This window comes from Chlorocebus sabaeus, chromosome 2 (genome assembly GCF_047675955.1).
Source record: "Chlorocebus sabaeus isolate Y175 chromosome 2, mChlSab1.0.hap1, whole genome shotgun sequence".
NCBI classification, from domain to species: domain Eukaryota; kingdom Metazoa; phylum Chordata; class Mammalia; order Primates; family Cercopithecidae; genus Chlorocebus; species Chlorocebus sabaeus.
Window position 1 is genome coordinate 4,074,855 of NC_132905.1, and position 72,089 is coordinate 4,146,943.

The 72,089-nt window shown below is 45.8% G+C and overlaps 1 long non-coding RNA gene across 1 annotated transcript; it reads right to left on the minus strand.

Annotated features, from left to right (window-relative positions):
- Positions 1–31,804: 31,804 nt before the first annotated feature.
- LOC119618419 (uncharacterized) lies at positions 31,805–33,805 on the minus strand. The gene is made up of 2 exons (XR_005234726.2): positions 33,725–33,805; positions 31,805–32,415 (listed from the first exon to the last, which is right to left on the minus strand). It is a non-coding gene; the product is annotated as an uncharacterized lncRNA (long non-coding RNA).
- Positions 33,806–72,089: the final 38,284 nt, after the last annotated feature.

Here is a 72,089-nt window from a genome sequence, read left to right on the forward strand (position 1 = left end):
GTGGTGGGTGCCTGTAGTCCCAGCTACTTGGGAGGCTGAGGCAGGAGAATGGCGTGAACCCGGCAGGCAGAGGTTGCAGTGAGCCAAGATCGCACCACTGGGCCACAAAGTGAGACTCCATCTCAAAATAAAAACAAGATTCTTCTGCCAAGCGCCGTGGCTCAGGCCTGTAATCCCAGCACTTTGGGAGGCCGAGGTGGGTGGATCACGAGGTCAGGAGTTCGAGACCAGACTGGCCAACATGGTGAAACCCCGTCTCTACTAAAAATACAAAAATTAGCTGGGCATGGTGGCGTGTGCCTGTAATCCCAGCTACTTGGGAGGCTGAGGCAGGAGAATTTTTTTAACCAGGACCCAGAAGGCGGAGGTTGCAGTGAGCTGAAATTGTGCCAGTGTACTCCAGCCTGGGCTACAAAGTGAGACTCCATCTCAAAAAAAAAAAAAAAGACTGTTACAAGTGATAAAATCCTATGCAAACTGGCTACCGGCTTCTGTTTAAAAGAGGAAGCTATTGGCTTACATATTAGCGAAGTTAGGGAGGGGAGCTCTGCCTTCAGAACCAGTCTTGCTCTGGTGGCGTTACAGGGATGTTGCTCTGCCTCAGCTTCTTGTCACCATGTCACAACATGGAAGTGGACAGAGAGAGGCAGCCCCTACTCAGTTCAAGCAAAACACTCAGAGCTCAGTCCCATTGGTCATGATTGGCTTCATTCACCCACATGCCCTACTCTGAATCAGTGGCTGCAAAGAGGGCAGTGCAGGCCTTTGTTAACAGGCCTGGGTCACCTTCTGGCCATATGGAGGGTCCATGAGTCAAGGTCTATTCAGGGAAACAGAACCCATCCAGGTCTTCCTTGCCTTCCAGCTTTTGGGTTGGTCAAGCTGGGGTAGGGGAGGCCCTTTGTTTCCAACCTCCCCACCCCATTGGCCTCTCTGTTCTTCCACGGCTGGTGTCATAACCTCTAGAACTAAAGAAGAAATGAGAGGAGGTGACATTGCCAGAACACAGATGCCAAGGCCATCCTGCTGAAGGTGGAGTCAAGTCAGGGGTGTGCTGACTGGAGCGGGGAAGAAAGTGGGAGGGGCTGTGCCATAGGAGCCATGGGGGAAACATACCAGTGCGAGAGACCCCCATCCCAGGCCATGGGAGAGACAAGCAAATGCCCTGGCTTCTGGCCTCCTCCCTTCTTCCGTCAGTGCTCCACGTCTTCCCAGAGGCCTGTCCCGGCAGCACCCACCCACCCACCCACACAGAGGGCTTGCCCAGGGTAAGAACTGCACACAGAGATCTGGTAGCCGAGTTGTGACCCAAGCCTCTCCTTGCTCCTCCATGGCTCTGAGCTTCCCTCTCTAGGCACAGTCAGGTCAGAAAAGCAGTGAGAGCTAAAGCTGCTACCCTGTGGGAGCCCCCCATCCCAACTGGGCTGGCTGCAGCCCTGAGCTTTACTCCTCCCTTAATCCCTACAGCCAAGAGCAAGGCTGAGTCACCACAGGAAGCTGTCCCTGTCCCAGGAGAAGAGACAGACTCAGTGGTTCAGAGTGGGGTTCTGCAGCCTGATACCTGGGTTTGTCTTAGCTCTGTCCCTTTTCATCAAGTGAACATGAGTAAGATATTAAACAGCACTGGGCCTCAGCTTCCCCATGGGTAAAATGGGTAGCAGAATATCTGCGGCGCTGCTGCAAGGCCCAATGAGATAACTGTATCAGCTCCTACCTTGGCACCCTAGCAGAGAGGGTGCACACAGCAAGGAAGGGTCATTCTCATCAGAACACACTTGGTCTAGGAGGAAGCATGCAGCCATCTAGGGAAGTCCTAAAAACCAGGTGTGCCCTAATTTATTCAATCTCATCATAAAATCCCATTAAATTGGTCAACAAATATCAATTGAGGACCTACCTGCTAGGTGCCACAGCCTGCCTCAGGCTACACACTGAGTTACATAAATGACCACCAGGACAACAGAAATAACACTCCAGCGTCACAGCTCTTCATGACTGATCCCTTTTTATGAGTCAAAATAAGCCTGGGGGAGGGTTGAGGTACTGTAAAAATGCATTATTACTGCCCCAGGCATCCAATTACATATATAAGTTGCATGTTCTAATTAAATTTTCCTAACGTCACGTCGGCTTTGCCTGCTGCTACTAATTATTGAAGCCACGTTCAGCTTAGGTGGATTTTCTTCTCCCACCTCACCTCCCGTTCACTCTTCTTCACTCCTGGCTGCCCTTCGGCTGGCTGCCACCTCCCTAAGTATGGGTCCCTTTTGAGCAAAGGCACCCACTGTGAGGCTCCCCTGTTGGACAGAGGAGGAGTCACCCATAGAAGGAGAAGCAAGCATCACCAGGCGGCTTCGTAACAAACACGTTAAGCACAATGATGGTAACGGGGGATACTCCAAAACATCAGCGTGTTTCCCTGCACCCCTCCCCCAAGAGGCTTTTTTGCTCTCTTCTCACCATCACCCACCCCTTGACCTGAAAAGGTGGTAACTACTCCCTCAGAAGGTTAAAGACTGTGCTCAGAGCCCAAGACGCAAGCATGCAGGTGGATCTGGCAGAGGGAGGTTCCCAAGCCCCTGAAATCAGACTTTAAAATGTGCCATGGATGAAGGAAAGGTGGGGACCGGGAGAAAGAACACGGAGCCAGGCCTGGAGTTTTTTCTGCTGGCGGCCATCCTGGGAGCTGCCCCAAAGCAGCAAGCCTAGCCCTTCACAAAGGCTCATCCTGCAGCAATGCACCCGCCGTGCCCCAGACTCTGCCATGGCTCTCACACAACCAGCCCTCCTTTTGTGGTAAGCCCCCAAGACGCGCTCAGGCCCGAGATGTTCCTGAGCCCTGGACTGTGCTTGAGATGTGCCAACAAGCATAGCTGGAATGAATTCCTATTCCCAACACTAGGAAGAAAGACATACCACATTCTTTATTTTCTTTCAGCCAAAGTTCATCTGCAAATAACCACCACTATCCAAGAGACAGCAAATTCAACGGCAGTCATTATTACTCCCCTGACCCCATGGTATCTTTAAGGACTGGACTCATGCATAGTGGACACCCCACAGAGATGGGGCCATGAGGGCGGGACCTCAGCCCAAGTCTGCCACTCTACATGCTGGTCCCCTGAGCCCGAGCTGTCACTCAGCTCCAGGGAAAGGGCTCAGGGCGCCCCCGGCGCTGTCCATTCCAGTACAGAGTGACCCACAGGACCCTCTCAGCTGCTCTCCAGGCCATGGGAAATAGTGCCCAACTGCCCAACCACCCACAGCAGCTTCTCATCGGGCATGCTGCAGCCCAGCCCCATTCCTGTCCTCAGCAAGAGAGGACGCCCACGGCCATTTCTTGGCCATTTCATGTCTGCCAATTCTTGCTTTTGCAATAGACAAGTCACTAAAACCTCCGTTTTCTAGACACGGAGGCTTGGACCTGCAAAATGAAAGCTTGGCTGCCATCCATATTGGGAGTGGAAGTAGGGAAATACCAACCAAGAGGTAAAGTGTTCTTCAACATACGACTGTATCCAAACACCTCATACGGGGCATCTCACCTGCCACATGCAGACAATTTTGCTCTCTGCCCCCAAATGAATCTGATACACACTGGGGAACAAGAGTGGCTCCAACAGCTGCTTGCTTAGGGAGAATTTTAATCATTTATTCATTCAACCAGAAAACATCTTCATGAGCGCCTGTGACTTGCTAGGCATTGTATAGGCACTGGGGATCCACTTGTGGACAAGACAGACACAGTTCCTGTCCCTCCCGGCATAAACCCGGGAGGCGGAGCTTGCAGTGAGCTGAGATCTGGCCACTGCACTCCAGCCTGGGCGACTCCAGAGCAAGACTCCAGTCTCAGGAAAAAAAAAAACAAAACTATAGACGGGGGAATAACGCTGCGTAAGCATTAGGAGTGCAGTGGAAGTGAATTCCAGCCTACAGCGGGTACAACTCAGCATAGTCTGGAGTCAGGGTGTAGCGATTGAAACAGACTGGGGAACCAAGACACTTGTCTTTGAATCCCAGCTCTTCTACCTTGCATGTAACCTTGGACAAGTTCATTTACCTCTTAGTGCCTCAGTTTCTCCATCTGCTAACTGTAGACCATATGTTATCTATGTCATAGGGTTATCGTGGGGATTAAACAGGTTAATCTATGTAAAGGTAAGTATCTGACACATAGCAAGGACTTTATTAATGTTAGCTTATACTGTTTTTCAGGGAAGTCCTCACTGAAGAACAGAGACTGAGACCTGGAAAATAAGCAAGATGTGGTTATAGGCAAGATCGGGGAAGGATGTTCTTGTCAGAGGGAACAGCATGAGTGGAGGCTGGTTGTGGGGAGGCATGGCATTAGGGGAACTGGAAGAAGATAGGCAGGCAGGGAGCAAGATGGGAGACAGATGGAGAAATTGGTTGGGATCATACCCCAAAAAGCCTTAGGCCATGTAATGAGCTTGAACGTTGACCTCAAGAGCCATGGAGTTTTTAAGTAAAGGTTAACTAGATGTCATTCGAGCTACTACATGGAGAATGGATTAATGAAGGTGATGGCAGGAAGACCAATTAAGAGATTGCTGAAACTCAGATGCAAGAAATGGTGTTGGCATGGTCCAAGGAGGTATTGGTAGAGATGGAGGAAAATGGGAAATTCAAGAGATAGAAAATAGAAGAGGCAGTGCTTGGTGAATAATTTGGTATGTGGGGCAAAGGAGAATGGAAATTTAAAAATGATGCCAAGCTGTCACCCTTACTTGGAAGACTGAGTACGTAGTAACACTATTCACTAGGCTTCACATAAGAGAAAAAATTCTTGAAGGGGACATTATCTGTCCTGTTCTGGTCATTTGGCATCCAAAGGGAGAAATTGATCAGGTAGTTGGATATGGAGATTTTGAACTGGGAGAGGTGGTCATCACAGTGCCTGAGACGCTGAAATTCTACACAGACAAGGTACTTTACAGAGTGTATTTGGAATCAGCTCTCACTGGACCAGCTCCAGCTAAGTGCCAAGCCCTGTGAAGGGCACTAGGATTTCAGAGATGAATAAACATCGTCCCTGCCTCAGGGGGTGACAATCTCATTGACCCTGCAGTCATTCTCAATCTGCCTGTATGGTACGGCATCTCTGTTCACCAAAAAACCCATGGTTCGAGCCCCGTGATTTTGCCTGTAGAATGCTAAAAGATTTTCTCTACTTCCTTATTGTGACAGACAGATTCCATTAAAGCATCCACAACCCTGCAGCTCTGTTTCTCCCCCACTGTCTCCCCCCAAGAACTAAAAGAGGATGATTATTAAAAATTACAAGTGCCACCTTCCACACTCCATCTCCCAAACTTCATTTCACAATGGCTGCTGACATCAATAATGTCAGACAGGATAATCAAGTTTGCATAATGTAACAGTTCTCCAAGGGTCCCTCTGCACAAACACCCCTCCCAGCCTGGATATAGGGAAACACAGACCTTAGATTAGGCAGAAAAGGCCCTTAGACTGTCAAATACAAGAGTCCTTCCTCCACGTGCGATTTTACAGGCGTTAGCCTCCATCGGAAAAGCTGACTTCTGATTCCAGTTCGACCCTTTACTGGCAGGAGGACAGAGGCAAATCATTGAATCATCCTGTGCCTCAATTTTCTCTGCTTTAAAGTGGAAATAACTCTGTAGTATTCTAAAAGAATGTTGATGTTGAATGTCATCTGCATACCATGTAACTGATGAACTTTATTAAGCATAAAAATATGGTGATAGTTCAATAAGTTACTTTGTCAACTTATTAATATTTGTTAACATGCATTGCCAATCATTTATTTGGAAAATAACTGATATTTAGTAAAATAGAACAACAGAATTGCTGGCTTCTGGTATGTCTTAACATGAACTCTAGAAAAAATACTAAAAATTCAAAAATCAATGACACACAGGAAAATTGGGTTAAAATGAACAATAAATTAAAACAATTTCTTGTGGCCTCTTGGCAAATTTTACTTATAACATGTAATTATTTGCAATTTATTGCAGATAGATTTGGTGAACTCTATGCCATTTACATTAGTTTAATGTATGAAACACAAAAGGACACTTGATAACAAGACAACACATGTGAGAAGATCTCCACAAACTTGCTGTGTTTTTCTGAGCCAGGATTTGACATACTGGGTGCTTTTGCTTTGCATGCCTCTCTGCACCTGCCTCCTGTCCTTGTAACTACTTCCTGTTCATCCTTCCATAATCTTTTGACATATTACTTCACCTGGAAACTATGCCTGACCATGCATGCTGCACCCCCACTGCCCAACACAGTGCACGGCAAAGGGAAGCACTTATGTACATTCCTTAAATGGATAAATGAAATGATTGAGGCAATCATAAAGCTTAACAGTTAGTGAATGGCTGAGGCTTAACATGCATGGCCAAGGACTCAGAATCCTACGCTAAGAGCAAGCAGGAAAGGTGAACCCTTAGGACCAAGACATTATAAAATTTCCTTTGGGAGGCCAAGGTGGGTAGATTACTCGAGGTCAGAAGTTCAAGACCAACCAGGCCAACGTGATGAAATCCTGTCTCTAATAAAAATACAAAAATTAGCTGGGCGTGGTGGGGTGCGCACCTGTAGTCCAGCTACTCGGGAGACTGAGCGCAGGAGGCAGAAGTTGCAGTGAGCCAAAATCATGCTGCTGCACTCCAGCCTGGGTGACAGAGGGAGGCTCTGTCAAAATAATAATAATAATAATAATTCATGCCATATCTTTTTCAGAGGGCTTGGAAGAGACTCAAAGGGAAAAATACTTGCAAAAACACTGTGTGGAACACAAAACACTGTCTGCCCTATGATGAAATATCTCATTTCTCAGAGGATGTTTAAACCACCTTTGCAATGTGCACAGATGCATACCAGTGCCCCATATGGCCCAGTCTTTGCATGGAATAACATTCAAAGACACACATTCCAACAGCTAAAAATTATTAGAAATAAATTACCACCTTTTCTTGCTTCTCTCCACAGACATTAATGGGAAACCTATTCATAACCCAAAGCATCACTTCTCCAAATTTCCTTTCTTCCTCAATTACCTTATATCCTCCTGACATCCCACCTGCCAAACCCCAAAATCAATCTCCTGATATCCAAAGTGATCCTCTCTTCCCCTCCTCCTCCTCCACCCACCGCTTCAGTATGTCAACTGCCTGGACACTGCCACCGCCTCTCCCAGCTTCCTCTTCATGCTACCCATAACCCAGATGTTACATAAGAACAGAGAGCCTGGACGCTATTCCAGCCAGTGTGAATCCCTCCATCATCTTTCCAGTGGGCCCTGACTTTTCATCTCTGAATCTCAAGTCTTAGACAGAGGAAGAATTGGGGGCTGCAAAGTCAAGCTCTTCTTAATGGTTTGAGGGTCCTGCGAGGAGGCGCCTGACAATGCCCAGCCATTCATCAGTCCCGTCTCTCTGGAATCTCTGTGTCTATTTCCACAGCATTTTGCAGTTTACAAAATTGTTTCCTTTCCATTTTCTCTGCCTTTCTTTGCCAAACTGGGAAGTGATCCTCCCTCTGCCCCGACCTTTTTTGCTTTTATTTTTTCCAGATGAGGAAACTGAGGCTCAGGCAATCAAAGGGACCAAAGAAAAGTCACACATCAAGTAGGGAACAGAACGGAGCTGAAACAACACAACCTCTGACCGTGAGTGCACAGATCCCAGCTCTCCTTAATGCTCTGTGTACTAGCTATCAGGCCTCACACGCTAGTGAATGGATATGATTACAATCATCCTCACTTTACAGATGCATAAACTGAGGCCTGGAAAGGTAGAGTAACTTGACCAAAGTCTCACAACCAAAAACTGGCAAAATTTGACACTTGATCCCAGTCTGATTAACTCTGAGATCTGTGTTCTTAACCATATGACATCTGCCCCTTAGATATTTGTCCCATGAAATGTGATCAAAAATGCTAATAGTTCCTCACTTCTTTTTTCTCTGCTTGGGGCATAGAGTTCACCCTTAAAACATTAATGAAGTCAAATAAGCATGTCTTTTGCATCCTTTCTCAGCACCTCCTTCCACCGGTGCCCCAGGACAGCAGCCTCTCACCTCCCGGTGCACATCCTGCCCATTCCTACTTCGGAGGCTGCATCACCCAGATCCTGTCAGTGAAGGGCTCTCTGCAGCAGGCTGTCAGGGAAGGAGCTTGAGTCCACAAGTGAAAACTGTGGGCACCTCCACCAGCAATAACACCAGCTCAAGTTCAAGACCAGGACTGTTCCCAAAGGGCTGTCTTTTACTTTAGTTTTATAACCTCAGATGAATTCTCTAAGTCTTTGGGGGCTTTTATTTGGTCAGGGAAGAAAACCAAGCAAGATTGATTTTCCCCTTAACCTCAGTAAACTGTAATGAGCTTGGCCCTTGGGTCAGACAGACTTAGGTTCAAATTCCTGCTCTTTCCCTTGCACCCTGGGGAACCCAGGGAAGCTGTTTAACCCCTGAGGTTGAGGTTGGGTCTGTCTGCAGTGAAATGGAGATGAAGCAGGGAGGGAAGCATATTGAGGACCCAGGTGAGCCTCCCTGTGTGCTGTACTCCTATCCACAGAAGCCAGCACACACAATACTCACCTGGGGCACAGGGGAGGGCTGAGTTACATCAAATCCTTTCTGTGTGCCATGAGCCACGTGCTCTCCCTCCCACTCCCACAACTTCGCTCAAGCCTAGACCCAGGGGCATCGTACATCTCGGATCTCTGCCCTTCCGCCCCTTCCCTCTCTCTGGTTCCCATTTGCTATGATGGTTCTGAAGTGTCAAGAAAGTCTTTTTTTTCCAATCAAAAAAGGAGAATTCTTACATCTTAAGTCTGGGTGCTGCCTTGAGAGGTCACTTGGTACATACTCTTGACTTTAGATGGGGTCACTTTTAAATGATTCAGACAAAGAGGAGCTTTTTCCCCACATTTGCTTAAAAAGGACACTCCTTTCTCTTTTTGTGGTTTGGGAAGAAGCTAATTTTAACACATCAGAAGAGATATGTAAAGGGCCGAGCAATATGCAGTCAAATGTGCCAATTATACCTTTGAGCCATTTGGGGCGACTGCATAATGAATGGGCCGTTTGATAGGCAGCCGTCTGGGCCGAGGCCTCGTAGGGGCTGTAAGGTCAGCCGTTCTTGTTCTTGGTTTTGTAAATCGAAAAGGGAAGCCTAGACATGCAGATAAAGACCTAAAGTCACGATGAGCAAATTGGGACAGATAAGATCACTCGATCTATAAATGATAATTCTGGAAAAAAATCAGAGCATGATCGCTTCCGAATCAAAAGCCCTCACCCGCTCAGCCTCCTGAATAGAGGCCTGACAGTCCCTGCAGCTGACAGCCTAGGCTTTGACATATTTTTTATCTTATTATTTGAATACCTCAAGAAAGACAATTCAATAAAAAGATGAAAATAATACTGGAGTTTCCAGCCAAAAGAGAGAGGCATTCGCTGAGGCCCAACACCAGCTTTAAAGGAAGCCAAGGGCCTGGGTGTTCCCGGTGAGCAATGAGACCTCGAGGGGACAGTGCTGAGCATGACAGAGGGGGGGACTGTCCGTGTAGTCAGAGCCTCCACCTGTGCGAAAAGCAACCCTGCAGAGGAGGGGCCACCTCAGGGGGCAGGTGGGATGGGTTCTGCATGCAGACCACCCCGAGGCTGAGAGCAAGGCCAGGGCAGAGCTCGCACGTAGGGGTCAGGGGTCAGGGGTCAGGGGTCAGGTGAGCAGGGTCTTTGACAGGCTCCATCAAGGCCTCTCAGGGGCTGACCACCCTCTCTTCAGTCATGCCCTGACAGTCTGAGCCTCGTCCGCACCTTCCTGTCTCTCAATGTGTCTCAACTGGCAGTGATTTTGACTTCCAGGGAACATTTAGCCTTGTCAAGAGATGCCTCTGGTGTTCATATCTGGGGAGGGAGTGCACTGGCATTGAGTGGATAGAGGCCAGGGTACCATGCACAGCGCAGCCCCACGACACAGAAGACTCTTGCACAAAATGTCAGTAGTGCCGAGGCTAAGAAACCCTGTCCTAGAGCCTGGGTGGCTATTTCTGAAATGACCATGCTGGCTCTGCAAAGTGCTGAGACGCTGCCACTTTGGGAGACTGTGCTTGGGGAGTGAGCCCTTCCCTGGCTCCCTGTCAGGCACCTCACAAATCAGAGGACGGTGATGGGGAGGGTGGCTGGGAGCCTGCTGCCTGCTGTGTGTGAAAGAAGGGTGAGATGAGACAGGAAGGAGGCCAGGCCCTCCTGCTCCCCGATGCAGGGCCCAGGACCACACCGGCCGTAGCAAGGACACGGCCAAGTGGAGGCGAAATTGCTCCTGTGCTCGGACAAGATGTTCTCCTAGACACGGGGCCGTGGTGATTGCATTATCTATTTCTGTGTGTTGTTTATCTGCAATGTAATGAAATTGGATGAATGTGACTTGGGGAGTGTGTGCGAGGCGGGGCGGGGTGATGCGTGTATAATCAAGGCAGGCAGGGAGCTCTCCCAGACATGTAATTGTTTGATTAAAGCAAATCACCACTGGAAGGAGCAGACGGAACTGATTGGCCTTGTTCCAGCACAAAAGGCCAGGGAGGTGAAGGTTGGACTATTCTGACATGGAACAACCAAAAGCATCTCCTCCCAGGCTTAGCTGCCCGGTGTCAGCCCTTCCACTGGGGCCTACACCGGTTTAAAAAAGAGCCTCGGGGCACAGGAGTTGCAAAAGCATTTGTGTAAGGAAAAGAGAAGTGCCTTGAAGGGCAGCTTCATCAATCCATTCACTGCTACAAGGCCTGAGCCCCACTCAGCCTGCAGCCTTGTGCAGGGGCCATGGGAGAAGCAGCAAAGGAAGAGAATGTGGCAAGGAGGGGGCCCCAGCCCAGGACCTGGCTAAAATCTAGGTATCTTACCTTAAAAATTCACAAGCATTGTTATTGCTATCTGTAACGTAACTGTATTTGTCTTCATAGTCTTCAAAGGCTGACATTGCTGACTATGGAGGAAACTGGTGCTCCAGGGCAACACACCAGCCTTCTCCCTGGGCTTGACTCAGCCTCTGCCTCTCAGCCCTGCACCCCTGAGGCCTGCACCCCAAACCAGAGAAGTTCTGCCCTAAGGTTAACCCGAGGGGCACATACGACCAATTGGCCTTGTCCCAACAAGAGAAAACTAAGGTGCACTCCTCCAGCCTTAAATGATATTAACAGTAATTAACACGGATCAGCCACTTAATAAATGCAATGAACATCTGATATGGTTTTATCACATTTGATATTCTTGAGATTAGGGTAAGTGCTATTATTGTGCCCATTTTACAGATGGGGAAACTGAGGCTCAGGGAAGTTAAATGGCTTAACCAGAGTCACATTGCTGAGGCACTAATTGAACCCAGACAGTCTCCAGTCCAGAGCCTACCACAGCATAAGACCTGGCAGGCTCAGGCACTCTGCAGAGAAGGAAAAGAACGGGCATGAATCTCATTCACTTGTTCATCCAGCAGACGTTCAGCATCGCTGTCCCTGTGGATACACGGTGCTGGGTGCTGGGAAAATGGAGACAGAAAGACAACATCTCTGCCTGCAAGACATGTGCCCTGTGTGGAGCTAAAGGGAAGATTTCTGTGGTAAATGCCACAGAAGAGAAGGGAAGGGTGAAACCCATGGGTCGGAGACACCAGGAAGCTCTGGGCAAAAGGGAGCCTCAAGGCAGAAGACAAGAGTGACAAGAGCCAGGAGCAGGAAGAATGTTTCAGAGCAGTGGTTCTCTGAGTGTGGCCCCTGGACTGGCCACATCAGCCTTACCTGGGAGCTTGTTAGAAATGCACATTGTGAGCAGAAACTCCAGGGGAGAACATTTTAGCAAAGCTCCCAGCTGATGCTGACGTCTTCCCAAGCTTCAGAACTGCTGTTTTAAGCAAAAAGAAAAAAACATACAGAGAACATGGAGTCTGGCATATCTGAAAATCAGGGAGAGCCAGACCCTGCTGGCTGCCTGCCTTCTTCTGGATTCTTAGAAGTCTATGTTTGAGCAACAATGTGTTTAGGAAAGGTGGATGAATCTCGCTTGGCCTAATCCATGCATCTCCTTTTGGTGATTAAAGAGAAAAAACAACAGAAAAGAAATCAGCTATAGGGGCTTCCAGGGAAAATTGTGCTGAGCTCTAGTGGTTTGCAAGGTGCTCCTCAGAAGATATATCCACATCCATCCTAATCCCCAGAACCTGTGGTTGTAACCTTACTTGGAAAGAAGGGCCTGGTCTTGGCAGATGTAATTAAGATCTTGAGATGAGATCATTCTGGATTACAGTGGACCCCAAATCAATGACATGTGCCCTTACAAGAGACAGGAGAGAAGAAGATGCAGACGCAGAGAAGGCTACAGGGGGGCAGAGACAGAGATGGGAGCGATGCAGCTACACAGGGAGGAAGGCCAGGAGACACCACCAAAACCCAGAAGAGGCAAGGAAGGATCCTCTCCTAAAGCCCCCAGAAATAGCACGGCCCTACCAACACCTGGAGAGAATATGATTCTGGTGATTGGAGCCGCTGAATGTGCAGTGTTTGTTACAGCAGCCACAGGAGGCTAAGACACCACCTACAGGACTAGATTCCCTGATGCTCTTATTTCCTTTCTGCTACACGTTACCATCTCCAAGACATGCAGCTATCTGTTTGTTTGGTTGGGTTTTTTTTCCTGTGTTCCTGCTGGACTGGGAGTATTAAAAGGGCATCATCTGGCATTATATCCAGCACATACTAGATGCTCCATAAATAGTTGTTAAATGCATGCATGAATGGAAGAAGGTGGCATAACGAAGATCCATCTTCTGACTTCAAGTAATATTTCCTCCTCTACGCATTAACAAAATGACAATGCAAATGAAAGTCTAAGCAGTCATATTATGACACTAAGGTGCCTGGTGCTTGTTACATCATACCACGTCAATGTCAAGTGCATGCCATCTCTCCAAAGCCCAGCTGTTGAAGCCAAGTGAGGCACAACAGAGTAAAACTGGCTCATTGGGCCTAAGGCAGAGTTTCTCAGCCTGGGCACTATTTATACTTCAAGGATAAGTCTTTGTTTAAGGGACGGTGGCCTGTCCTGTGCATCTTAGAACGTTCAGCAGCATCTGTGGTCTCCACCACTAGATGCTGGTAGCACACCTTCCCCATCTCCCTGCCCAGCTGTGATGACCAGAATGTCTCTAGACATTGTCAAATACCCCCATCATGCAAAATCACCCCAAAGTAAGATCTACTGACCCAAGGGATCCACAAGTAGACTAGTAAAGTCAGCCTTCCCTGAAACTGGGGAAAGCACACCGCCATGCCACACTGATGGAAATCCACCAGAAGTCATCCAAATCAGGTCAGAGTGAAAGGTGCAGGTGAGGTGAGTCACTTTAGCTCATGGACAAGTAAGAGAAGATGTGAGAGTGGGGCCTGGACCACAGGTTACCAGGGAGAAAGATAAACTGTCTGCCTGGGCTGGTGCCCCATCCCAGCAGGTCAGGTGAATGGTAGGACCCAGGTAAGAAGAGACAGCCCTGTCATTTTCACTAACCGGCAGGCAGTCCTGGAGCGTAACCTAGGAATCATGTTGTAAGTCAAAGGAGTCAACAAGGGACACACATAGTGTTCCCACCAAGCACAAGGGCCTGTGCTCCAACTTCTCGATGGGGTGCCAAGCCCAGCTCAACCTGGGAAGAGCTGGGAGCCAAGGGGGTTCACTCCAAGGGCACTGGCTTCACACCAAGGCAAGGGAATAGAGGATTTGGAGGGATGCACGCAGAGCCAAAGTGTCCAAGAGGATGATGATGCCATCTAGCGTTTGTTGGACATCTGCCCCAGGCTGAGCACTGTGCTGTCTAACTCAAAGTATCTAAAGAGTAACAATTGTCAGTGTCCAGCCTCCACCTCCAATTTTTAAAAGGAAGATGAACAGACAGAATTGGTAGAGACGCAACAGGAGCCTTTGAAATACCTCTCTAGTCCTTAATGGAGAAACCAGATAGAAATTCATAAAGACCATAAACGAAGTGTGGTTAATATAACAAATATCTATGCCCCACCCCACAGCTTTCAAAGACATCATGTGTTTCTGTATTTACAACAGAGCTTTTTTGCTTAATGCATAAAATACTACGAGACCTTTGAAGCCCCATTTCTTTGTTACCATTTTGTCTCCGCTCCCTCCCTCCACAGGGGAAACCCTGATTCTTGAAGGTGATGAACACCCTCTCTTCTGTGCTTTTGATGATATATGTGTATATATTATCCACACTTAGGCTCACAAAATCATATCTAACATTGTTTCCTGTTATTTTTTAATTATATACAACATTGTTTCCTGTTATTTGTTATATAGCAAAATTATATATAACAGTGTTTCCTGTTATTTTTACCCAAATTGTATCATGATGAACATGTTCTTTTTCACTTTCTTCTCACCGTCTCCTCCCCCATACTAAGTTTCTGAGAATTTTCCAGGTTGATATCGGTAGACCTGATTTAATCCTTTTACCTGTGGCAGAGTAATCCATTGCATAAATTACCTAATCCAATCCCCTACTGAGGAACATTTAAGTCATTTCTGATTTGTTAACCAGTATGAACAACACTGCAATGAAAAATCTCACACATACCATTTCTTGCGAATGCATAAGAGAGTTTCTCTAGGGCAGGGTCCCCAACCCTGTGCTGTGAACCAGTACGGGTTCGGAACCGGTTAGGAACTGGGCCGTACAGCAGGAGATGAGTGGCTGCCGAGTGAGCAAAGCTTAACCTGCATTTACAGCTGCTCGCCATCATTTGCATGGCCTCCTGAGCTCTGCCTTTTGTCAGATCAGCAGCGGTACTAGATTCTCACAGGAGCGTGATCCCTACTGTGAACTGCACATGCAAGGGATCCAGGCTATGAGCTCCTTATGAAAATCTAAAGCCTGATGATCTGTCACTGTCTCCCATCACCCCCAGATGGGACCAGCCAGTTGCAGGAAAACAAGCTCAGGGCTCCCACTGATTCTACGTCATGGTAAGTTGTATAATTATTTAATTGTATATTGCAATATAATAATAGAAATAAAATGCACAATAAATGTAATGTGCTAATAATAATAGAAATAAAGGGCACCGTACATGTAAGGTGCTTGAATCATCCTGAAGCCATCCCCCACCCAACCCAGTCTGTGGAAAAACTGGCTTCCACATAACCCATCCCTGGTGCCAAAAACATTGGAAACTCCCACTCTAGGGCCCAGATAGGGGAGTAGAGTTGCAGGAGCATAGGGTATAAATGTTTTGACTTAACTAAATATTAACAAAAGACTTTCCAAAGTGGCTGAAACCATTTATACTCCCAATAGTGGGATAGAAGTTACTGCTTGCCAGAGTCTTATTTTCTCAAATCTTCAAGGAACTGATTATTTCTGTACTATGGAAATAATTCCAGTACATTGAGAAAGACTAAACGTCACTGAATGGTTTCTCCACAGTCAACATAACCTGAATGCCAGGGCCTGACACAGATTCCCTGCAGAAAAGGTAATTAGAGAAAGTTCATGCAAAAAGCTAGAGAAAAGCGCTGGCAAATAACACACCACAATGGTGAGGAACTGATTCGCAAAATCCAGGAGCTATATGGTTTAGGAAACTTTTAAAAATACTCTCATAATGTTAATAGGGCAAAGGAAAAAGAAGCATATGATCATTTCTTATAAGTCACAAAGACATTTGATAAGATTTAACATCCATTTCTGATACTTGAAATTATCAGTAATTCCTTCTTATAAGATTTTGTTCGTTTGGTTGGTTTTTTGTTTTTGTTTTTGTTTTTTTTTTGTTTGTTTGTTTTTTTGGAGACAGGCTGTCACTCAGTTGCTCAGACTGAAGTGGTATGGTGCCATGCCATCTCAGCTCACTGCAACCTCCACCTCCAGGGCTCAAGTGATCTTCCCACCTCAGCCTCCTGAGTAGCTGTGACTACAGGTGTGTGCCACCATGCCTGGCTAATTGCTGTTTTTTGTTGTTGTTGCTGTTTGCTTTTGTTTATTTGTTTGTTTTTTGTAGAGACAGGCTTTTGGAATGTTGCCCAGGCTGGTCTCAAACTCAGGCTTAAGCAATCCACCCGCCTTGTCTTCCCAAGGTGCTGGGATTCCAAGTGTAAGCACCGTAGAATTTTTTTAATGCACATTCCAATCCAAAAATTACCATCAAATTTACCTGTAGAAATACCATCAGCCTTCTATGAGAGTCACAAGTTAAGAATACCTTTATCACTAGTATTGCATGACTTTATTCTAGAAGTGCTGAACAAAGCAATCAGACAAGAATATAACAGTCATGAACACTAGAAAAGGCAAAACAATCATAATTTGTAGATAATAAGGTTGTATTCCAGGAAAACCCAAAAAGAGAAAAACTATTAAAACAATAAAAATACAGTAATATGATCAGTTATAAATAATACACAACAATCAATGACTATCTCACATGTAAATTATAACAAGTTAGAAAATACACACTTTAGAAAATCATTTCCCCTAAAATACCTCAAAATAAATTTAACAATGCATTTGTAGGACATGTGAAAAGCCAAAAATAAGTCTCAGTGAAGATCTTCTTAAAAGATTTCAATACATGGAAATTCATGTCTTTTTTACTGGATAAGAAGACTCAACGCAATAAAAACATATATTTTTTTCCCGAATTAGTCTATACATTCAGTATGATCTCAATGTGGGATATATTTTACCTTGGACAAAAAAAGTGATTCTAAAGTTTATCTAGAAGAATAAACATCTTACAACCATCAGAAAAACTCTGAAACAGAGTGGCATTGAGAAACTCTTCTTGCTAGGTATTAAAAATGTATAAGATGATGACAGTTCAGTAAAGCACTGTGTTTTGAAAAAGGAATCAAAAGATAGCTCAAAGAGATGAACTGAGATTATAGGAAGAGACCCAAGTATGTAGATATTTTAGAACATAATACAGTGGTCATTTCTAATAAGGGAGAATATGGAAATGGAACAGCTGTATTACCATTTGGGAAACATAAAACTGGAAGCCAGCCCATTTCTTACTGCAAAGTAAATTCCTGAAAGAACAAAGGTTTACATGAAAAAAAAATGCTAAAAGCAAATATGGGAGAATATGTATGTAATCATAAGTTGGGGTTGCTTAGCCATTCTAAACATATGAGCATCAGAAAACACAAAATAAGACATAAATTTAACAACATACACATTTACAGCATCTCTGAATGGCTTTAAACTTGATAAGCAAAACTAAAGGCAACAACAATTCCATAATTCTTATCACCAAAGCTAATATTCACAATATACAAAAAAACAAATTAATTAAACAAATTAATAAGAAAACAAGTTAATATATGAAGAGGAACATTGACAAAGGATATGAACAGATGTTTCATAAAAGAATAAATGCAAAAGGCTAATGGGCACATTCAAGCTCATTATCAATCAAATAAAAATTAAATATCACTTTTTGCCTATCAGATTGAACAAGAATTAAAATGTAGTTGGAAACCAGTCATAGCAAGCATTTAGGAAAATGGGCATTTTCATGCAGTCTTGGAGGGAAAGTAAAGTAAGCATCATTTATGGAAGGTGGTTTGACATTATTGTATAAAAATGTAAAATGTCCATGCCTTTGAACCCAACAATCCAATTTGGGGAATTTATTCTAAGGAGATCATTTCAGAAGTGGGAAAAATGCATGCATGAGAAAACTTTCTATTCCCACCAGTGGGTGACTAAGAAAAATGCAGTACGTGCTTGAATAACTGCTCTGCAGAAGTTAAACATGAAGGTGAAATATATTTATTGATTGGTAATATTACCTTTGACATTTTCATTAAGGCATTTCATTTGTGACATTTACAAAAGGCAGGTGCCAGCATATAATGTGATGTCAATTACATAAAATTATACACATGTATCTTTATTTGTATCAATATATGTCAAAGGATTGTTCACTCTAGCTCTTTCCTAAAACCATCATAGCCCCCAAAGTTTGCATGGTTCATTCTGTCTCACTGTTGAGAAGATTGTCTCAAAATGATACCACTTGGAGCTCTTTTTTCTCGTGGTAGTCATTATCAGCATCTGAAAGTACCTGTGTGTTTCTTCATTTTCTCAATGACTTCTGTGCTGCCTGTCCCATGAGAAGTGACACCATGAGAAGTGACCAGGGGCCAGGGCTGACTGGTCCACCTCCAGAGCCTAACACGGACCTGGCCCAAAGTCCCTGCTTGGTAAATACCTGCTGGATGAATGCACAGTGTTGTGAGACCAGTGTTTTTCAGAGCACTCTCTAGAAGAAATGCCAACCTGTGTTATGGACTCAGGTGTCCCATGGGCAAGTAGGTTTTGGAAACGTGGCATTGGATCAAGCCAATCCAGGGGTTTATTTGGTGCAGAACTTTTCAGAGCCTTTAATACCCAAATGCACATTGTGACTGTCCAAGAGTGTCCCAGATGTCTTGGCTGCAGAAGTCCCTCTCTCTTCAGCCCCTTGGAGCGTCTTGTACCATGGGACAGTGTGGGATGAACTCTGTTCAGAAGAATATTCAGCAACATGTTAAATGGGGGGCTGAGATTGGAGCTGATCCCCAATTTGTCATTGTACTGTCTGTGTTGTCTGAAATGTTGACACTGAGTGAGCACATATCATTTCATAAATAGACCAAGATAAAAGAATAAACATTAAAAATGCACTTATTGTCTGAATCTCAAAATCAAGTTTATTTTCCAACACCATGAGTTCCATTGAAGTTGTTTTGAAAGAAGAAAGGCTGGTTTGAACCAAACAGAAACACAGAAAGTAGCAGAACCAGGTCTTCTGTATTCAAATACTCCTTTCACCATATACTTATCGGGCGTCTTTGGGGAAATCACACAAGATCAGTCTGTAAAATGAACACCCTCGTAAGTTCTGAGGATTCAGACGAAAAATCTAATAAACCCCAATAAGTACTAGCTTTTTCCATATTAGCATTGATAAATCTAAATTAAGTTGTACCATCTAAATATGTTTGCCTTCCATTTATATCAGTCTGCTCAAGTCATGGTCTCCTATACCCAAACTCTCCAGAGCCTGGAGCTGCCTCCGTTTGCTAAGAAGTCAACAGACAAAGGTTTTGGGTGGGCCCCATATTTACTCCTGTTCACCATCAGGAAGTTCTGTGCTGGACTCCCTTCAGCCTGTGGCTGTGCTCGTAGCCATCTGCCTGCCAACAAGAGCTGTGCTAAAACAGGGGAACCGTCAGAACCCAGCCCTGGAAGAGCCTCTGCTGGGACGAATACTGAGAAGCCAGTTCTCACAGCTGGGTGTTCTGTTTGTTTATGGAGTGGTTATTGCAGTAACATCTGGATTCCTTAACCAACACCAGGGAAAGGCAAAGATTATGTTTAGCTGCCTGATGTATTTCAAGGGATGTAGCTTTTATTCTGCATGATCAGGAAGTAATTAGCAGCTTAAACTTGATGCCTTCACTCAGCGTTGATTCCACGCCTCTCTTTCAGCAAGGAAAGCAGTGGAATTCGTAATTAGTAAATTCCCATTGTCTACCCCAAATCCTTAGGGTAGGTGCAAACAGAAGACCTTTCTGTCCTTCCTTTGAGTCATTTACAGTTTGAGCTGCCTTTTTCATGGGACCCCATGATGACTGGGAAAGGTGAAATGGAAACATTACCCAGCAGCCTGATTATTCAGCAACCTTTACCAAGACTCAGTCATGGCTACTGTCCACCAAGCAGTGATGGGATACATCTGGGGGTGGGGAAGTGGGGAGAATCAACTAGTAAGAGAGACAGAGCTTCAAGCATAGTGTGGAATGGAAGGATTCAGGCTCGAGATTGGACTCATCTGTCTGGATCCTATTTCCGCTGCATGACCTCCATTTCCGTCTAGAATTTGTGCTCTCCTCATCTTTGAAGTGGGGAAAGTGACAGTACTGACCTTACCATGTTATTTGGGAGGTCAGTAAGATTGCACACACAAGGGGCTTTGCACCAAGCTGGGCACAGAGTGTCACACTTGCCTGGTGGCTTTACTTCTGAGGAGCGTGGCACACAGCAGTTCCACTGAACAGATAAGCACAGGCTCAGCAAGTGAGCAGTTGAGGGTTGGGAGGGAAGCCCTGCAGCCTTCTGGGAGAGGTCCCTGTGCCAGCTCTGGGTCTGAGCGGGCACACCTCCACCTTGTGATTATTCACTGAATGTTTGCACATACCTTTCTTTTCATATGTATGGTCCATGGTTATATACATTTAAAACATATTTTTAAAAACAAAGCTCAGGGAACTGAAGTGACTTGCCCAAGGTCACACAGAGAACTGGAAAGCAACGTGCATTTGGAACCCATTTCTCGAAGTGTCACCAACATGGCTATGGCTTCCACTTCTCGTGGCAGCCCCAGGCACAGCCTCCTCCTGGGTTGGAATTCTCCATTCCCACCCAGAAAGGTCACTTTCTTTCCACATGTGCACATACATGCACACAACACACACATGTGCACATGTACACGCAAACACACATGTGTGCACACACACACACGCATGCATACACAAATGCCAGCACACACTAAGGGTTTAATAATGGCAGCACCAATTTCATTGCTGACATAATGACCCAAGGACAGTCTTAACAGAACGATTGCCTCATCTGTGTGATGGGGACAAACCTGGGAAGCACCTTCAGAACTCTGTGGAGATTAAATGACAGAGCGCACTCGCAACACTTAGAATAGGGCCTGGTACCTAACACAGGCACAATTAAGGGTTGTTATTATCATTGTTATTGCTAATATTAGCCTTCTTTTGACTTATTTCCACCAAAACACGTCAAATTCTCCCCATCTTATCCTTTGGAATCTGCATGTTAACTCTGAGCAGATAAGAAATCTTGCCAAGCAATGCTTTTGTTCCTGGTCTGTAGAAAACCCAGCCCTAAGCTGGGCTTTTCATCTCTTCAGCAAAGCCTTCCCTGCCTAAGTCCGGATTCCACGCCCCTTCTCATACAAAAGCTGCTACCAACTGGCGAGACCACTCCCAGGTAACACAGCTCCTGAGAAACTCCAGATCTCCAAAGTGGATTCTTCCAGCTTTCTCCAAATAGAAAGGTTTTTAACATTTTTTAAAACTGAAACTCATTAGTTTAAAACCCCAAAGTGTGATTGTACACATTTATTTCCCTGGAATTATTTTTGAGATCAGAAAAAAATACGATTTTCCTTCTTGAGGAAAATCAAATTACATGTGCACTGACTTTCTCCAAGTAACACAACCTCAGCCCTATAATTAATATCACCACCTTCCACAGCCTCATAATTAAACATGAGATGCACGGGACTGGGAGGAAGTCATGGGAAGGCAGGAGGTAGATCACTGGTCTGGTCTCTGCCACCCATTTCTTGGGAGCCCATAGGAAGGGGGGAGGTGGCATGGGGAACAAGAGCGGCGCTGAAGCAGGCTGGAGGTCACGTGATCATTTATTTCCCTTGGTGGCCCATTGTCCCAGTGCCGTCTGGGGCATGAGGCCAGCAGTGCCTATGAATGGCTGTGGAGTCTTTGCGCACTGCTTGACATGTATACTGCCAGGCCAGCCAAGACGCAGACACTCCAGCCCGTGGGCCAACCTAAACGTGAAAGGAGACGGAGGGTTTGTCCGGAGTCTATGCCTGCTGTTCTCACTGAACATGAGTTTCGAGAAACACCTATGCAGGGATGATCTGAAGGAAGCTGCAGAGTTTATTCCATTGGTGTTCTCCCTGCCTCTTGTCATCTCCTCCCACCACAGACCTCGGGCTGTGTGGCTCTTCCCCAGCCCCCTCCTCCCAGAAATGCCTCAGCGTCCCTCCTCCCAGCGGCACCCATCCTCCTTCCAGAAATGCCCACCTAGTGTTCTTCCTCCCAGCATCACCCACCCTCCTTCCAGAAATGCCCACCTAGTGTTCTTCCTCCCAGCAGCACCCACCCTCCTCCCAGAAATGCCTACTCAGCATCCCTCCTCCCAGCAGCACCCATCTTCCTCCCAGAAATGCCCAGTGTTCCTCCTCCCAGCAGCACCCACCCTCCTTCCAGAAATGCCCACCCAGTGTTCCTCCTCCCAGCAGCACCCACCCTCCTTCCAGAAATGCCCACCCAGTGTTCCTCCTCCCAGCAGCACCCACCCTCTTCCCAGAAATGCCTCAGCATCCCTCCTCCCAGCAGCACCCACCCTCCTCTCAGAAATGCCCACCCAGTGTTCCTCCTCCCAGCGGCACCCACCTTCCTCTCAGAAATGCCCGTTCCTCCTCCCAGCGGCACCCACCCTCCTTTCAGAAATGCCCACCCAGTGTCCCTCCTCCCAGCAGTGCCCACCCAGTGGCGTCCCTCCTCCCGGCAGTGCCTTCCCTCCTCCCAGCAGCGCCTACCCAGCATCCCTCCTACCCCCTCCAGCTGTGCGACTCTCCTCCCTCCCCGCCCTTCCTAGTGTCCTTCCTGCCTCCTCTGTTCTCCACTCTCCTGCAGGAGGTGGGAGCCATAGGACTGGTCAGGCAAATGGACCAAGAACAGAAGTGAGCCTGTGGCTGCCAGGCTGATAACAGCTAGTGTGTCTCCATTTTCTCCTCTTTGGCAAACCTCATAGGCCACATATTCCAGGTAAGGAGACCAGGAGGTGGAAAAGGTTCTTTAGGTGGAGTGGGGAGAGCAGAGGTCCACACCCACCTGCCCTGGCTGAGTCATGTGATCAAGAAATAAAACTTTCTGGCTGGGCACAGTGGCTCACACCTATAATCCCAGCACTTTGGGAGACCGAGGTGGGGGGATCACCTGAGGTTAGGCGTTTGAGACTGGCAGAGGTTGTGGTGAGCCGGGATTGCACCATTGCACTCCAAACTGGGCGATAAGAGCGAGACTCTGTCTCAAGAAAAAAAAAAAAAAGTAAGAAATCTTTCCAAGATAAGCCACTGAGATCGTCTGGGTTATTCACTGCTGCCACTTCTATTAATTACTCTACTAAAAGAAGCACATTCTCTGTGCCGGACACAGGTCCATGCAACATTCAACAGACTTGTGGAAGAGATGGGAAAAACAAATATATTTTTAAAAGTGTGATCAATTCCAAAAAGACATCAAGAAGATAATGTCACAGACAACAATAGGGTCAACCTATCTACGTATCTGGGCTGAAGAAGGCCTCTCTGAAGGTGACATTTAAGACAGGATGATGAATTTCTGGGAACAAGTCAAGTGTAGAGAAGAAGGGCAGGTGTTGCCAGCTGTGGGAAAAGCTTGTGCAAAGGCCCTGTGGGAGAAGAGAATTTGAAATTCTTTGAAAAACAGAAAGTAAAAACCATGTGGCTATGGTTTGGTGCATGACAGGACCAAGTGAGGGGAAGGAAACAGGCAGGGACAGATCCCTGGGGCTCTTGCTCTAATTTTCACAGTGCAAGGGAGTCTCGGAGGATTTCAAGCAAGGGAAAGACATGGCTGGTTGACTTGCTAGCGGATTGCCCTGTGTGAAGAACAGGCTGCACAGGGGCAAGATGAGAAGCGGGGAGATCAGAGAGGAGATGTAACTGTCACCCCGGTGGGAGACAGAGGCAGCTCAGGGCAGTTTTAGGAGAGAAGGAGAAGGCCATGAGCTTGAGAAGCTGTCACGTGAATTCCTCATGCGCCACTCAGTTCTCGGGACATTCTTCCTCACCCCAGATGCAAGGTATGCCGTCTGTCCACTCAGAGCCTCAGAGCTGAGGGTCCTGGCCCCTGCCAGCAGCAGCTAGGGCTTCCAGCTGGTCACCGAGCCGAGCATGTGCATCCCATCAGAGGACACTGATGTCAGGACCGTAAGGAAATCTGAAAGGTCCAAGGGGGGACATATGGAGAAGCAAGAAGGCCTCACATGTGTCTTCAGAGCTCAGCACCCAGAACGGGATGCAGGGCCACCAAATCTGCCTTTTCATAGACTGACCTCAGCCGAAGGATGCAGGCTGCAGCACTGACCTCCCAGCATGGAACTTTCTATCTGCTGTCCCTTTGTTCCCTGACTTGTTAGAATGTTGGGGAATGGCCTCCCCAATTTTCTGCATTTTCCCTTCTTTCAAACAGATTTTCTCTTTTGGGGAGGTATGCTTAGCTGCACTGGAAAGTTAGTCTTAAATATGGTTCTGCCTCAGTACTACTTAGGAAAGCTTTTCAAAAATACAGATTCCAGGGCCCATTGCAGGCCTACGGGATCAGAATTGTTCAGGAAGGGTTCCAGAAGCTCTTCTTTCTAAAAACCCCCTAGACAATTCTGAGGACCAGCTGCTTTAGACCAGGACTGAACAGAAATAGAGATGCAGAGATGCATTCCTACCGTTCCCCAGAACTTGCTTTAGGGACCGCAATGCTGTCCCAACACATGACACCCAGAACTGGCTCAGACGTCAGAGGGCAGGCACAGTGCCCACAAGAATTTCCAGCTAGGAGCTCCAGGCTCCCCAGAACTGGCGCTTCTGGCCAACTGGCCAAAAATTTGGCATTTCCCACAACCCCCTCAGGTTTCATAATTGGCCAGAACAACTGGCAAAACTCAGGAAACTACTGCAGTGACAAGATTACAATGTTATTATCAAAGGGTGGAAATACAGCCCAGCCCAGTGAAGAGACGCATAGGGCCAGGCCTGGAAGGTTCCATGGCATCACCCTGTGGATCGGGACATGTCATCCCCAGGCACCTTGATGCGTTCACTAATTGGGAGCTCACCTGAGCCCATGTCCAGAATTTTTATTGGAGTTTCATTACAGAGGCATGATTGATCAACTCACTGGCCACGCAATTAAACTCAGTCTCCAGCCCTCCTCCCCTCGCTGGAGGACTGACGTCGTGTTGGTCAAAGCCCCAAGTCTCCAATCACCAGGTTCACCTTTCTGGTGTGGTCGGCTTCCATCCTGGTAATTTCATGAGCATAAACTCAGGTATGGTTGGAAAAGCCCACCATTAATAACATAGATTCTCCTATTAGGAAGTTTCAGGGATGTAGAGGTTTCCTCCAAGAAACCAGGGCCACTGCCCAGCCAAATCCTTTATCATGGAACCCGGAGATTTGTAACTGGACTGATGCTGTCACGGAAGACAGCCATTTACAGTCTGGCCTCTGGCAGAATCCACTGACAATAGCCTTGAGACCTCCACCTCCTTGTTAGTGGCCACAGACGCCTGGAGTAAAACAGAGACAGTAAGGACTCTGGCCATTTATCATGGGGTGTGGGTTCTGTGGTGATGACAGTTGAATTGGAGGAGGATTTAGAGAACATTCTGGAAGGAGATCTGCATGCATTTCAGGGAAATTTCCTCTTTAAGTTGTGCTTCCTTCCAGAACATTCTGGAAGGAGGTCTGTGCACATTTCAGGGAAATTTCCTCTTTAAGTTGTGCTTCCTTCCAGAACATTCTGGAATGAGGTCTGTATGCATTTTAGAGAAATTTCCTGTTTAACTTGTGCTTCCTTCTAGAACATTCTGGAAGGAGGTCTGTATGCATTTCAGGGAAATTTCCTCTTTAAGCTGTGCTTCCTCAGCACCAGAGTGCCTGGGGAGCTTTCCCACTTCCTGCAGGGTGGGCTGGGTTCTGTGGGTTCGTGCTGCTCCTGGATCACAAGCAGGCACAGCTTCAAAAGCAAAGGGGTGGAGGACCAGGTCACATCCTGGCACGGGAGACAATGTCTACACCACAGTCCGTGACACCAATGACCATCCATCCCATAGTGGACTCTAGGTATCATCCTTCCATAGCAACTCCAGGCCCTCCACCCCAGCCTCATTTCTTGTGACTTTCAATGGGAAACTAGGAGAGAGAATAAATTTTGGTTTTTTATTAAAGAGGACCACAATCGAGGGAATTAAATTGTACTTATGTAAGGCTGTTCTCTCCCAGTCTTGAGGGGAGAGGTAATTTCACAAATTAGCCCAAGAACCCTGAGACTGAGTTAGGTCCACCGAAGCCAGAGTCCTATTCCCTTCACTGCAGAAGGCGTGGGCCTACGCATTTAACATGTTTTCTGCTCAGAGGACACCCTCCCTCGGGCCTTTTCAAATCCCTCCAATTTTTCTCCAAGCAGCCAGCTCATTCTTGGGCTCCAAGACCCATCCACGTTCAAAGCAGCGACTTTGGCCAGAAAAAAACGAAAGAAGGGAATTCTGTGTGTGAAATAATGGATTACAGATACAGCCACTCCCCCGTCACTGCCACCACTTTAAAATGAATTTCCAATTGAAAATAGCCATTGGACTATAGATAGCTTGGCGCAGAGATGGCCGGTCAGGCTCCACTCCCAGATGCCTGGGTCAGCAAATTCCAAAGCTTCTACTCAGCAGTTCCACATTCTTCCAAGAAAGTTCAGCTCTCTCCCTCCTTTCAGCCCTGGGGCCCAGGGGCTAGAGATGAGGGTGGCCACCCCTACCCTGTGCTGATGACAGGCACCTCTCCCCATGACGACTCCAGGCACCAAGTTAAATAAATTACAAAAAACTGTTTGAACTTATTTATGGTTTGTGTGTTTTTCTGGTCAGCCTGACCTCTGTGAGCACCTCCAAAATAGATTTCTGTTAGGGAAGATGACTTCAGCATTTTTAACTTTTTTCTTGCCCCCAAAGTCATGGTTTTAATTAACAGTATCACCGAGTGGCTCTCCCTGACAGACAGTGACGATGCAGGGCTGTTGAGGCCCGGCAAGGAATGAGCCAAGCAGATTCTGTTTGCGTTAATCCGGCCAGCACAGAGGCTGCATCTCAGGGTAGAGCAACTACAAAATGAGCTTTCGGGCCACGAGCATCTTCCAGCAGAATCTGGGGGTGTCAAGGCTGCCAGACACAGCAGGCATGCCCGCCTGATCCCATGTTGGACAGGCAGGGCTCGTGGCTACCCCAGCTTGCTGTGGCGAAGGGTGCAGAGAATCCCAGCTGCAGCTGGTTCCTGACAGGCCAGGCAGCACTTTGGCACTGCAGATTCATCGTCTTCTCCGGCACCCAGCTTGAGTGCCAGCCTTGAAAAAATCAATCAGCTGTGGCTCTAATTAATTATAAGCTCTGAGCACCCTGAGCCTGTGCCATGAGACAGGCTGAGCTCTGCATCCTGGCTTGGTGGAGCCCCTGGATGTGACCGGCCTCCTGCTGCAGTGTAACTGCAAAACGCCTTCCCCACTGCCCTGGGTAGTGTGACTGCTGCCTGACAGCGAGCAGAGAAGCCCTGAGAAAGGATTGCCATCAAGCGTTCATGGTGCAGGCTTCTTGGGGCATTTATTCTGTCTCTTGTTAATGGCGAGGTGAGGCAGAGATTCATCATGTCAGGTCCTGTTCTTCCTGATTCGATGCTGTGTTTGACCTTGCCCAAACACACAAAAACATCCCCCTCTACCAGCAATTTCGGTTGAGGAAAGTACAGACACCCCTCGTTATCCAAACATTGTCAATTCCTGGAAACATTTTGGAGAGCAAATTTTCAGACATCAGGGCTTCATCCCTTTATGTGAATGGGGAAAAAATAATACATTCCCAGGCCAAAAAAAACAATCCCCAACCAATTTTCCAAATATCTCTTAAAACACTCTTAAATGCCTAGATAGCAATGTGCTAAGGAGGCTTGCACAATGCAAACATTTACAACTCCTGCCTTCTAATGAGTCTACATTGGATGAACTTCTGGATGGGGATGTTCACATGCAGTATTTAACTGCACTGAATGGAGTCAGATTGGAATTATGTTTTCCTTCTACACTGTAAGGGATGTGTGTAAAATGTTAACTGCACAAATGAGGTAACAGGTGAAAGACAGAAGCTAGGTTAATCCAGCTTGGGAGGAGCAACATGGGAGCTAGAAACGGCTATAGACCCCAAGGAAAGGGAGGGAGGGGAGGAGAGTGACACTGCAGAGCGGCTCTAAATGATCTGGCAGGATCCCAATGGGCAGGGAGCTGAGATGTCCACTGCCGTGCACCCACCCTCTAGTGGGCACCTCCAGGCACTTTCTTATTCTGAGTGAACTTGGGTAAAACGTTAACACATTGTTAAGGTAGATAATTTAGATCAGGAAAAACTGGGGTAGGCAGAGGGATCAGTACTGGTTTTGCCTCCCAAAAGGTAATTGGGCAATGAGTGTGTGTGGCAGGGACAAATGCGTTCGGACGCTAGATGTTCAGCCCTCCTCTTCCCCTGCCCACTAAAGAAAATGTCACGTGTGCCGTTTGCCGTTTAGCATGTCCGCCTCATGCTAAAATGTGGAGCCGAAAACAAGGCCGGAGCCGTGAGGACTGGCTCCGCGGAGCCTCTGGGAAAGAAAAGGGCTCTGGAAAAGCTCCAGAGTGAGACCATGGGAGGGGAGAAACACGGGGTGAGAGAATCGGAGGGAAAGTCAGACAGAGGTTTAGAGGAGTCGAAACAACTGGATCTCCTCAAAGGGTCTGGATGAACTCAAGTCATTTTTCCAATTGCTTTGAGTGTCTGTTGCTTCTCTTAGCGGGATGCTGACTTCAGAGCAAGGCAGATGGGGCCGCAGAGAGTTTCAGGTTAGGCTGGGACGTTCAGCTCAGTCTGCTCAGATTTAATTTGGGCAGCAGCATTCACTTTTTAAGGGTGCTATAGGTGCCGCCAGAAAGTCTAGTGTTCAAAAGTGTGCTACAAACACAAGGAGGCTGAGTGCCACCTTGTGACCCTGTCACAATACCTAGTTACCCATCCACCCCAACGCACCTGAGCTTCCCCAGGGCGGCCACGTTCACAATCCCCTGCTCTCTGGTGGTGTTGCAAGCACTCCACCATGAACATGTTTCAACTGGGTCTTCTTAGTGTTGACGAGAAACTAAGCCCAGAGGGAACAGGCAGTTCCCCCAGGCTCCCTCAGGACGTGGTGAGTGTGGGATCTGGACCCGGGCAGGCTGGCTCTGCAGCCAGGCGCTTCACTGCAGCTGCCCTTCAAAGAATGCCTGGCTGTGGAAGACTGCACCCTGAACCCCCTCCTGTCGCCACTCATGAGGCCTGTCCTCCCCTGCGTGGCTCACACTTGACCTCCTGTCACCACTCATGAGGCCTGTCCTCCCCTGCGTGGCTCACACGTGCAAGTCATTGGCAGGACTCACCTGACAATGTTATGTGTTAGAATCACATAACCTTGATTCTTGACCTGGTTCTGCTATGAGCCTCGCCCATAACACCCCTCAGACCTATAGACCTCCCCAAGCCCCAGATTCTTCCTTGTGAAGCGGGGGTTGTTGTGAAGGACCCACGAGGCAGCACCTGTGTGGAAGGTGTGGCGGCCCAGGGCCCACGTGAATCACCTGCAGTAGCACAGGTCCCCAGCCTCTGCCTGTGGACGCTCACCGGCCCCAGGAGCACACGGCCTGTGCTGGGCGAACTAGAAGCACCAGGAGGTCATGGCCAGGAGCAGGAAGTGACGGTGAACACCGGGTTTTCCCGCCCTCCAGAGGGCGATTCTGACACATGGCGCAACATAGCCGCTTAGACACCCCCGCCAGAGAAACCGAACCCCAAGATCCGCAGTGATGGCCTTGTTTGTGGTCGCCCTCTTCCCCAGACTTGCTCCCTTCCAGGTTTCAGCGCCACTTCCTCACAGTACTGCTGGGCCACCGCCCATGTGAGCCGCCTGCACCCGAATCCTCAGCTCGAGGTCTGCTTTGGGGCGACCTTCTATTAAGAGAGCAGAGCCTGACACCTAGTAAATACTAAGCCCTCAGCACAAGGTATGTGTGTGATATAGAGGGAGAAAAGATTCGTGCATGCCTGCATGTGTGTATGTATGCGTATGTGTGCCAATATGCACTTGTAAATGTGGAAATCTATATGAATGTACATGTGTTTGTCTGTACGTATATATGCATGCATTCAGATATGTGCATGTATGTGTATGTCTGATAGCTGTCTATATCCACATATGTATATGTATGCATATAGATGTGTGCATGCATGTATATGTGTGTGTATATCTATATTCTGTGTATGTGTAATGCATGTGTGTTGATGTCAGTGCATGTGTGTATATGTACAATGAATGTACATGCATGTATAAATGTGTATATATGTGTGTACATATGCATGCATGTGCATATTTAAATATAGCAGTATGTGTGTTTGCATAAGTGTATATGGGCATGTATGTGCATATATGTATAGTCATGTGTATATAGATGTGTGTTTATACATAAACATGTGAGTCTATATCGATGTATATACCTATATGTGTATATATGTATTATACATCTACGTAGATGTGGGCATAGGTATTTGTGGGTACACGCATGTGTACTGTATATGTACACATCTATAAAATGCACATTTATGTGTGTATCTGTAGGTCTATACGTGCATGTGCATGTGTGAGTGTACATGTGCATACATAGGTATATGTGTGTATGTATATATGAATGTGTGTCTGTATATGTGTATTCATCATGTGTGTGTGCCCATGTTTGTGCATGTGTTCCTGTGTGCACATGTGTGTTCCTATATGTGGATATATGTACATATGCATGTGTCCACAGCTGGGATGTGAGAGTCACACAGGAGGAAACAGGTGTTTCCTGACTGCACTCCCAGAAAGTATTCTCCAAGGGCCTTTCAGTGACTCTCTGCTGGCCTCACTTCCAGGCCCCCACACTAGGCCTTATCCCACCTCTCCCTGCCCTCGGCTCCCTCTTTGCACAGGTTCCCATTCACCAGAGGTCCCCGGCTTCCTCCCCACACCACGTTACCCTGGGAGGTGGGAAAGCGGGAAGAGGAGACCTCACAGCAGAGCCCACTGACAGCTGCTCAGTGGCAGGACCCAGGGCGACTGGAAGGAAATGAAATCCCCTCTCGCTTAACAGCCTAATAAGGATTTGAACCTGAGTCTGCCAGGAATTGTCCGTTTAACTGCTTTCTCAGATGTGAAGAACATGTCTGGGCTTTCAAGCATGCCCCGGGGAGGAGCCGTGACAGGCTGGAGGGGAGGATGGCGCCTCTTGCTCAGGCTCCACCTGCCCGAGCTTCTCTGTGAGCCCCCAGAAAACAGCACCGGCCTGGCAGGGGAGCTAGATGCGTAGATGAGAGGGGGCAGCGGCCCCGGGAGACCAGTGCTTGCCGGGGAAATGATGTCAGCAAGATGCAGCCTCAGCGCAGCAAGGACTCCCTTAACGACATTTCCAGCTGACCTGGGCAACCTGATCCTCCTGGGAGAGGGGCCCACAGACTGAGAGGAGCTGCACAGCTCGGAGCCCAATCCTCAGGGTTGTGCACTTAGCCAGACAGACTGAGCTGCATGAAACTGCTTTGTCATTCACACTGGGCCATTCACACTCTCCGAAGTGGAATCCTCACCCCTAATCCTGCCGGAAGGTAGCCAGGCCCAGGGCCCCTCTCTTCCTCCTTCCGCCTCATGTGTTCTGTTCAGCCACCTTGGCCTCCTTCTAGTTCTTCAACAAGAGGCTCATCCCCCCTCCCAGGGTGTGCTCTGGCTGCTCCCTCTGCCTGGAGTGCCCGTCCCAGCTCCTCACAGGTGCGGCCTGTTCTGGGCAGTCAGGTGCTTCAGGCTTCCCTGCCCCCTGCCACCAGCCTCCTATGTAATTTCATTCTTGCAGCTGGCCCTTTCCTACTTTGTCTCGTTTAACTCCCTAGCAGTTATTTTCTTCCCTCTTCCTGGAAGGTAAGCCCCCTGGTCATCGTGGGCCTTGCGTGTGTCACTCATGCTGCATCCTCAGAGCTCAGAGGCATGGAGTAGCTGCCCACTAAATCCTTGAGGAATGAATGAATGATTGACCACACCCATCACATTAAGCCTTATGGGATTATTATCAAGAACGTCCTGTTTAATGATGGGGACACGCGGCCCCACTTCCATCCCTGGGCCTTGGTGTACAGACCAGAAAGCCTGGGACGGACCACCTGTCCTCCCTACAGGGGACTAACTTGCACAAACCAATGGGCATCAAGCACCCACGGGGAGCAGCCATGACCCCTGGGTCCTCGGTACCAGCCACAAAGCCAGTTCTAAGTTTGTTCGGAATCCTGCTTAGAATGAAGAATGCGCCTACACTAGAGATCTCTTAATACGACCCCCGAACACCATGGGATTTTCAAAGGTAGCTGTCACAGCCACAGTGCACAAGCTGTGTTCCTGGCTTGCTTCTGCCATCTGCTGGCCACTTGATAAAAGGCACCGGGGGATGATTTTCCAGTCTCTCTGATGCTCTTGTTTCCTTGTGGGAGGAACTCATCACCTTTCTTGATCTTGACAAGGGCTGCTTGGCAGACCTGTCCCATAAGTCGTGCAATTCGGGAAGATCCTCGACCCCTTGTGGGTGGGGCAGTCATCCGGTCCTGCATCTTATGACTTCACAGGTTAAAAACGTTAACTTGCTAAACACTCAATGTGAAACCTAGGAGTAAGGGACAATTATCTTTACTGTCTACAAACAAGGATGTTCAGGCACAGAGAGGCTAAGTAAGTTGTGCAAAGTCACACAGCTACAGAGTTGTGGAGCCGAGATTGGGACTCAAGCAATAAGGCACTTTGATGGCAGGCACCTTGACGGGACACCCTTTAGCAACAACCATGCAAACAGCCCAGGTGCTCCTGCGACCCGTGATCCAAGGGGTGCCACCAGAGCACCAGAGAGACAGGGATGTGGGAAGAGCAGAGGACAGAAGAGGACACGTGCGTCTAACCACTCGGAGGACAGGAGAAGGTGCCCTAGCCTTCTGAGCTGCCATCTTCCAATCAGGAGGATGGGACCACTGGATACACAATCTCCAGGCTTTCTCGACAGTTCTCTGAACAGGACAGAGAGGCAGGGAAGCATAGTGCTTAGAGCACAGTCTTTTTGGTCAGACAGAACTGGGTTAAAGACCAGACACTTCCACTCACTCTCAATGAGTCCACAGCTGTAAGCCTAAGCTTCCCTCCTCACACATGATGATTAAAAAAAAAAAAAAAAAGCCACATGCAAAGCCTTTAGCATTGTTTCTCGTTCAGGGTAAGGACTTAACACATGTTTTCTATCATTATAACCACATTAAAGGCTCTGAGAAGCCCTGCAGGAAGGAAAACTACTTGTCTTTATCTCAGCCATCCCCATGGTGGCTGCCCACAGAGCCACCATGGAGCCCGCAGCTCGGTCACCCCACGCAGCCCAGGTGCCTGGTCCATTCAAACTTTCCCTCCATGGGAGCCTCAGGCCCTGCTGGAAACAGACTCAGGAGACAAGCCCAGGTCTCCTGCTCCCAGCTCCCCGCTCTGTACTTCTGCTTCTACATCCATCTACCCCAAAAGCAGTTTTCACAACCCATCAACAAAAGAATTCAGAGACAATTCTCCAAGGCCCCCAAGAGGGAATATTTCCTCTTTGGCTTCTACGTGCTTATTTGTCAGTTTTACAGACCAGAGGCAATTAAGAGTCTAAGGCGAGAAGGCTGTTTTTAATAATTCTGTCATTATTCTCAATTTTCAGCACCACCACACATGAAAAACCCATTTCCAATTTCCTTAAAGGTGTTAAATGGTTTTTGCCCTGTGTTGTAAAAGTTTGCAGTCAGCCAAACTGCTGCGAAGCGGGCTTGCAGCATCCGGTCCTGAGCTGTGGGAACGACTTGACCGGGCCTGATCTGCTGAAGCCCCAGCTCTTTCCTCAAATGTTCAATTCCCAGCACATGCCACGCGGGTCACTGTGGATTTCAGGGTGGACTCACAGCGCTGCTGGGTGTTGCAGTCCACGCAATTTCACAAGACTCAGTGCAGGGCACCTCCACCCGCCCAGGCTCAGGCAGGATGTGAACCGGAAACCACTCTTTCCTGCCGGTCAGCACCCAGGAACTGATTAAGTAACCTGGTGCCCAGCCCCTCTGACAGCCACAGAGCCAAGAAGAGGGAAGTGAGGCGGCATCCAAGGCGGCCCCTGCAAAGAACTAAGCAAGGCAAGTTCAAGGGGTCCAGGACTCCACAGCAGCTGGTGGAGGGCAGGGAGGGGCATTCCGTTTTCAGGGCATTGAAAGTCCTTGAAAGGAGAAAACTTTGATTAAGAATGACAAGGCCTGGATGCAGAAGGTGGGAGACCCCTGCCCTTAATAACTGTCATAGTTGCCAATGACAACTGTGATAAAGAGATGACTTCCCATGGCACGCACTTGCTGCCCTCCACGGTTCTAGGCTCATCACAGAGAACTCTTCATTTTCATGAGGCTCCATAAGGACATCCCTCTTCCTATGATCCTTATCAATATCCTGATGTTACAAATGAGGGAACTGGGACACAGAGATGCTGAGGAACTTGTCTAAAGTCACATCATGGGGACAGAGCCTGGGACACAGCCGCGATTAGGACAGACAGGCCCTGCCCCTATGCGCCAAACCATCTGCTGGGGACACAGAAATCAAACAACTCGTGGCTGCCCTTGTGCCCAGCGCCGTGGGCAGGAGCGAGCTGCTTTGAAGAGACAGCGTGGTGACCTGCCCTGCTGGCCCAGGCAGCATCACACAGCAAGAAGGCGGCTTTGAAGGGTTTTAAACAGAGTCGCGTTCCCACGTCCACAGAGAGAGGGCTGCAAGCCTTTGTGTTTTCCACACTGTGTTATACGGCGTTGGGGTTCACAAACCTGCCCCGGAAGCTGCTCATGGGCAAATGGACGACCATGGGTGGGGAAGGAAATTTCCCTCAAATACACACATGCTTCACCTTGAGCAGCCAAGCTGTTGGTGTGTTTGTGTGTATTCATGTGTGTGTGTATGTGTGTGTGTCTTAGGCCTAATGGTTCATTGAGTTTAAGGATCTCTCAGCTCCCTTTCAGCCCAAATGTTTCGTAATTTGGTGATTAGCGCACAGTGACCAGGCAATACACACACGTTCATCAAAATGCACCAATGAGACAGAGACAGGAGAGGATGTTTTGGCAGCAAACAAACCTCCAGGAGGCACAGTACACCCCCATCCCCGGCCCCAACCTCAGAGAGACAATCGGGGAAACAGAGGACATTAGTATGAAATGACCAAAGAGACTTACCAAGCAACATCAGACTCCCTGCGACATGTGTGCTGATGGGACAGAGTGGGAGTTATTCTTATACTTAAGAAATAACCAAGCATTCTGCATGCCCAAAGCCAATTCGGGTTTTAAATATCTTTCATAATTTTTCTGACTATGGAGGTAATAGATCCTCAGGGCATAAAATTTAGAAATTGTACAAGAGTATTTTTAAAAATACAACCATTGAGCAATAACCATTATAAACATTTTACTGTCTTCCTTTCTTGTCATTTATCTAGGCTCATACAGATATTTGGGGCTTTTTTCACAAAACTAGGAAAATGTTAAAAAATATATTCTCATATTCTCTCAAGATTTTATTATTAGATTTATCATAACCATAAAAGATCTGAGCACTTTTAACGGCAGCATATTATTCCATTTCCATGGAATTACGGTAATGAATCTCCTACTGTTGGGTTTCAATTGCTTCCAAATTTGAATGTAAATAATTTGGGGGCAGTTCTCATTCCATCAATGGCAGACTAAATACAGTTGAGGTTTTGCAGGCACACACTGTGCCCAAATGAAAGCCACAGCCCAGGATGTTGGCCGTGGAGAGATGATGCTTTCAACTGTATCAACTCTTGAAGCTGGTGAACCGTGGCTTCTCCCCTTCAGGCGCTGGCAGACCTTCTCCTCACAGTCTTGGCTCTTTGCTGGGCTGACAACTCCCTACTTGCCCTGCAGGCCTTCCCTGAGCTCTGGGGTCTTCTTTCTGCCCGCTTCCATAGCTCCCTGTGGCTGCCGCATCTCAGCACTGACATCCTACGTGACTCTTTGTCCACACCTACCTCCCTGGACCATGCACCCCTTGTGAGCTAGGTCTTTGTCTTCCACATGGAAGTTCTCACTAACCACTTGAATAAAGGAATGAATAAACAAATGAATGAACAAACAGTCTAACAAACAGTCTAACAAAGAAGGAGCACATGGGCTGACCTTGCAGGGCTCTCAGGCCGAATCCTGGAGGCGCCTTCTGCAGCGTTTCTGTCTCCCAGCCGCTTTACCTGTTGCTCAGGCTGCTCCTCAGAAGTGGCGCCTGCAGGAAGCGCGGGCTTGTTTGTGCTGGCTCCATGTTTGTTTGCATTTAGGATCACGGAGTTTACTCAATTAAGAAACAGAGTGGAGAGGAGGCACTGCCTCTATTTAGCACACAAAACAAAGAGAGGAAAGGGGAAGATGCCTAGGGCAGATTTCTCCCCCTTTCAGTCTTAAATAAATAACCAGTTTCCCGATGCTAATTTTTCCTCTTTATGATCTTGTCCATCTGTGCACGGCCATGAGGTCTGATCCCCTGTGGTCCCGAACGCCACGTGGCAATGAGTTTCCAGGCCACGTCCCTATTGCACCAGAACAGCCCACGTGTGTCTTTGTGAGCATGTTCATAGTTAACCTTGTTGATCATTACATGAAGGTATTTAATCCTTACAACAAGCCTGGGAGATAGGAACTCTTACTGTCCAAATTGCACAGACGGGGAAGCTGAGACACAGAGAGGTAAAGTAACTTGCTCAAGGCCACACAGCCAGCAATGGCAGAGCCTGGATTTTAATCCTGAAAATCTACCTTCAAAACCTGTACCTGTGATCACCAGCTAGCCCTCAATAGCCAACGTGCTGATTTCTCAAGAAATTCCAGCACATTTCCGCCATATATAATCAGTCTGTTATTTCCAGGGAATATAAATGCCTTGGGTTTAATTTAATGAAAGCTGTTATCGGAAAAGATACACCAAGATAATTAATTCCTTAAACAATGGAAATGATGCTGCAGTTGTGCACAATTTTGTTTTAAACTGGAGGTCTCCCACCTCTGGAAGAGGGTGTGCTAGAAAGCTGAGAATCCCCGAAAGAGAATCGGGGAGTGAGTCTGGAGGCTGCACGGGCCTCAGGGTCATGGAAGGTATGCTAGTGTGTGGGTGCCAGACCCGGAAGGGGGTGCCAAGATCACCTGGACCAGAGCATCCAGAGAGCTGGACAAAGCTCTCAGAGATCCTTCCCTGCTTTGAAATGAGATAACCAATCCAGGGTAGAAGTCCATCCTGGAGCCATGGCAGAGAGAGGACGAGGACCCAGCCCGCCAGCCCCTTTTTGAGGCTGGGACTTTTTGTTACCTCTACAGGATGGTATCATAAAGCGCCCCCGGCACAGGGCCAACTGGCATCAGTAGGTCAGTTCTGCAGGTTCAGAGGTTAGTTTTAGCCTTCTTACCCTTTATGATAGCACCCTGATCCCCCCGCCCCAACTTCCTATTGTGTGAGTCCTGCTGGGTGGGACTCTCCAAACAAGATCCCACCCTGCCCAGAGGGGAGGCACATAACCTGAGCAGATCCACTGGACCCTCTTGCTCAAGGTCCCCACCTTTGAGGAGAAGACCCCTAAAAGAGTAGAAAAGGTGCCTATTTCTTCTGGCCACAGCCCTGAGGCCTTCTGGACACCAGAGTGCCTAGGCTCTGGTTCTTTCTAGGTCCATTTCTCCAGCTTCTGCCCTAAATTTGTGCATTTCCCCAAGCCCTTCCAGCAAATGCCCTCTCTGCTTCCCTGTTACTCTGGCTGTTGCTGACACTCAGGGCCCCTAGCAAAGCAGATGCCCCGCAGCTGGTTGTTGAGAGAACAAACAGCATCTGAGAGTGGGAGTGTGTATCTTCTGCAGCACCCCAGGCCCCGGTCAAGAGCTCTGCTTCTGTTTCACTGCCAGGAGAGCTTGGGAGCGTCTCTGCACCCCACTCAGCCTCTGTGTCCCCCGTAAAATGAAAATCATAACAGTTCCACAGGGCAGGAATGTGACTAGAACAAGGTAATGAAGGTGAAGTGCCAAGCTCAGAACTTGGCACCTGGCATCTGGTACAGACCAATGATGTTCTCTCTCAAGAGCCCTGGGCTGGAATCCCCCTTCTTGAACGTCCTCTCTCTGCAGCCTCTTTGAGGCTCTGTGTCTTCAACTCTGAAATGGACACGACAGAGGCCCCCTTGAGGAGTGAGAAGCATGGGAAGTGAAATACATCAACACCCCTGATGCACGAGACACAGACCTTGGTGATTTTTTGAGATATACCAGTGGAGACATGATGAGAAGTATTTTCTTTTTTCTAACTGCCCTTCTATTTCTCTGGTAAGTCTCAGGTCTGCACTCATCTCTATTAAACACCCCATCATAATAAAGAGAGTGCAGGGCTCAGCTGGGTGCTCACAGGCAATACCATCAACCAGCATTTAGTTGTATGTTTTATGTCATACTGAGTATGGTTTCTTCCCATTCCTAGAAAGTCTTACTAGTTTTCCACTTGGAAGAGTTGGGAATCTTACTTTTTTATTTTTTAATTTACTTAATTTTTAATTGTTGTGGGTACGTAGTAGGTATATATATTTATAGGGTTCCTGAAATGTTTCGATCCAGGTGTGCAATGCATAGTAACCACATCATGGAGAGTGGGGATATTCATCCCCTGAGCATTTATCCTTTCTGTTGCAAACAATCCAATTATACTTGATTCGTTATTTTTAAATGTACAATTCAGTTACTATTAACTATAGTCATCCTGTTGTGCTATCAAATAGTAGGTCTTATTCATTCTAATTTTGTTGTACCCCACTTAAAAAATACATTCATTTTAAACAAAAAATTGAGTTGATTTAAGGAAAAATCGGAAGTAAATAACAGTACCAGTGTTAGAAGAACATGGCCGAGACCTTGAAGGTGGCACATACTAGATGGTAAGGAGGCTGGAGATAGTGGATGTAATGCAACAGGAACACGGCAGGTGTGCTGTCAATCCAAGCTGTCATCATTATTATCATTAGCCCCAGTTAGCAGGCCTGGTGTGAGCAAAGGGGCCGGTCTACACTAACCCGCTTCCGAAAGCTGCTACACTTTGGAAGAATAATCATCTCTGAGGGCAATAGGGATAATTACACAGGGGATCCATGCCACTGTGCCTGGTGATTAATCACTAGCTCTCCCTGATGCTTCCAAGCAACCCCTGCTGATGGGCATAATCAAACTCTGCAATGTGGGTCCTCCCACCAGCCCACAAAACATGCCCCTCGTGGCTCAGACAGATGTTCCTTGGGTTTCAGACCATGGGAAAATAAATGGGCTAATTCATCGCTGCTCCTCTGAAAAACACCATCCAACCCTGCAATATCCACCAACTCCCTGCTGGCAGAAGTCACCCACTGCACTGGACACCCCAAGAGACAAATGGTATCCTTTGCCTGTGATTGCTTAGTGGACACCTGGGGTGCCAGACCCAGACATGGCCATCAGGCAGAGTTCATTCTCAACCCTACCTCCAGGTGGCACTTTTCATCTGAGAGGCTCAGCCCCAGCCAGGTAAGCCCTGCTGTCCTTAGCCATGTGAGCCACAGGTAGTAACTAGAGACAATGTTCATAATACACCTGGGCAGGGGATAAACACAGGCGGGCTCTTGTGATGTTTGCTTGCAAAAAAATGAAAACCAGCCAGGCAGAAGCCTGCAATATGAAGTGTGACTCTGACTGGAGCTGAACAATATTTGACCCCCTTATCCAAAATGTCAACATCACCACATCTTTTTCCTAATAGAGCCGTGTGCCTATGAGCCTTGAAAGATGATCTGCACTATAATTTGTAAACGTCCACGAGTCAGTATGTCAATTATCTGAGGACTCCACGAATATGATGAATGGAGAGAAAGACAAGTACAAAATTGGGATCCAGGCTAGGAACTAGGAGAGACAGGGACCCTAGGGGAGAGAGGAGCAAGAGGGTGAAGGAAGGGAGTGGGAGGTCAGAGAAAGGGAGGAAGAAAAACAAGAAAGAAGGAAAAGAGATGACTCATATATTAGTCAGGACCTCTCTATTGTAAGTCACAACAACCGAAAACAAACTGGATTAAAAAGAAGTAGAAGAATAGTAACTCATGGAACTGAGATATCCAGCAAATGAAGACTTCAGGCAAAACCGGATGCAGGTGTGGAAACAATAGTATCGGCACCCATTGTCCCTCCATCTCGCCACGCTGCTGTCCTCTGCACCTCAGGAAGGCAGGTATGGAGCAAGGCTAGTCTCCAGCAACTTCGGATTTTCACCACCTTACAGACCAGTAACCCAGAGGCAGGAGAGCAACCCTGCGCCCCTCCCTGAAAGACTCTCATTGGCTTTCCCAGGTCATGTGCTCATTGCTGAACCAATCACTGAATCCAGGAACAATGGAGTATTCTGATTGGTCAGCTTGGGACATGTGATTAACAGTCTCAATAGCAACATGGACAGAAGAGGGGAGAAGTTCCCGGCATGAGGGGTGTTAGGAAGATAGAAAAGGCAGAAGGGGAAGAGAAGGAAAATGAAATTTCCTGGACACCTGCTCTCTGTCAAGCACAATTGAAATCATTGTTTTTTTCCAATTTAATCCTCATCATAACCCTGCTAGATATGCATTTATATCCCCATTTTACTAGTGAGAAAATTGAAGCCATGTCAAACTTGGCCACCTCCAGCTGTGCAGACATATCAGACACTGGGATGTGACAGTTGTGGATGGATTCATGCAGCACCACCTCCACCACACTACTCAGGACTGATGTGTTCATGAGCCCGCCTGGGCTGCTGGCCCATGAAACTTCAGCTCCTACCTTGGCTGATCAGTCAGGCAGCAGCCCTGGCTCCAATGCAGCTCATGGACTCTTCAAAGACCTTTGTTACTTGTTACTAAGCAATCATTGACGCACTTACTCACTCATCATGTAAAAATGCTTTCAGAGACCCTACCGTATACCAGCTGCTGTAATAGGGACCAGGAACACACGAATGAATAAGATACAACCCCAGCCCTCAAGGAAAGACAGGCAGGCAATCAGGAAAATCAGAAATAAACATTTGTAAAAATATTCTGAAGAGGCAAATGCAGGAAGATCTTGATTACGAAGAACACTACAAAAATGTATCTAATTTGGGGGGGTCAAACTTTCTAGATAGCTAAGGCCTTAGGTTTTTTGGTTTTGCTTGTTTGTTTTCGTTTTGTTTTTTGTTGTTATTTTTGTCGTTGTTGCAGTTTTTTGAGATGGAGTCTCGCTCTGTCACCCAGCCTGGGGTGCAGTGGCATGATCTCGGCTCACTGCAACCTCCACCTCCCTGGTTCAAGTGATTCTCCTGTCTCAGCCTCCCAAGTAGCTGGGACTACAGGCACATACCACCACACTCAGCTAATTTTTGTATTTTTACTAGAGATGGGGTTTCACCGTACTGGTCAGGCTGGTCTTGAATTTCTGACCTCAGATGATCCACCTGCCTTGGCCTCCCAAAATGCTAGGATTACAGGCGTGAGCCACCGTGTCTTAGGTCTTTAAGAATAAAACTGGCTACAGTGAGCTACAATTGCACCACTGCATTCCAGCCTGGACGACAGAGCAATACCTTGTGTCTAAAATAAAAATAAACATAAAATAATGGGAGTCCTTCCAGGATAGAAATATTTCTTAACTGTAGCACATACTTTTCCTGACTACCTGAGTGGCATCTGCTGCACCCAGTGGAACCTTCCTTGATGACTTAGGGTCTTCATGGTCAACATGAGTGATGTAATGAACTGAGTGGCCTCACAGTGGACCTGGCTGCCCAGGGGCAAGTACTGGAAGCACTGGGGGAGGCTACATCTCCCTGTGGGTGAGATCTTGTAGGTGTATTGAAAAGAATGCGGGATTCTGCAGAGATTCTCAACAGGGGGTGATTGTGTTCCCCAAAGGATATATGGCAATGTCTGGAGACATTTGTGGTTATCAAAACTAGGGAAGGAGAGGTTGCTGCTGGAGTCCAGTGGGCAGAGGCCAGGGATGTTGCTAAACGTCCTACAATGCACATGATGGCCCCATACAATACAGAATTATCCAGCCACAAATGTCAGTGGTACTGAGCTTGAGAAATCTCAGGCTAGATGGAAATTGGTTTGTTGACAGTTTGAAGAAATAATCCAAGTACATGATTTAGCTTAGTGTATGGCAGATAAGGAGCTGTTAATATGTATTGCAATATTCACTGCTATTATCTTCATCACCACCATCATAACCATCACTATCATCATTATTATTCTCACAATATTTTTTTCTTATAATGGCACTTCCAACCTCCTGTATTCCATTCGGGCAATGGTAACAAGGATTGCTGGGTTAGACCTGCATCATCAGAGCGCACACATTGTTGTTCCGTCACTAACTCCTAAGATGACTTTCAATACATTACCCTGATCCTCCTAAGGAGCTCAAGATGCTCACCTATAAAATGAGCAAACTGCTGTCCTCTTCATATGATGAAGACAGAGCTCAGTGCACATTAAGTTTCCTACTGTGAATTTCTTTGAATGTCACGGTGAAAAACCAGGTTATACATCCAAGAAAGTAGATTCCCATATTCCTCCATGGCTGTCAGTTTCACTGCTGGAAACACCACAGCTATGACCCTGACTAACCTTCAGCTACGTTCCTCTCTTGCAATCCTCCAGCCCTTCAGCATCCGGACAAAATAACTGTCCCCTGCCCACCCCCTGCAGCACACATAATCTCCATGGACTATCTAGCCCTCTACAGAAGATTTCTGAAGATTCTAAGAAGTGGGAGAAGGAGGCCCTGGACTTTCCAATGGTCACCTTGCCTGTCTTTGTGGGGAAAAGAAAGAAAGATCAGACTGTTACTGTGTCTATATAGAAAGAAGTAGACATAAGAGACTCCATTTTGTTCTGTATTTGAGATGCTGTTAATCTGTGACCCTACCCCCAACCTTGTCCTTGCAAGAGACATGTGCTGTGGTGACTCAAGGCTTAATGGATATTGGGCTGTGCAGGATGTGCTTTGTTAAACAAGTGCCTGAAGGCAGCTTGCTGGTTAAAAGTCATCACCATTCTCTTAATCTCAAGTACCCAGGGACACGTACACGGCCAAAGGTCACGGGGACCTCTGCCTAGGAAAGCTAGGTATTGTCCAAGGTTCCTCCCCATGTGATAGTCTGAAATATGGCCACCCGTGAAGGGTCTGTGCTGAGGAGGACTAGTACAAGAGGAAAGAAGGCCTTTTGGCGGATGTTGGCAGTTAAGATAAAGAAAAGCATCTGTCTCCTGCCCGTCCCTGGGCAATGGAACATCTCGGTGTAAAACCCGATTGTATGCTTTGTTTACTGAGAAAGGAGAAAACCGCCTTAGGGCAAAAGGTGGGACTTGCTGGAACAATGCTGCTAAAAGGTTTATGGAGATGTTTGCATATGCATATCAAGGCACAGCATTTTCCTTTGAACTTATTCATGTCACAGAGATCTTTATCCATATGTCTTACTGCTAATTTTCTCCCTACAATGATCCTATTGTCCTGCCACTCCCTTATCTTTAAGATGGTAAAGATAATTATCAATAAATACTAGGGAACTCAGAGACGGGTGCCGGCGTGGGTCCTCTGTATGCTGAGCGCTGGTCACCTGGGCCCACTTTTTCTTTCTCTATACTTTGTCTGTCTCTGTGTCTCGTTTCTTTTCTCAAGTCTCTCGTTCCACCTAACGAGAAATGCCCACAGGTGTGGAGGGGCAGGCCACCCCTTCAGTCCTCTTGCTTTTCTCAATGTCACTAATGTCTTATTTCTATTGTAGTTGCTCCATTCTGTCCCAAATGTGACAGCGCCTCTGTTTCTTTTCCCAATATACCACCTAGTATGGTTTATGCCAGGTGAACCTTACCTACCAAGTTAGTGGATATAAAATCTCATGATGCATTGAAGTAGGAGGGCTGTAGAGAGCATGATGAAGGCAGATCAGAGCAGAGAGCAGAAAGCAGCTTCACACCAGATGCCAGAAGATGCCCTATGATGCCCGCTCAGCCCCTCAGCCACAACCTATCGTGGGAGCCCTGAGCTGCTGTCTCCTCCAGTGCCAGCCTGCCCTGCCACCCACTCCCACACAGGACCCATTCTTCCTTGGGGCCCTATGCCCTGCCTCAAATCTATCTTCAGGGCCTACTCCAAAGAATTGTGTTTAGGAGCTACTTCTCAGAAGACTGAGAAGTGTAAACTACAATTGGGAAATATTTCTATCTCAAAGAGTGAAAAACATTTCACACTGGAACATGAAGGACTCACATTTACCTTATTGTGTAGAACAATGTGGCCTTCTTTGCCAAGATTTCCGCATTCCAGGCAACACTGTGTACTTTACCTCTCATGACAAATAGGCCCAACAAATGTTTTCCTAGGCAGAATGGCTATTTTGTTAGGCAGTAAATTTTCCTTCCACTTCCTCATGCCACTAGCATGTTATATCTAGTTTTTAAAAAGGAACTTCTTCTTGTCCTGGTGCACTCCCTTTCAGAGCTACATCACTGTGGCAACCACTTTCCACTGGGGACAGTTCCGATGACCTTGGGCCAGCCTTCTTCCTGGGAGACTTCTCAAGAAGCTGCTAATCCCCTTGATCTTAGCCACAAATCCATCATCTACTGGATCGTTCTTCTTGGAAGGTATTCAAAATGTGATGCATTTTAAAACCACTTTTCCTTTGGTGTCCAATAACTTGTGGGTCTCATAGAGCTTATTCAAAAGCCATTAGCGGCTATTTGTTTTCCTTCTCTTTTGCTATTCAATATGGCTTTAAAGCCTTTCCCCAAAGTAGAGGTAAAACTCATATGTGTGTATGAGACTTTCAACTCAAACTCTATTCTGCCATAAAACACCAGAATTTATTCATCCTATTTAGCTGTAACTTTGTACCCATGGCCAATCTGTCTGCATTATCCTCTTCCTACTACCCTCCCCAGCCTCTGGTAAACACTATTCTATGCTCTACCTCTATGAAAGCAGCTCTTTTAGAATCCACAAATGAGTAAGATTATGCCTTATTTGTCTTTCTGTACCTGGCTTATTTCGCTTAACAGATGACCTTCAGGCTCACCCATATTGCCACAAATGATAGGATCTCTTTCTTTTTATGGCTGAATAGTATTCCATTGTGTGTGTGTTTGTGTGTGTGTTTCTTTGTCCGTTTATCCATTGCCAGACACTAAGGTTGACCGTATCTTGGCTATTCTGAATAGTGCTGCCATAGACATGGGAGTTTGAATCTCTCTTAGATATACAGATTTCATTTATTTTAAATAAATACTCAGTGGTGGAATTTCTGAATCATTTGATAATTCTATTTTTAATTATTGAGAAACCTCTATACTGTTTCCATAATGGCTGTACTAATTTACATTCTCACCAACAGTGTCTAAGTGTTCCCTTTCTCCACAGCCATGCCAGCATTTGTAACTTTTTGTCTTTTTAATAATATAGTCATTCTAATTTGGGTGAGGTGATATCTCATTGTGGTTTTTATTTGCATTTATCTTATGATTAGTGACACTGAACATTTTTTTCATGTACCTATTGGCCATTTGTATGTTTTCTTTCGAGAAATGTCTGTTCAGATCCTTTGCCCATTTATTAATCTATTACAGTCATCCCTTAGGGTTTCAGGACACCCCTCAGATGCCAAAATCCTCCAATGTTCAAGTCCCACAAATACTACATTTTTAATCCACGTTTGGTTGAATCCACAGATGTGAGACCCTCAGAAAGGGAGGGCTGGCTGTATTTGCTTTTTGCTGTTAAGTTGTTTGAGTTCCTTATGTATTCTAGATATTAACTCCTTGTCAGACTCATAGTTTATAAATATTTTCTCATATTCTGTATTATAGATATTGCGTATTCTACATATTCTATGTATTCTAGATATTATGTATTCTAGATATTAACTCCTTATCAGACTCATAGTTTACAAATATTGTCTCCTACTCTGTAGGTTGTCTCTTTACTCTGTTGATTATTTCCTTATCCTCTCAGATATAAAACAAGACAAAGATGCCTACTTTCACCACTTTTATTTAACATAGCACTGGAAGTCCTAGCCAGAGCAATTAGGCCACAGGAAAAAAAGGGGGGACCTTCAACTGGAAATGAGCAAGTCAAATGGTCCCTGTTTGCAGAGGACATAACTGTGTATATAGAAAGCCCTGATGACTCCATCAAAAAAAAAAAAAAAAACATTAAAACTAACAAATTCAGTAAATTTGCAGGATACAAAATCAATGTATAAAAATTAGTAGTGTTTCTACACACAATAGTGAACATCTGAAAAAGAAATCAAGAAAGCAATCTCACTTATAGTAGCTACAAAAATAAAATAATCTACTTAGGAATACATTTAAGGAAGGAGGTGGAAGACTTCTACAATGAAAACTATAAAACATCAGTGAAGTAGTTGAGGAAGACACACATAAATGGAAAAATATCCCATGTTCATGATTTGGAATAAATAATATTGTTAAAATCTTCATACTACCCAAAGTGATCTACAGATTTAATGTAATTCCTATCACAATGCCAATAACAGTCTTTACAGAAATTTTTGAAAATCCTAAAATTCATATGGAACAACAAAAGATGTTAAATAGACAAAGCAATCTTTAGCAAAAAGAACAAAGCTGGAGGCATCAAACTATCTGACTTCAAGATATAATAGAAAGCTATAGTAAGCAAAACAGCATGGTATTGACATAAAAATAGGTCAATAGAACAGGATAGAAAACATGGAAAGAAATCCACACACTTACAACCAAGTGATTTACCACAAAGGCACCAAGAATACACATTGGGGAAAGGACAGTTTCTTCAATAAATGGTGCTGGGGAAACTGGATATCCACATGCAGAAAAATTAAACCAGACCCCTATTTCTTACCATACAGGAAAATCAACTCAAAATGGATTAAAGACTTAAATGACTTAAATGTAAGACCTGAAACTATAAAACTACTAGAAGAAAACATAGCCACAGGGGAAATGCTCCATGACATTGTTCTGGGCAAAGAATTTTGGACGAGAACTCAAAAGTATAAGAAACAAAAGTGAAAACAGACAAATTGGATTACATCAAACTAAAAAGTTTCTACACAACAAAGAAAACCAATTTTTCATTTTCTTACATCAATCAAAGTTCACCTGATTCCTGCTATGGGGTTGATGGGAGGTGCCAGGCCCTCTGGCTCTCCAGTGCTCACTTCCTGGAACTGCTACTCTTCCCCTCTGGGAAAAGACTCAGGGAAAACTTGCCTATGGCATGGTCATAACTCCCCCTTGACAAACGTAAACCAGTGGGTCCTCATCTTTAGCATGCATCAGAAATTACCAGAAGGGCTTGTTAACATACTGATTGCTGGACCACACTCCCAGGATTTCTGATTCAATGGGGTCTGATAAATTTTTATTTCTAACAATTTCCAGGTGATGCTGATGCTGCCTGTCCAGGGACCACAGACAATAAGTTATGTCAAGAGTTCCAAACTACCTCAGTGGTATTTAGACTTTTGAATATACAAGCATCATCAAGGAGTTATGAATGATGAAGATTTTAGATCATAGTCATCAAGAGAAATACAATGTAAGCCACATATGTAACTGGAAGGTTTCTAATAGCCATGTTTTTAAAAATCAAAATGAAACCATGAAACGAATTTTTAAGATACACTTTATCCCAATATATTCAAATTTTTATCATTTCAACATATAGTCAATATCAAAGTGATTAATAAAATATTTTCCGTATTTTATTTATACCAAATTTTCCAAATCAAACGTGTATTTCGCTCAATGCACTTTCAGATGCTCCATAACCACTGGGTGCTCATAGCTCCCATCCCAAACAGTGCCGTCCTAGGGCCTTCCCTTGGAAAAATCTAGAAGCTGCTCTTCTAGAAAGCCCTCCCTGCCTCCCTCCCACCCCTGAACTTCCCTCCAGCACCAAAAAATTCATACCAACTTTCTCTAATTCAGTGCTTCTCAACCCTGGCTGCGCACTGGAATCACCTGAGGGACTTTAAAACATCCTGAAGCTTGGGTTTCACCCGTGTGTGTTCTGATGTCAGTGGTCTCTCTGGTGCAGCCCAGGCAATGGGATAGTTTTAAATCTTTCCAGGTAATCCTAATATCCAGCTCTAGTCATCTCGTGGAAGCTCCCTGACCCAGCGGGACTGTTAGCTCCCGAAGACAGTGCTCCTCACCTCCCGGGACCACGCCAGGTGTTCTCAATCCCGGGCCCCATCCAGACCTGCTGAGTTCAATCTGGCGTTTTTATAAGATTGCCAGGTGATTTCTCTGCATATTGAAGTTTGAGAAGCACTGCCTTAAGGGGAGCAATTAAGAAATTAATTGGGCAAATGTTTCACATTGTCTATGAGGGAGCCAAATACACCTTCTCTACCCTCTATGCTGGGGGCCAGGCCTAGTGTAACTCCTCAGTACAAAGATGGAGGTTGTGCAAAGCGTTCTCGGAGGGGATGTGGCTCTGACTCCAGTCCAGTGGCTACACTTGCTGCTCTGTGTTTGGAAAACCACTTGCCCTCTCTGAGCCTCAATTTATATAGCCATAAAATGAGGGAAATGGGCATAATCAAAATGGTAAAAGTCTAGTTTACAGAACCATTTTTCTTGGTTAGTAATTTTCAAAAATCAAATTGGTTTCTACCATTTAAAAAAGGAAATTTACCATAAAATCCCCAAATTCTAGTTTATCCTAAAAAAAATCAGAGATCTGGCATCCCCGGGTCCATATTTATTGTGGCCGACAGTTGGGTAAAGCAATGAACTCTCCAGGTGCTCACAACCTCACCCAGCCCCGCCGCTCATTACAGTACTCACCTAGCCCAGGAGAAGGTTGAGTCTGAGAACTTGTACTGCAGCAACAGTATCTAAGCTGGAACTGTGTTTCCCAGAATTCTTTCTGCTATATGTTTCCAGGCCAAAGTTGGCCACAAAACAAACCTGTAGTGAACTTGAAGGCAGAAGTGAAGGCACATCCAATAGGCTCAGAAGGGCTGGGCGATGTTGAAACACCTGCTCCGTGTTGCTGATTAGGGGCCAGGCCTGCAACTCTTCCACCTCCAATGAGTCCTGGGCCAGGGGCATGAGCAGCCTCCTGGCAGCTTCCTTCTGCAGGTCTCCTGTGTTGTCGCATTTGGAAGGTGTATGAGACAGATCTGGGTTCTTCTTGTCCCTTCTGCATTCCAGGTTTTCCTTATTCTCCCCTACTTCCTGTCTCCCGAACTCTCAGCCCTTCTGATCTATGGTGACTTCAGGCCAACCACCAGGTGTGGAGTTTACAACAGCCTTTCATAGACTTCTCCACCATCTTCCATACTTGCTTAAGGTATAACCCTAGAAGAAATCTCTAGCTCCAAATCACTCTCAGGGATGGATCAGGAAAGCAAAACCCTTTATCAACCAGCCCTGGACTTCACAAGTCTCCCAAGCAGTGATTAAATTTTGTGGTCACAGGTCAACGGGAAAATCACATGAGAACTCTGGGATCCCTCACAGACAATGCAAAACATTTTGCCCAGTGGATTCAATAGACCAGTGGGTCTCAAACCTTAATGTACACACGTATCACCTGGGGATCGTGGTCTCTTTTTGAAGTGCAGATTCTGGTGCAGCAGGGCTGGGGTGGCGGCTGAGGTTCTGCATTTCTGACAAGTTCCCGGGGATGCTGGTGCTGCTGGTCCAGTGACCACACGCTGAGTAGCAAGGTGTTCAAAGGTTCAGGAACCCCTGATAGAAGACCTCGCCTAAGGTCTCTCCTAATTAGAATGTGCAATTGTTTGCCCGGTAGTTTGGTTGAAAAGATTGCCCAAACTGAGAGGCAAGTCTGGGGTGGCCTGTGCAATGTCTGCTAAACCTCGTAATAAATTTCCCCATGGATCCCCACAATGGAGGTGCAACGAGACAGAAAGCCCCGCGCACCATGGGCTTTGTAGCTGTTACAGGACAGCTCAGCCAACTTTGGTCAGCACAGCCTTGCTTCTGGAAAGGAGATTCTTGCCTGCCCTGGGCAGGGAGTGAATTCAGATAAAGACCTTGGTGATGGGGACCTACCTGCCACCTATGGTGAAGTGAGGCCTTCACCCTGTTCACTTTCTCATTGAGTTATGCAACCCAGAGCCTACCAGATTGCAGGTTTCTGTGGACTGTGTCATCCCTATTTACCTTTTTCTGTAGCTCCAGGTCCTTCCTGATACACATAGTAGATGCTCAATAAATGTATGCTGACTGAATGAAGGAATATGCAATTTTCACAATAGTTCATCTGAACTTAGGCTCCCTTGGCCATCCACACCTTCTAGGGCTTCCCACATGCCTCCCACTGTTTATTTGTGAGCATTCAAAGTCCAGAGGCTCTTGTCACCATTGCCCTCAACACAACAGAGTTAGAAAGGCAAGACAAGGCTCAAGGTCACAGGCATGGCTTTCAGAGGCAAAGAAGAAAGGTTAAGAGCAGAGGTTCTCAAATTTCAGCAGGAACTCCAGTCACCTGTGAAGAGTGTTAAAAATGTAGATTCCAGTCACCTGTGAAGAGTGTTAAAAATGTAGATTCCAGTCACCTGTGAAGAGTATTAAAAATGTAGATTCCAGCCAGGCGCAGTGGCTCACACCTGTAATCCCAGCACTTTGGGAGGCCAAGGCGGGCGGATCACTTGAGGTCAGGAGTTCAAGACGAGCCTGGCCAACATGGTGAAACCCCATCTCTACTAAAAAAGTACAAAAATTAGCCAGGTGTGGTGGCAGGCACCTGTAATCCCAGCTACTCAGGAGGCCAAGACAGGAGAATCGCTTGAATCCGAGAGGTGGAGGTTGCAGTGAGCTGATCACGCCACTGCACTCCAGCCTGGGTGACAAAGCGAGAATCCATCTCAAAAAAAAAAAAAAAAAAAAAAAGGCAGATTCCCAGGGCCTCAGCCCAGGCCTGCTGAATAAGCCTCTGTAGGTGGGACCCCAGCATCTGCATTTTAACATACTCCCCAGAGACTTTGGTGCCTGGTAGGTTAGGTTCCACCCCTCATGACCTACTTCTGTCCTGCAACCACCCTTTGTTAGCATAAAACAGCAAGGGGTGTGTTCGTTCACCCTTTAGTGCAACACACATTGATAAAGGTTTCGCCTCTCACCAGCACTGTGTTGAGTGCAGAGGCTGCAGAAGAAAATGAGACGTATCACTGGCCCCCAGTGAGCTCGTCTACAGCCTGGAGGAGGGGCAGACAGACCAGGAGTCGGTGTATTTTCCAGTGGTTCTGGGAGGTGCTGCGGGGATCAGAGGAGAAATCTGGCCCCGTGATCATCCCTGCTGGCACCTGAAGGCTGAGAAGGGAAAAAGCCAGGAAAACCTCAGTATGATTGGGACACAGAATTCCAGGCAGCGTGTGGAAGAGAGAGGCTTGAGGGTGTCAAGTGCAGAATCTGGGCTTCCATCCTGGGGACAATGATGACAGGAATGCAACGTGTGAAATCCACACTTCACAGTTAAACTCTGAAGCGATGGGCGTGGAGTGCCCATAGAGTGTGAATAAGAGGTGAGGTGCCCTGGAAACACCATCCATTCTTGAGAACCCAGGTGACTGTCTCCCATCTGAAAAGAGTCTGCAATAAAATAGTCTTTACAGTTATTCAGAGTTTGCCCTGATCCTGCCAACCTCCGTACTTGATTTAAAATCTTTCCAACTGGAATTATTAGTCCAGAGCAGTTTATCAAAGAAAAGATGGATGGTGCAAGCCGACTGCTGCTGGCATTCAGAAAAACATGTTCTCGCTCTGCCATTCAGCAAAAGTTCTTTAATCACGGTTGATTGGAGGTTACCAACCTTGAATTATTAGTTAATGGCATCTCTGCAAAGGAATGATTTATTGGGTGAGTAAACTTTGCAAACAAACACAGATCCTACATTGCTGGCTATTTCATCAGAAGCTGAAATGTGCATTATTTCAACTATCTGTCTTTCTAGTGGAATCAAAATCCGAAGCAGAGGCTAATATTTAGCCTTCATCTCAGATTTCTCTGCCATCGAGATGTTAAGAATACAGAAAGCCAAGGCACAGAAGAACCCCCAGAGTTGTTCTGTTTGCAGGGTTCACCTGTGCTCACAGGCTCCCTTGCAGCTGGCACCCCACCTGGGAGCAGCCTCCCTGTTGAGGATCACCATCGGGAGGGGAGCCTGTGGTCAATGGCTGTACCTCCGTCACCTTTCACCAGGACCCTATCCTGAAACACCAGCCAGGGCCAGTACCACTCACTGCTGGAGGATCCCTGCTCTGCCACCTCTCCTTGGTTCATTTGCTCTCAAGCAAATGACTTTGGAACCAAGAAAGGAATGTGCTCTATTTGTCAATTGTCAGGCAGGGGACACATCTTCCCTTTCTTCCCTCGAAGAGGGACTGGTTCAGCCTCAAACCCTCTGAAGGGCAAGATCGGGAGAAGCAGGAATGCTGGGGCCTCCTCCCGCCTCTCCCCAGCCCTGTGAGTCACGGGTGCACCAGGCTCTTTCCTGCTGTCCCTCCGCTGGGACACTGCTCCCTCCAGTTCGCTGTTCATACTCACAGGCAGCTCGGGCATTTGTGGGGTTTCCCCAACCCCCAGACTACGTCAGACCCCTGGGGATACACTCTCCTGATGCACAAACCTTTTGTGTAGCACTGAATATAGTTATGATTGCATTTTTTGTGTGTAATGATTAGATTAATTTCCATCTCACCTCTGGGAGGCTCATTGTTTTTTCTCCCTTCAGCACCCCTGGTGCCCAGTGTTAGAGCTGTGGTTGGTAACTAAGAATGACCAGTGGTTAGAATCACTTGAGAGAGCAAGAAAGCCCAGGGAGGTGGCAGGTGGAGAGCAACCTTTCCGCTTCACTACCCAGAGGAGGCGGCTGACTGGGGCATGTAGCTCATGGGCTGGCCAGCCCTGGCTGCTCCCTGTGCCACCTGCAGCCGGGTCCCTGGGCAGCCCAGCGTCCTCAGCTCTTTGCTAACAACTCTGGAGGAGATAAGCGGAGCACCAGCAGCCAGGGGGAGAGAGAGCAAAATCTCTGCCATGAGGGCAAGGGGACCAGAGCCCACATGTGACCTGCGGTGGTAGACAAGGCTTCCTGTGCGAGGACCATCGGGGCGGCCAGGAAGGCTGGTGGAGTTTCTGTAGGTAGGGGTGGGGACAGGATTCCAGGACGAGGGCACAGAGTAAGCAAAAGCCTAGAGGGAGGCCCAAGATGGTGTCTGGGGTAAAGACCCGTAGCTGGGGTTTCGGGCTTCAGGCAGAGAAGGCAGGCTCATGGTTCGGAGGCCATTGAATGGAAATTCCCAGGCACTGGTGAGCCACTGATGGGTTCTGATCCAGGGAATGGTTGGCGGGGGATCTTCTGGGGATGTTTGTACCCAATAGATCAGAGACACTGAAGCAGAGAGATTTGTCCAGAGGCCGGGGGAAAGGTGGCAATGGGGACAAGACAGAGCTTGGGGAGGTGATGCGTGTCGAACATGACTTCACAGCTTAAAGGTTAAGCAGGTGGGGAACAGAGGTGACAGTGACCAGGATGAGAGATGGGCTCTCAACACACCACACATGAAACACATGGCCAGGTCAGGTTGCTGTGTTCCAGGGTCAAGTCTGGTTTGGTGAAGGAAGGTACAGAAGTTTCTTATCACCTCCTTTTCTCACCATTCAGAAATCAGTCTCCTCTTAAAGCCATAAATATGAGTAATATATTTGATGCCTTTTTGTTGTTGTTGTTGTTGTTGTTGTTTTTTAGTTTTTGCGTGAAAAAAGATACCAAAAACCAAAGGACAAACTGAAAAAAAAAGATAATATATATAACAAACAGAGCTAATATCCTCACATACTGTATTAGCCTATTTGCACACTGCTATAAAGAACTTCCCTGAGACTGGGTAATTTATAAACAAAAGAGGTTTAATTGATTCACAGTCTGCATGGCTGGGGAGGCCTCAGGAAACTCAGAATCATTGCAAAAGGGGAAGCAAACATACCCTTCTTCAAAAGGTGGCAGGAGAGAGAGAAGAGAAAATGAAGCAGGAAAGAGCCCCAAATAAAACCACCAGGTTTCCTGAGAACTCACTCACTATCACAAGAACAGTGGAGGAACCACCCCCCATGATCCAATCGCCTCCCTCCCTCAACACCTGGGATTGCAATTGGAGATGAGATTTGGGTGAAGACGCAGAGCCAAACCATACCACATCCCAAGCATTCTTACAAGTAAATAAAAAAGACCACAAATCCATCAGGAAAAAAAAAACAAAACCCAGAAACGGGTAAATGACAAAAACGGGCAGTTCATAGGAAAATAAGTGGCTTGTAAACATAATTTCATCTGTTCCAGCTTCATTTATAATGAAAGTTATGGAGGTTAAGACAAAAATTACAAACCCTTTTTAAGTTATTTTACTTAGGCTGGTAAATATTTAAAAACTGATAATACACACTGTTGGTGAGAATGTTGAAAAACCATTTGTCAATAGGTATTAATATTTTAAACGTATGTTCCCATTCCTCTAGGAATTTCACTGCTAGGACTACATCCTAAGAATATGTTCATGCATGCATAGAAAAAAGGGTAAATTAGAATGTTCTCAGCAGGACTGTTTGTTGTAGCAAAAAGCCAGAAATCGCCTGAATATTCTCAGCAGAAAACTGCTTAAGTTATAACACAATCATACAAACAATGACATGAAACCTCTAAAATGCGCAATAACTATACATACATTGATAGGACAGGATCTCTTAGGTGGATTGTTAGGTGAATAAATTAAGGTATGGTTCAGTTTACACATTGGTATTAAAATTTTTTAATGATATGCATTTCTATTTAGAACATACTATGAACCATAATCACCTCTGCGAAGGAGAACCAAAGAGCTCGGATCTGGGACAAGAAGGAGTCCAACTTGGAGCTGTTAGAGCTTTGATCCTGTCCGTGTCAGGCCTTCTGAGCCACTGGCCTTCCCCATCTGTGTTGGAATCTCCACGTCAGGTTAAAGCCCACTGCTGTTGTTTGTGGTGTTCAGTCACCAACCCATCCATCTCTCAGACTGGCTCTTTCAGAAAGTAAAACAGACAGGGCCTTGGCTCCAGTCTCTGACAATGTCAGGAAAACTTGCTGAAAGTGGCCTTTCATTTGAGCCTGAAGACTAAAGGAGAACTGGCAGAAACGCCCATCTGAAGGCAGCTGGGAGCTGGCTGACCTTTGCAGCTGGTGGGGGCCCTGGCACCCCCACCGCTGTCAGCTCTCCCCGGGCTGCCTCTGGAAAGCACTCTTCTAAATGCAATCTCTAGGCCCCTGACCAAGGTATTTTTAGCCACGCTCCGTGGTAGCCACGGCTCTGAGGCTATGAGAGAGACTTCAAGGGCAGGGCCAGGGAACATTCCTGAACTCTGGGTCTCTGCTCTGGGCCTGGCTTGTTTCCAAGGCTAATTTAGAACTTTCCTAGCTACCTTTGTGACTTTTGCCTCGTGACCCTTCCTCCCGAGCACAAGCTCTGGCCCCACAGTTCCTGACATGGCACACCGTCCTCTGGCCCCACAGTTCCTGACGTGGCGCACCGTCCTCTGGCCCCACAGTTCCTGACGTGGCGCACCGTCTTTTCATGGTGAGCAGTGGCAGAACGACATTGCCTTCCCTTGGAACAATGTGGCTTTATGGACAAATGGAGCTGGTGACACTCTGTCTTGAAGAGCAGCACTTCTAAGCTGGAATGCAGGGAGACACTCTCTGTCCCAGGGTTCCTGAAACTTCAGCTCCCTAGGCTTCCCACCTTTGCTATATTGACAGTTCCTGGTTTTCCCCGTGCTGCCATCTGCACTGATTCACCCTCTTCACCTATACATTCACTTTAGTTGCATCCTAAAACAGAGGATATATGATATCATGGGTTTAACATGCTAGTTGCTTTTTTAATGCATTAAAGGAAATTCTATTAGAATTTATAGAAAGGAAAAAAGAGAAAAAGTAATTCTTCTGTGCATATTGGATAAGCAGTGACCAGGCCAGTGGTGAGAAACACGGTGAACTGCCATCCACAGTTTGCAGAGGAAAAGTTTTTTATGACCAGGCCTTTGCACATTATTTCTTCTTCATGATCACACACACACACACACACACCCCCCTTGTCTACCTGGATAAATGCCATCTCCTCCAGGAAGCCATTTCCAAGGCGCTCGCCGCCAACAGCAGGCCCACGCCCCTCCACTGTACTCTCTGCTCAGCCTGAGACAGCCCTGCGGTTGTGACCACCTGCCCATTCTCCTCTGCAGTCTCCTGGAAAACATGCCTTTTTGTTAAGGGGTGATGGGGAAAGTGCACTCTGGACTCGAACCCCACCTCATTCATTTTTCAGCTGCGTAACCTTAAACAAGTGGCTCTTTTGCTTTCTCCCAGCCTTGTTTTCCTCATCTGCAAAATGGGGTGATAACAGAAAGTGAGAATTAAATAACGTAGGCAAAATGGTAACACAGGCTGAGCATTCACTAAGCACTTGATAAATATTTGCCACATGCATACATGTGTGAAGGAGGGCAGCCTGTGTACACAAAGGAGGTTGAACCCGCAGCTTCAGATCCACCAAAAATCATATTACAAACACGAGTTCCCGGGGCAGTGGTGGTGGTAAGAGTAATAGCAATGACTTCTCAAAAAAACCTATAAGAGGGGGTTTACTATTTTCCCTATTTTACAGACAAAGCAATAAGGACTCAAAGTGTTGAATACAGTTAATCAAGCTCACACAAGGTGAATAATAGAGCCGGTATTTAGCCCTGGCTTCCTCCCAAACCAAAGCCAATGCTCTAAATGCCCACACCATGTGTCTTCCATACACTGTTTTTTGATCCTGTATGAGACACCAGGATTGGAAATGTGATTCTTGTGTTAGACCCACATTCAAATTCTTCATAATTCCATCATCTAAATCAGTTTTGAGTTTCATTTCTGACTAACAACAGTACAAATCCATCTTACGTTGGTAGAGGAACCATATGCATCCAGTGTCTATGCGTTCATTCTCATCTCCTCATCTCCCTTGCAAATAGATCCTGGTCACGGGACTGGTTCTGGCCAATAGAATTTAACAGCCACTGTGCTTTCTTCATCTTTTCCCCTGCCACAGCCAACCTACAGGCCCAAATTGTGCACTTACTGGACTTTGCCTGAATGAGAAATAAACCTTCATTGGGTTAAAAGCCTTGGTGGATTTGCCTGCTTCAGCTGCCAGCGTTGATTTCTCCGACTAATACACAGATGAATTTCAGGGTGAGTTTCTCACTCAACTTCCCCCACACATGGCAAAGCTTGGGCTTTATGCTACCATTTTAATATGATAGTTATTGAATTATAATACTGTTAGATTATGATTTTTCTTTACTATTCTTAGCCTGTTTGGCTTTTGAGAAACAGCTTGGTGTCATTTCATATTAAAAACTGACTTAAAGAAAGAGGCAGGCCTTCCACACAGTGTCACCTGTGTCGTGAAAGCTAATAGAAGCAGACAGCTGCCTGTTGGGGTCTTGATTTACACATTGCATGACAGATGAAGTCCATAGGCTTCCAAAGTAGGAGGATGAAAGCTTTAACACACAAAACCAGAAACTGGGAAAACGAAGACAGTGGCCATCACCCAGCTCCATGATCAACTCCTGAGAGGCTGTGAGCCAGCATGGGAAGAACACAGCCCGCTCACTTTTGGCCACCTCAACTCTTTCCCAGACTCTCTATAAAGAACCTTCCACATTACACAAAGTCAATCAGCAAAATACAACACAATAACATCAACTGCTCTGGAAATTACAAGCAGAATGCTGTGAAGATCATACTCCTTTCATGTAAAGAACCTGAGGACATTTTTACGAATAATTAATTCAATTGATTTAATTCTCAAGGATTAACTTGAGATGCTTGAATTCATAACTGAATCTTTTTTAAAAGGAGAAATCTAGTACATGCAAAAATATAGAGACTTAAACCTTCCTTAAGGTCATAAAGAACTTTCTTGAAAGAGGGTGTTCTGGCCAAAGCCCCGTGTTTCCATTTCCCAGACTGTGTTAGTCTCCGTGGCACCATCTCCTTGTAAATGCCTTGCGGCAGTCCTCACCCAGCTGTGGCCCTTCCCTGGGGGATGATACAGCCCCTGCTGAGGCTGAAGTGATTTCTCACTTTAGACTACACAAAGCAGGTGAGAGGTGCTCATGAGAAGGTTCTCCTGGAAAGCTGTACTTCCAGTTAGTCCCTACTACTACGTTCCCGCCAGCGCCATGACAGGTTACAAATGCCATGGCAACATCAGGAAGTTATCCTACATGGCCTAAAAAGGGGAGGCATGAATAATCCACCCCTTGTTTAACATATCATCAAGAAATAACCATAAAAATGGAAAACCAGCAGCCCTCAGGGCTGCTCTGCCTATGGAGTAGCCATTCTTTTATTCCTTTACTTTCTTAATAAACTTGCTTTCACTTTGAAAAAAAAAAAACTTTTGAAGGAAATGTTTTCGCTCTGGGCTGGTTTCCAAAAACTTGAATCAAGCACAAAAGTGAATTCACTGGTGCAGGTAGTTGTCCAAGGGGAGTCACGGCTTCTTAACCAGGTGCAAGACTTAAGCAATGTCATTAGAACCCACCCCCTCCCTCTCAACTCACTTCCAGGCTGCCCACATCTGGTGGCCCCCAGCCACTCTGCCTCTTCCCCTCACGTTCTCAAGTGGCTGCAACTGCCCCTGCACTTACAGCCTCTCAGCTTCAAAGTCCATCCAAGGAGTGGGAAAGAGCCTGGGCCGCACTATCACTGGCTCAGTTTGGGTAACATGCACATCTCTGAACTAGTCATCGTGGCCAAGGAGATGGGCTACATTAACTAGCTAAAATCTTCAGGGATCTGCCTCTGGAACTCACAGAAACAGAGGACAAAGAGATGGGGAACTGCCCAAAGGAAGTTCAGGTGTTTTCCTAGAAGAAGGTGAAGAAGCTGGGAAAATAACAAAACAAAAAAAACCAGATACTTAAAACACCAACAGAGCAAAGTTTCTGCTGTGATTGACTTCAGATCACCCTGATGTCCCCGGAATGCTGAGGCTCTGGAGAGCTCAGGGGGAAAACCCACCAGTCAAAATGAATTCCCAATTTTTCAAATAGACACTGAGGCCCGACTGGGGATGTCACCCAGTAAAAAGGTAGCAGAGCTCCACAAAACTTGATTCTGGTGATGGTACACTATCACATCAGATTGTAGATATTCAATATGTGTCTTGGTTATATTAACATATCAGTTATACCTCAATAAAACCAGGGGATTATAGGGGGAAGGTGGCAGAAAGGATTCCCTGTTCAATTTCTCTTTCTCTTCCTTGTTTTTCAACCTCAGTGAAGACTGAATCTCTTGTCTCTCAGTGACCATGTGTTCCTTTGCTTTTATGTATTATTTATTTATTTTTGATGGTAAGGACATTTAACATGATACCTACACTCTTAACAAATGTTTAAGTGCACACATACATACCATGGAATACTATGCAGTCATAAAAAAGAATGAGTTCATATCCTTTACAGTGACATGGATGAAGCTGGAAACCATCATTCTAAGCAAACTAACACAGGAACAGAAAACCAAGCACTGTATGTTCTCACTCATAAGTGGGAGTTGAACAATGAGAGCACACGGACACAGGGAGGGGAACATCACACACTGGGGCCTGTTGGGGGGTGGGGGGCAAGGGGAAAGAGGGCATTAGGACAAATACCTAATGCATGCGGGGCTTAAAACCTAGATGACAGGTTGATAGGTGCAGCAAACCACCATGGCACATGTATACCTATGTACCAAACCTGCACGTTCTGCACATGTATCCCAGAACTTAAAGTAAAAAAGAAAAAAGAAATGTTGAAGTGCATTGTTGACTGTGGGTGCTATGTTGTTGACTGTAGGTGTTACGTTGTGCAGCAGACCTAGAGGACTGATTCCTCTTTTGTAACTGTAACTTTATACCCATTGACCAACAGATCCCCATCTTCCCATTCCCTGGCTCCTGGAAACTACCATTCTGTCTTCTGCATCTTCATGTGACTCTTTTCGATCACTCACATGGGTGAAACCTTCCAATCCTTGTCCTTCTGTGTCCCACTTATTTCACTTAATAGAATGTCTTCCAGACCTATCCATGTTGTTGCAAAGAGTAGGATTTCCTCCTTTTGGAAGACTGAATAATAGCATCCCCTTGTGTGTCTATATCACGTCTCTCTACTTGTTCATTTATCTGTGGACATTTCCATATTTCCATAGCGTGGGGACCGTGAATAACGCTGCAGCGAACGTGAGAATGCAGATACCTGTTTGAGATCCAGATTTCTATTCTTTGAATATATCCTCAGAAATGGGATTGTTGAATCCTACGGTAGTTCCATTTTTAATTCTTTAAGGAACATCCATATTATTTGTTGTAGCAGCAGTACCATTTTACATTCCAATCAGCAGTGTACCAGGGTTCAAATGTCTCCACAACCTCACTTGCCATGTCAGCCTAAGACACGCTATCCTCACAGGCCAGGCTGCAGCCTCCCGATCGGCCCTGCCTCCCAGCTGTTGCCCATGCCGTGCCCCTCTGAATGTCTCCTGCCTGTGAACTCCCTGCTCAGCGTTTTGAATCATCTCCTTCTGCAAGCTCTTCTCTCCCTCCACTGCCCCCTCTGCATCACAGGGACTGGCATGTAAATGCTTTTTTATTTGAATTGCCTCTCGCTAAATCAATAAACATAGAGTGCCTACTAAATGTCAGGCCCTGGGGATTCAGCCATAACCAGTTCCTTCCCTCAAGGAGCCTGCAGTCCCAGCGGGGAAGACAGGCTTTTAAAAATGTGGCAGATCAAAAGAAGTCAGTCTCAAAGGATTACATACTGTATAATCCCATGTACATCACAGTACATAAATGAAAACATTTTTAAAATGTTTAAGGCTGATGGTCACCAGTGGTTAGGAGAGGGAGTGGGAAGAGGAGAGCAGGTGCGGTTACACTGGAGCAGCCTAGGGGTCCTGGGGGTGCTGCCCTGCTCAGCACCTTGTTCAGCATCAGCCATTGGTGATGATCACACAGACCTACCCAGGTGGCAAAACAGTGCTGTGCACATTCCTTGGCTTGTGGCCCCTTCAAAGCCACTAATGGCAGGGTGAGTGCTTTTCTTGCTTCTAGTCTCTGTGAAGTCCCTTCTGCCTCACCTGCCTTCTGTAATGCACACACAGAGAGAACAGGTGAAACCGAGAAGCATGAGTAAGGTAGGTGGAGCACGTCGATATCAGTATCCTGGTTGTGATACTGTCCAGTTGTCTGGTCAGCTGTTACCCTGAGGGAAAACCGAGTGAAGGGTATAAGAGACCTCTTTGTATTATCTGTTACAAATGCATGTGAATCTATCATTATTCCAACCACAATTTCAATTTTAAAAGGTGGCAGGTCACCCACATAGAATACAAACTTAAATTATTTAAAATTAAATAAAATTAAAAATTCAAGTCTTCCATCTTGGTAGACACATTTCCAGTACTCAGGCGCCACACGTGGTGGCTGCTGGGCTGAGCAGCACCAATCATTTTTCATCACTGCAAATCCTGCTGTTAGCCAGCAGTAGTCTGTACCTTTCTGGGATGTGGGTTACACAGTTGAATGCATTCGTCAAAACTCATGGAATGGTGAAGTTAAGATCTCTGCATTTCATTTGTAAATTTTACCTTTAAAAGTATCAAACTCAACACTACCTAGGCAAAAGTGTTTAGGGGTAAAGTATACTGATGTCTGCAACTTACTTTGAAATGCATCAAAGAATAGAATGAAAGAAGAAGAAAGAGGATAAAGAGGAAGAGGAGGAGGAAAAGGAAGAAAAGAAAAAAGAGGGATGGAAAGATGCATTGATGTATGTTAAAGCAAATATAGCAAAATGTTAACTACAGAATTGAGATGATAGGTATATGTGATGTCATTGTACAATTCTTTCAACTTTTCTATTTCAAGGGAAAAAAACAACAGAGATCAAAATGTGACCCTATGACCCCCACCCTACCACCACGGTCCTTCTTTTTCACCTGAGCCATATACAAACAGTGACCTTGAGGCCTCTACTGGCCAAGGGAACAGAATCAGAGTCTTGTGATCACATTGGCACTACTTCTCCTCTGCCCAAGACCATAACCCTGTCCCCAGAATGCTAAATGACCACCTACTGCCCCTACCCTCCACATGCCCCTCGACACACACACATACGCACTGTCCTGGCTCCATTTGTTGCTGTGGTCCCTCATGTCTTCTCCAGCCTTCTTGCAGGAGCCACATACCAATAGTCGCCACATCACTCATTCACTCAGTGAGCACTTAATGAGCACCTATGCTGTTCCAGACACTGTTCCAGGCACTGGAGATGCCTTGGCAAAGCTTCCCTATGGCAGTTTACATTCATGCTAAGGGGAGTGTATTCGTTTTCTGTTGATGTCATACAGATTACCAGAACATTCCCTGCTTAAAAGCAGCATAAATTTATCCTACAGAGTCTGTAGGTCAGTAGTGTGGGCACAGCACGGCTCAGCTGGTTCTCTGCCAAGTTTCACAGAGCCAAAGTCAAGGCATCAGCCAGGCTGCTGATTCCTTCCTACAGGCTCTGGGAGGGAATCCACGCCCAAGTTCTTTCAGGTTCTTGACTGAATGCAGGTCCTTGTTTGTGTGACTGAGGTTCTTGTGTCCTTGCTGGCAATCACCAGTAGGGTGAGGGGACGCTCAGATCCTGGAGGGCATGCACATTCCTTGGCTTGTGGCCCCCTTCAAAGCCACTAATGGCAGGGTGAGTGCTTTTCTTGCTTCCGGTCTTTGTGAAGTCTCTTCTGCCTCACCTCCCTTCTGCCTTCTCTTCTCCCACTCTCTCTCTTTCCCTCTCTCTCTCTCTCTCTCTCTCTCTCACTCCAGCCAGAGAGCTGTCTCCACTCTTGTGGGCTCATAGAATTGCACCGGGCCCACCCACAAGATGCAAGATCAATGCCCGATTTTACAATCAGCTGGTTATTCACCTTAATCCCGTCTGCAAATTCCTTCACAGCATTGCCAGATTCGAGTGTGAGTTGAAAGACCTCAGGAATCTTGGGAGAATGATTCTACCCCCCGTAGGGAAACAAACAGTAAACCCCAGAGCAATCGCAGACTTCCCAGAGGGGTTTAAGGCGACAGTCACTTTGTGGGACTTCACCTCCTACTAGATTCTAAGTCAGAATGAAGCCTTTTTCAGGCCATATGTCCCAGTGAGGCCTGGTGCCTGGCTCTGGGCTCTGAGGAAGCTAACACCACAGATTACACATAATTGACATAGTGTCCAGCACATGAGGTTCATTTTGGCAGATTGAAAGCATTCGACGCACTACGCCGGGTTCATTTTGATCAGGGGCAAGCAGCTCCTAATCACCTTTATTCTGTTTTCAGACTCTTGGTTTAAGGGTGTTTTGATAAAGGACAGTGTCAGCTGGAGTCAATGCTTGGCAGTCTCAGTGCTGGGAAAACTGGCGGTGCCAGCCTAGAGTTGGCAATCTAGGTATGCGCTTACTCCACTGCTTAATACTCCTCTCAGTTGGGCTGAGAGAGGAAGTTTTTAAAAACAGAGTCATTTAAAACAGGTATGCCCAAGGGCTCCAACCCTCTACAGGCCAATGTGGGAATGGCCTCGTGACTCAGGTGATGAGTCCTTCTGCCCTTCACCACACCTGCTCCCAGCCCAGAAGGGTGTCGCTGAGGCTGATCACTCACCTGCCTACCCCTGAAGGCCCTGGAGGACTTCCGGCAGTTTCCAAAACTCAAAGCCAAGCTCAAAAGGACTCTGTGACATTGTGAGGTCAGTGGAAAGGGATATTTAAAAGGCTATGCCATGGGGCAGTGACAGGCATTTTGGAAGAGAATTGTAGGAATCTGTTAAGCAATAGTGCAGCACGGTGTAAGGAGGAAACTCACTCATTGTACAAATACTTGTTTAAACATAATGGGAAAAAATCTGTTCACTGAACGCATTTAACTCATCGAGGCAATCACTCTAAAGCATAACACGTTTATGCCTCAATGGTTTTCTGTTTATTGGTTTGGTTTTTAGGTCACATTACTTGGGCTAATTAGTACTAAGTTTGACGATGAATGACAGAACACAGTGCCCCAACAAATACTGGCTTACATTTATTACTCTTTTGTAAAAGTTTGGGGATCCAGGCCTTTTTGGCCTGCTAGTGTGAGGGACTCAGGCTTCTTCCAACACAGCGTTCCACTGTCGACGGCTCCCTTCCCACGCTCTGCAGATAGTCCCCCTTCAGGTCTGTAGCAGCCTGCAGGAAGAGGGAGGAGAGGCAGGGGAGGGCGCACCCGCTGTCTGCAGGATTCTTCAGAACTTGCACGACCACCTCCGCTGCCACTACATGAATCCTATTGGCCAGAACTTAGTCACCTGGTCACAGCTAGGTCAAGGAAGGCTGAGAAATGCAGTGTACATTTGGGAAAGCCAGAGCCCTGGCTAAATTCAGGGTTTTATATCTCATGAATAAGGAAAGAAGAGACCATGGGAGGGGGTGGGGAGATAGCAGTTTCTGCTATAGTCCACTCCTTTGGCCGCCCACAGACCTATGTAAGCCTTTCTTCCCACACACAGAATACACTCATCCCCTGGCCCCAAGAGATACATCTGCAAAATTCCATCCAATCACTGCAGCTGGCTCTAGATCCAGCAACCCAGGGTAAAGCATAGTCCTTTCTCTGAGCTATGAATGAGAATTTTAATGCTTTGACAAACTACAAACTAAGTAATAAGTTACTTGTTCTCAATACCTCCAACATAAGGGAGATGAGTAAGCACAGAAGAGCTGTGATTAAAACTCCCACGTGCCAGTTGGAGGCTGATGAACACAGCCGTCACCATCCACACACATAAGCAAATCCCGGTGGGCAGGAAGAGTGGAGTCTCCTTCTGTAGCATCACCCGCCATGGCCATTGGCCTTGTGTTCTCAGAGGCTCTTCCCTACTATTATCTCCACTGCTGCACCCAGTGTGGGGGGCAGAGGGTATGCCCTTCCTGAGGCTACACGGAGTTCTCAGTTTGCTTCTTGTTTTGAAGGTTGGTGGTTCCAACCCCTCAAAGGAATCACTTTGGGGTTAAACAATCACAAGCTTTTGCAGACCAAGCTGCTGGTTTCTTTGGTGAAACAGTTTTTCAAAAACAGAAAGACTTCAGATCTACTTGTTTCCAGTGAGCTCTGCTGTGAAGACACGTTTTTAATGCTGAAACTTCTGTTTTTTTCCTTATGGGCCTCCATGCTGATATTTTTTTTTCTCTCTCTCTCTCTCAGCATAATGGTACCCACCTGGAGCCATGGGACGCAAGGGCTTGGCTGGGAAGACAAAACCCTTAAAATGACTTTTGACACAAGGTTCCAAATAGCTGGGATGGGGCACTAGTTTTATTTTCTGCTAAGCAGACTGCTTTGCAGAAACCATTTCTACGACTGATGTAGTTGGCGAAACACGGCAGTTGTTTTGTCAACCCCGCAAGGCTCCAAATTACCAAGCTCTCGGTCAACTTAAATTGCAGACTGCAGGTAGAGTGTCTCCATTAGCACACTGTGTTTCCTTTCATTCTTGCTCAGGGACTGGCCTGCAGTAGCCAAAGTCCGGCTCTCTCTTGTAGAATGTTGCTAAAAGCAGCGAGAAGCAGTTAATACTTTTTTTTTTACATTATAAATTTCTCCTGCCATTTCCTGCCTCAGTCCTTGTTCAGAACATGGGTTGCTTTTCAAAAAACAATGGGCAGTGGCTTTTATCAAATGCTTTGTTTCTGTATAACAAGGGTCACTGGCTCTCTAGCTCACAATATTTGAGCACCGGCCACCTGAACACATCCATTAAGCCAACGCCACGTGCTTCAGTTCTGCTACTTGTAGCTCACTTCTCTTGGTCTCTATTTTGAATCAGTTAAGATTAGACCTGGCCACGAATGACAGAAAATCCAAAAGAGCACTGGCTTAAACAAGACACATTTAATTCTTCCTCACTTTGAGTCTAGAGGAAAGTGGTTCAGGAGTGGAGTGGGGCTCCCTGGTGCGCAGGCACCTCTGCCTCTTCTATGCTGAGCCACACTGTGTATCAGCTCTGATGGCAATGACCAGGATGGCTGCCCCACCTCCAGCCATCACATTCTAATTCCAGGCAGTAGAAGAGGAGGGAGAGGAGACAGACACATCACCATCCTCTTCACGGACACTTCCTGGAAGCAGCCTCTCATTGGCCAGAATTTAGTCACACAGCCATGCCCAGCTGAAATGGAGGATGGGAAATGTTGCTGCCATTCTGCCTGACAAGTGCACAGCAAGAACTCAGGGTTCTTTTACCAGGGAAGAAGAGGTAACACATTTTAGGGCAATCAGCAGTCTCTGCAGTCTCATACTTGCACAAAATTTCAGCAGTAGAATGCTTGTGTTGGGAAAAGTGAAAGGACTGTTTTCGTGGCTCCAGAATTCTTTATTCTTCTCCTTCTTCATAGCAGATTTGTTTGGCCTTTGACACACACACTTCAGAGAAGACAATGACTAGACAAGGATTGGGGGCTCTGCCACACAGAAAAACCCTCTGATGAGGGGAAGCCGTCTTAGAAACACCCTCTATCGGGCACTGTCTTGATACCCTTGACGGCTGCCACAGGTCATCTTTGAGGGGACCGTTGCTATGTCTACTTCACAGAAACATAAAATGAGGTCTCCTTGGTCAGTGTTTCACTTGGGAAAAGGAAAGTTTTAACAACTGAGGTATCTACTGTGTTTAGTGAATCATGAAAGAAAGCACAACGAGCATCTTAGATGAAAAGCACAAAACCAATCAGATCGTTATTGCACATAAAAACCAAAATAGATGAAATACAAAATAAATATTTAACTTCTCAGACTGCAGCTATCTTTGGATTGCTAAGTAATCTGGAGGCCAATGTTCATAATAAAATCACATTTTCTCTGAAGATATTTACTATTTCTGTTTATTGCCTTATTCATGGCCATTAGCAAGAATTAGTTTAATTCATGAGTATGTGTGAATTCCCGTACAAGCTAAGAATTGTCACCAAAACCTCCTGGTGCTGATGTTTCTAATGGATCCTTTTTTTAAGCATGTAGGTAGACTTGAGAATGAACTTGTGAGGAGGACCAGCAGACACCCAGGAATGTTTCCTGCAGACATCAGTTGGGGAAGGTGATAATATATAATATAGACTTACATGTAAAGGGAAAGGCGGAAGTATCCCATGCCAGGGATACTTTATAAAGATGCCAACATGGCCATTTTCTTCACTGGACACTATAATTCCAAGACTGAAGGCCTATGAAAACAGTCAGGATCTGAATATACATGTGTGTGTGTGTGTGTGTGTACAGATATACATATCGGTTTCAAAATACACAAAGAAGACAGCCACTAAAAATTCATAAATGTCTAACTAAATATCTACAAAATATGACATTTTGTTACCTCATTAATTGTTAAATTTGTTGTTCATGTGTATTGCATGAATATTTTATTACAATTGAAAACAATTTGTCAGAGAGCATCTCATAATGCAGGAATTCACAAATAAGCAAAACTGCTGACATTTTGTAGCCAGTAATAAGTTAAATCAGTTACCCATAGTCAAAAGCAAATTTATTTAAAACCTTTCAAAATTTGTATGGCAATGTGTTCATTTTTAATGCAAGGTACGAATACATCTTAAGAAGTTTGATATGATGTAGAGTTTCTAAATAGAATGCCCCAGAGAAGGAGTCAAGCACACTTTTTCTATGAAGAGCCAGAAAGTAAATATGTAGACTTTGTGGGCTGTGGGGTCTCTGTTGCAATTACTCAGCTCTGCTGCTGGAACACAAAAGGAGCCATAGATAATACCTAACCAAATGAGCATGGTTGTGTGCCAATAAAACTTTATTTATAAGAACAGACAGTGTGCTATATTTGACCCATGGTAGTAAAGCAAATCTGGAAGGTCTAATAACCACCTATTGCCCTTGCCAACAATTCAAACTCAAAAGTATATGTTTCTGGGAGTGACATCAGCAAGATGGCTGACTAGAGATGTCTGGTGCTCCCGCAGACCCTCACCAAGAAAGAATCATGGCAACAAATAAACAACTAAGCTTTAACTGAAGTGTTGAAAAGAGAATGCTGTCATGCAGCAGGGGAATGGAGAAGGACCTGTGACGGCTAGAAGCCCAGGAGGGCAGCGTGGAGGCACCGTGCATCTGCATTCCATCTCCCCTGCCTGGATCAGATCAGCCCAGAGACAGGAGGGACTTTCCACGGCAGGAAAAAGGTAAGCAGAAGATCCCTAACAGTCCCTATTGCCACTGCAAACACCTACAGTCCTGACGTACGAGACTTCCACAGTCTTCACAAAGCCCTGAGCCCAGTTTGGAGAACTGCCAGGATTTCACTGAACTGTATTGCTCCAGATCAGTAACACAAGGTGCTTACTCCCACACCGTGAGCCAAGTTTGCACCCACCCTCACCACCCACTGTGAGCCAAGCTACTGGAGGACAGCACCATTCTGAGACCAGAGCCACACTCTGGAGTGTGTAATGGTCTGGAGATCAGTCGCAACTGTACCTCTACAGCACCAGGGCTCCACATTCATTCCCCAAAGCCCACATGAGTGTCTGAATGTCACAACCCCAGCTGTGTAGATTCCAGGTCTAGAGTTAGCTGTGACTCTGGATGAGCCCAGCAAAACAAACCCATCCTTCACCACCCACACTTCCAGCGGAACAAACAGCCTTACAGTCCTGCCCAGGGCAAACCCACTCTTAAGCCAGTCAAACCACTGCATGCCCTACCCCAATTGGGAAAGGTCCCTGAGGCAGTAAGCAGCTGATATATCCCCAGGCCAGCTGAGAAACCATGTGCCCCATCTCAGGCCAGAAAAATAACCCTGTGGCTGCTGCAGGAAGATACCTTCCAGGCTGGCCAAGAGGCCTTGTGCCCCTGTCCCAGGCCTGAAAAATAGTGCCATATGATGCCCCTGGCAGGCCTGATCCCTGGTCAGCCAAGCAATTGTGTGTCTGTGACCCCAGCCACAGTAATAATCCCATGGCCCCAACTCCAGAAAGCCAGATCACAAGTTGGCTCACCCACTGTGTATACACATGTGCCCCTGACCAGAGAAACAAGCCAACGCGCTCACCTCTAGCAAAGCTGCACCACCACTGCCATAAACTCTCTCAGCCCAGGCCACTGAGACAAATATCACTAGTATGGATTGTAGTTGAAGGCACTACATAGAGACTACACTACTGTGTCCACTTAGAATCAAAGCCAGTGCAGCCCATCAAACCAACACCCCAAAACCCATCTATATAAATAAGTTTTTCCATATGAAACCTACTCCATAAAATTGGAAGAGGTGACTGTTTCACCAGATATGTATAAATCAATGCAGGGACATATCAAACACAAAAAAGGCAAGGAAACATAACACCTCCAAAGGAACATAATAATTCTCTGGTAACAGACCCCAATTATAAGAAAATACACAAAATTCCAGTAGAAGAATTCAAAATAATAATCTTAAGGAAACTCGGTGAGATACAAGAGAATACAAATAGACAATTCAGCAAAATCAAGAAGCAATTTCTGACATGTATATGAAATTCAACAAAAAGGTGGATATAATTAAAAAGGACCAAGTGGAAATTCTGGAACTGAAGAATTCAATGAATGAAATTAAACAATACAATTGAGAGCTTCAACAATGGACAAGACCAAGCAGAATAATAAATTTCTGAACTCGAAGACAAGTCTTTTGAAATAACATAGGCAGACAAAAAAAGAATGAAGAAAGACTTCAGGATTTATGGGACACCATTAGGTGACAAATATTCACATTATGAGTGTTCCAGAAGGAAAAGAGAATGGAAAAGGTGTATGAAATATATTTTATGGAATAATACCTGGAAACATCCCCATTCCTGTTGAATAGATAGACAGATCCAGGAAGCTCAAAGAACTCCAAAAAGATTCACTCCAAATAGATTCTCTCCAAGTCACATAATAGCCAAATTGTCAAAAGTTAAAGACAAAGGAATAATTTTAAAAACAGCAAAGGAAAAGCATCAAGTCACATATAATGGAATCCCCTATTAGATTGTGGATTTCTCAGCAGAAACCTAACAGGCCAGGAAAGAATTGGATGATATATTCGAAGTACTAAAAACAAAACAAAACTTGCCAGCCTATAATATTATTACCAGCAAAGCTGTCCTTCAGAAATGAAGAAGTAAAATCTTTCACAGACAAGCAAAAGTTAAAAGAATTCATCGCAAGTATTCTGACCTTACAAGACATGCTCAGGGGAGTCTTACATCTAGAAGTGAAAAGAAAATAACCACCATCATGAAAACATGCAAAAGTATAACTCACTGGCAGAGGCAAAAACAAAGGGGAAAAAAGGAGCAAAAGCTTATCATTCCAGAAAACCACGCACCTGCAAAAAAAAAAAAAAAAAAAAAAAAAAAAAAAAAAAGCACTAAGAGATGAAGTAAGAAACAGAGGATATACAAAATAACAAGACAGCAATCAATAAATCAATAAAATGACAGGAGTAAACCCTCACCTATCCATAATAATCTTGAATCAGATTATATTCCTCATTTAAAAGATAAAGACTGGCTGGATGAATTTTAAAATAACCCAACTATATGCTGCCTTCAAGAAACTCACACAACCTGTAAAGACACACATAGACTGAACATGAAGGGATGGAAAAAGATATTCCACACAGACAGAAACCAAAAGTGAGCTGGAGTAGCTATACTTATATCAGACAAAGCAGATTTTAAAGTCAAATGCTACAAAAAGAGAAAAAGAAAAACATTAAATAATTATAAGGGGACCATGTCAGCAAGAGAATATACCAATTATAAATAAATATGTACCCAACACTGAACCACTTAGATCTATAAAGCAAATATTATTAGATCTAAAGGGAGAAATAAGCCCCAATACAATAATATTTGGGAACTTCAACATCTCACTCTCAGCACTGGACAGATTATTTAGATATAAAATCAACAAAGAAACATCAGATTTAAACTGAACCTGCCAAATAGACCTAGGAGACTTTGCAGAACATTTCACCCAACAGCTATGGAATACACATTTTTTTCATCAGCACATGAAACTTTCTCCAGGAGAGGCCATGGGTTAGGATACAAAACAAGTTTCAAAAAGTTTTTAAAAATAAAATTTATATAAAGTATCTTATCTGACCACAAGAGAATAAAACTAAAAATCAAGAACAAGACGAACACTCAAAACTATACATATACATAGAAATTAAGCCACATGCTCCTGATGACTAAAGAGTGAGAAAAGCAATTAAGAATGAGATTTTAAAATTCCTTGAGGCAAATAAAAGTAGGAAACACAGCATAACAAAATCTACAGAACATAGCAAAAACAGTAGTAAGAAGCAAGTTTAAAGTAACAAATGACTAGAAATATTTCAAATCTGCAATTTAATAATGCATCTTAAGGAACTAGAAATTCAAGAACAGGCAAAACCCAAAATTAGTAGAAGGAAAGAAATAATAAAGATCAGAGCACAAATAAACAAAATTGAGACCAGAAAAACAATACAAAAGGTTAATGAAACTAAAAGTTGATTTTTTGAAAAAATAAATGAAATCAACAAACCATTAGCTAGACTAAGAAAAAAGAGAAAAGATTCAAATAAATAAAATTAGAAACAAAAAAGGAGATATCACAATAGAGACCACAGAAATGCAAAGAATTATTAATTACTATGAACAACTATATGCTGGTAAGTTTGAAAACCTAGAGGAAATGGATACCTTCCTGAACACATATAACCTACTAAGATTGATCTAAAAAGAAACAGAAAACCTCAACTGACCAACAACAAGTAACAAGATTGAATCAATAATAAAAATTCTCTCAAGAAAAGAAAGTTTAAGGCTGGATGATTTCACTACTGAATTCTGCCAAACTTTAAAGAAGCATTAATGCCAACTTTTTCAGACAATTCCACAAAACTGAAGTAGAGATAACTCTTCCTTTCTTACTCTATGAGGCCAGCATAACTGATTCCAAAGCCAGACAAAGACGCACAGAAA